The following is a 54,232-nucleotide window of genomic DNA, read 5'->3' on the forward strand; positions in this document are numbered from 1 at the left end:
TCGACGGAAGTTCGCCGGAAACTCGCCGGAAGAAGCGATTGACGCACCGGAGCAAGCTGCAGAATTTGTCTTAGGAAATAATCGTAGTTAGCACATTGATTAAGTTAGAAATGGGAGGTGATCCCATTAGCTTAATCTTGGGGCAATTGAGCCCCTAAAGAACTCAAATTGGGCGGAATAGATCAACCCATTCGGACCCAGGTTGTTGTGGGAGGTGCAACCGCCCAAGCAGGGAGGTAGCACCGCCCAGGCTATGTCTCCCAGCGAGACTGGGTGGTGCAACCGCCCCAGCCAAGAGGTGGCACCGCCCCGGGCTCAGTCTCCGAGCGAGACTGGGCGGTGCAACCTCTTCTGTCAAGAGGTAGCACCGCCAGAGCTCAAGTTTCGAGCTCTGCCAGGCGGTGCAACCTCTCCAGTCAGGCGGTGCAACCGCCTGAGCTCGGTCTTCGAGCTCTGGCAGAGAGGTGCAACTGCCCCTGACAGAGGTGGCACTGCCCAGAGGCTCAGTCTTCGAGCTCTGCCAGGCGGTGCAACTGCCCTAGTCAGGAGGTGCAACCGCCTGATCCCGGAATTCAGGGAATTGACAGATTTGAGCTCCAAATTTGAACTGGGTTGGGGCCTATAAATACCCCACCCATTCAGCACTGAAAGCACAGAACACACACTCGAAATCTTGCTGTCTTTCTATGTTTCTTAGAGCTCAAAACTGCTAGTTCTCCTCTTTCTATTCTTCAAGTTTGAGTTGTAAAGAGAGGAGAGAAAACTTCTGTAAGGGTTGTCTCCTAAGCCCATCAAAAGGAGTGAATCTGTAAGAGGGTGGTTGGCCTTCGCCTATTGAAGGAAGGCCTCTAGTTGACGTCGGTGACCTCGTTGATGGAGGAAGCCAAAAGTGGAGTAGGTCAAGATTGACCGAACCACTCTAAATCTCGGTTTGCTTTTCCTTTGAGTATTTTACCTTCACTGCAAACTTCTCAATAGCTTACTGCCCTCTGCAATTTTACGAACGAGTATTAAGGTTTAAACGTAAATCTGCATTTAGACGTAAAACTGCGTTTAGACGTAAACCGGCTTTCCTCGTACAATCATCATATTTCAATTTATGTTTACGTTTTGATTTCAATCATAACTGTTTAACTGCCTTCTGCGATCTTACGAATAAGTTTCTAAGTTCAGAATTTTTCGAATCTGCGTTTAGACGTAAATCGGCTTTTCTCGTACGATCATCATACTTCAGTTTACGTTTACGTTTTGATTTCAATCATAACTGCTTACTGCCTTCTGCGATCTTACGAACAAGTTTCTAAGTTCAGAACTTTCTAAATCTGCACTTAGACGTAAATCGTTTTTTATCGAACGAACGCAGCTTTCGTTTGAATCGCTGAAAAATTTCCGCTGCACTAATTCACCCCCCCCCCCCCCCCCCCTCTTAGTGCTCTCGATCCTAACAATTGGTATCAGAGCCTGGTATTTCTCATTTCGGACATACACCCGAGAGAAATGGCTCTTCATGGCTTTCAAGAGGGCTTTTCGGTTTTTCGTCCACCGTTGTTTAACGGATTGGACTACACCTATTGGAAGACCCGAATGAGGATCTTTCTTATTTCTATGGATGTTGAACTTTGGAATCTTGTCGAAAACGGTTTTTCGAAGTCTTCTCTTCCAATGATCGAATGGTCGGATTTAGAGAAGAAGCATTTTTCTTTAAACGCAAAGGCTATGAATGCCTTATTTTGCGCTTTGGACAAAAATGAGTTCAATCGGGTTTCTTTGTGCGAAACGACTTTCGATATTTGGCGCACTCTTGAAATCACGCACGAGGGAACTAGTAGAGTCAAAGACTCGAAAGTTAATATTTTACTGCATGATTTCGAGCTTTTTCAAATGAAGCCAAGCGAAACCATTGGTGACATGTACACCCGTTTTACGGATGTCGTCAATGGTTTAAGAGCTCTTGGCAAATGTTTTTCGAATTCTGAACTTGTGAACAAGATTTTGCGTTCTCTTTCTAAGAAGTGGGATTCAAAAGTAACGGCTTTACAAGAAACAAAAGATTTAAATAATTTTCCACTTGAAGAACTAATTGGTTCACTGATCACATATGAAATGATGGTGAATCCCAAAAATGAAACAAAAATTAAAAAGTAAAAAGAACGGAACTACTTGCCTTGAACGCAAAAAGAAGAACAAAAATTGGGATGAATCGAGCTCCTCCGAAGACGAGAAAATCAACAAAGGCGAGGTGGCAAACTACGCCTTTACGCCTTTCGACGCTGAGGTAATCAAAATGCCTTTAATTTACTTTGAAATTACATGATGCTTTTCATAAAGCATTTTTCTTTTTTTATTTAATTTTCTTGAAAATTGCATGTTTAATAATTTTATAATGAAAATACAAACAATTAGGAATCATGCTTATCATTCTAGTAATTTTGAAAATAATCATGAAAATTGCATGTTTATGATAAACAAAATGATTTTGATTAAAAATACCTTATGAAATCATGCTATATGTGGTTGAGAAGTAATAATGTGTATCATGTTGATTTCCATTGTTATTTCTCGATTTTGAGTATATGAAATCATGTTTAATTTGAAGTTATGATTAATGAGTATATATTTTTGAAATTATGTATGATGATTCTTGATATTTATGGATTATCGATTTTCATGATAATAACAGTGGCTTTAAAAAAAAAAAATTGATGCATGTTTTCATAAATGAAAAGGCATGCTAACATGAAATTGACCACTTAAAATGAAACACTTAAAAAGGGGGAAAATATATTATCAATGAAATCATGAATCTATTTATGTTATAAATTTTGTGAGCCATAAAAATGATTTTGATGATTTAAATTTGAAATGAGTTTTATCAAAATCATGATCTTGATTTATCAAATTGAATGAATTGAAAATGAATGATGATTTTTCTCTTGAATGATTGTGACTTGTATTCCTTGTTTTCATGATATGATTTTTATGCAATTCTTTGTATTCATGAAATATTTATCTCATCACCCAATTATTTCTTTTCAATATTCCTCAAGTGATGATATGAATGCATGAGATATTCATGAATTTATTTTGATGTATGCAAATGAGAAGTTTCGATCATGCATCGTAGGATGCAATGTGACAAATTAATACCACGATGATTTGAAATATTTATGATTTGGAATGATGCATATGCTTTTTATTATGATAATGTATGATGTGTATCATGAATGCTTAAAAAAAATAAATAAATAAATATTTATATCATGTTAAATGGTTTTACATATTATGCATGATAAGCTATAGTGATGAGTGAAACAATGATTGAAATAATATGAATGATGATTTGGAATCATGCATATAATAATGAGTTTATATGTTTTGAAAATGTGCATGTTTTAATTTGAAAATATGATGATGCACAAATGAGATTGATACTAACCTTTGTCATGATTTAAAAATTGATGTAAAGGGTTTTTCCCTTCTTTTTGACAATGACAAAAGGGGAGATAGCTAGCTTGCACAATTCAAGAAGAAAGCAAAAATTGCACTTCTCAAAAGAGAAGAAATTACTATCTTGAACATCACCAAGAAGTGCTATCTTGCAAATCTCAAGACACACAAAAGCAATCATGCAAAATTTGTAATTTTGCATATCATTAAAATTTATGATGCTTTGGTGATTATGCATGTTCTAAAATGTTATAAAATTCACTAGCTTGCATGATGTAGAACTTAGCTATATTGAACATCACCAAGGAATGCTATCTTGCCTATCTCAAGAAGCAAAAAGTTAACTTGCACATCTAGCAAAACTTATATTTCAAGAAGCAAGAGTTACTTTCTTGAACATCTCAAAACTGCTAGCTTGCGGGCCTTAAAATGTAGAAATTTTTTGCTAGCTTGTATATGGTAAACTTGCTATCATACTACCATGATGATGAGCATGCCTTATCTTCATGATTATATTTGAAAAACTATGGCAAAAATATGTCCGAATGATTAAACGAGTTAAAATTATTTTTCGGATTTTTTTGATTGAATGATCAAATCACTTGATTGCCATAATGATTTTACACAATTACTTGCCATGATTATATGTTGGAAATTATGTGCTTGAATACAAAAATTTCCATGATAATAAGCATGTTTTACCTTCATGATTGTAATTGAATATCTCTAGTAAAACCCTGTCCGAATGTATGAAAGTGTCAAATTTCATTTTCGAATTTTCTTGATCCTAACAATTGGATTTTCTTGATACATTATCCTCTTCCGAACTTAACAAGCATATGTCATATCAAGTTTAATTCACATCATTGATTTTTGACATATGGAATCATCTAGCAAATGCACTTATCATGTGAAAAATATTTTTCGAGAAACATATTTGATGATTCCCTCTTATAAAAGGAAGATATTTTTACATACAAGGATTTGACTCACTTACATATCTTAATCCTTGCAAAAATGAAGTGTGCTTTAATATCTTATCGATTTGAACTTCACATATGGCTTTCCTCCTTCATGTAAAAAGATAGAAGCAATAAAAGCTATCTCCATGTCATGTTTTCCTCGAGATGTTTGCATAATTGGTATCCTATCACTCACTGTTGGAAAATGACATGAACCAACTTATGGCATCGCACTTATATTTAAAATTTGCTTATATCGTTCTCCTTGTTGTTGATCACAAAGGGGGAGAAATATATAATTGATACTATGAGTGCCATATTTGAAGAATATGAATAGATGTTATGAATGCCATATTATGATGAGATATCAAAAGCAGCATTCATATGAATAGGTGCTATGAATGTCATATCATGTTAAGATATCAAGAACTTGAATCGCAATTTTACATGTTGATATCTTACCATTTGATGATAGCAAACTTGCATGATGATAACAATAGATATTATGTTTTTCATGCAATGAGTTAAACTTATATCACAAACACTTGATTGTGGTACTTCTCCTTTTTGTTGATGACAAAGGGGGAGAAGTATGTTGATGACATGACATGTTATGCATAAGTTTATGATGACATGTTGCTTGGATTTTTGAATCCAAGAGTTTCTATCAATATGGCATATTGATAGGGGGAGTTTGTTTAAACTCTGGGAGTTAAGGTTAACTCCGTTTATGATGACATGTTGCTTAGATTTTTGAATCTAAGAGTTTCTATCAATATGACATATTGATAGAGGGAGTTTGTTTAAACTCCGGGAGTTAAGGTTAACTCCGTCATCAAGTAGTTGTCATCATCAAAAAGGGGGAGATTGTTGAATCTCGTATTTTGATGATGAAACTACTTGATATATGTTTATGATTTAATCTGCGTTTTGAGTGACGCAGGATGCTTCGATCTGGATGAGACAATTAAAGCAGGAAAATCATGTTGTGCCAGAGGAACATGTCAGAAGATTGGACGTCAGGCCGGTGGATCGGTCGACGTATCGACAGAAGGCTTCGGGTCGTGGACTCGGGCATCGGGCCAAGAAGAGCGGGTATTGTGCCAAGGATATCGGAGTTGCGGAGTCAACAGGCCGATTGGGCAATAGGCTGCAGGAAAGGACGATGCGCCGAAGAATCGGACGAAGCGTGGAGGGACCAATGGCATGCCGGACAACTTGGTTAATTGCTTAGGATTAATTGTCTCGATCGAAGTTTTTGTTTTGAGTGTGCAGGATTAACTACGATGAAAGTAAGACATGCAGCAGGAGTTACGCCAGAGTCATGAAAATGATCACGTTGGGAGTTCGAGAGCTCGACGGAAGTTTGGACAGTCGTCGGAGGTTCTGCGGGAACAAATCCGAGAAGTCCAGAAGCTTGCCAAAGGAGCTCATCGGAACTTGCCAAGTGGATCGTCGCAAGTCCAGGAGTTTGCCGGAAGTCCGCAGGAGCATCACCGAGGGTTCGTCGGATGATCGACGGAAGTTCGCCGGAAACTCACTGGAAGAAGCGATTGACGCACCGGAGCAAGCTGCAGAATTTGTCTTAGGAAATAATCATAATTAGCACATTGATTAAGTTAGAAATGGGAGGTGATCCCATTAGCTTAATCTTGGGGCAATTGGGCCCCTAAAGAACTCAAATTGGGCCGAATGGATCAACCCATTCGGACCCAGGTTGCTGTGGGAGGTGCAACCGCCCAGGCAGGGAGGTAGCACCGCCCAGGCTATGTCTCCCAGCAAGACTGGGCGGTGCAACCGCCCCAGCCAAGAGGTGGCACCGCCCCGGGCTCAGTCTCCGAGCAAGACTGGGCGGTGCAACCTCTTCTGTCAAGAGGTAGCACCGCCAGAGCTCAAGTTTCGAGCTCTGCCAGGCGGTGCAACCTCTCCAGTCAGGCGGTGCAACCGCCTGAGCTCGGTCTTCGAGCTCTGGCAGAGAGGTGCAACCGCCCCTGACAGAGGTGGCACCGCCCAGAGGCTCAGTCTTCGAGCTCTGCCAGGCGGTGCAACCGCCCCAGTCAGGAGGTGCAACCGCCTGATCCCGGAATTCAGGGAATTGACATATTTGAGCTCCAAATTTGAACTGGGTTGGGGCCTATAAATACCCCACCTATTCAGCACTGAAAGCACAGAACACACACTCGAAATCTTGCTGTCTTTCTGTGTTTCTTAGAGCTCAAAACTGCTAGTTCTCCTCTTTCTATTCTTCAAGTTTGAGTTGTAAAGAGAGGAGAGAAAACTTCTGTAAGGGTTGTCTCCTAAGCCCGTCAAAAGGAGTGAATCTGTAAGAGGGTGGTTGGCCTTCGCCTATTGAAGGAAGGCCTCTAGTTGATGTCGGTGACCTCGTCGATGGAGGAAGCCAAAAGTGGAGTAGGTCAAGATTGACCGAACCACTCTAAATCTCGGTTTGCATTTCCTTTGAGTATGTTACCTTCACTGCAAACTTCTCAATAGCTTACTGCCCTCTGCGATTTTACGAACGAGTTTCAAGGTTTAGACGTAAATCTGCATTTAGACGTAAAACTGCGTTTAGACGTAAATCGGCTTTCCTCGTACAATCATCATATTTCAGTTTACGTTTACGTTTTGATTTCAATCATAACTGTTTAACTGCCTTCTGCGATCTTACGAATAAGTTTCTAAGTTCAGAATTTTCCGAATCTACGTTTAGACGTAAATCGGCTTTTCTCGTACGATCATTATATTTCAGTTTACGTTTACGTTTTGATTTCAATCATAACTGCTTACTGCCTTCTGCGATCTTACGAACAAGTTTCTAAGTTCAGAACTTTCTAAATCTGCACTTAGACGTAAATCGTTTTTTTATCGAACGAACGCAGCTTTCGTTTTAATCGCTGAAAAATTTCCGCTACACTAATTCACCCCCCCCCCCCCCCCCCCTCTTAGTGCTCTCGATCCTAACAGTCTCAAGTTTAAGGACCAGATATACCACTAGGACTACAAAATCGCTTTCTGACAATAAGGCATCATCAATCATCCAGCATTCTGCAAGCGGATCAATCAGTGAACTCATTCTCCAATGAGCACCTGTACTGTATCCCTAGTGTCCCTACACGAGCAGCTATGAGACCAGCTGCATCCATCATATGGACGGGTATACAGCACACCAGTCTGTCCGATTATCATGATGTCCCTCTCGAGTAACCTATGATCGAGATTATTTTGGATATGTGTTTAAAGGTGAATCAATCTCATTTGCGTGATCTCATCACGATCCGATTCCCATCGCACAAATCTAAGGACATCACAATATATATGTGCATATGTGCAATAGTTATAAAGTGATATATGCCAAAATATAATAAGTAAAAATATTCTATATCAAGTCACACGTGTCATCACTCATGTGATTGGCTTGCTGGGCACCTATGACTAGTAATCTCCCACTTGACCTAAAGCCAATCACCTATGTGTCTGATCCCCATCAAACCCCTGTGATGCTCAAAGACAATCTGAGACAACGGCTTTGTCAGTGGATCTACAATGTTATCTTCGGATGGAACTCTTTCCACTGCTACATCTCCTCGGGTTACGATCTCTCTAATAAGGTGGAACCTCATCAGAACATGCTTAGATTTATGATGAGACCTAGGTTCCTTCGCTTGAGCAATCGCCCCGTTATTGTCGCAATATAAGGAGATCAGCTCCTCGCTACCCGGCATGACTCCCAAATCTGTGATGAACTTCTTCACCCAGACTCCCTCCTTTGCTGCATTTGATGCAGTAATGTACTCTGTCTTTGTGGTCGAGTCAGTAGTAGTATCTTGCTTGGAACTCTTCCAACACACTACTCCTCCATTCAAGGTGTACACATACCATGAATTCGACTTGCTATCATCGACATTAGATTGAAAACTTGAGTCCGTGTAGCCTTCAATCTTAAGGCTATTATCTCTATATACTAGTAAAAGATCCTTAGTCTTTCTCAAGTACTTAAGGATACACTTTACTGCTTTCCAGTGCTCCAAGCTTGGATCCGCCTGATACCTACTTGTGACACTCGGAGCATCGCTATATCAAGCCTAGTACATAGCATGGCATACATAATAGACCTTATTACTGAGGTATAAGGTATCATATCCATGTTCGCCCTTTCTTCTGGAGACTTTGGGGATATACTCGTAGAAAGCGATATCCCATGTTTCATCGGTATGAGACCTCTCTTGGAATTTTCCATGCCAAACCTTTTGACAATGGTTTCTATGTACCTGGACTGGGACAAGCAAGCATCCTCTTGGATATATCTCTATAGATTCTAATCCCCAAGATATAGGATGCTTCCCCTAAGTCCTTCATGGAGAAGTGTCTAGATAACCAAGTCTTTACTGTGGTTAGCATTCCTACGTCATTCCCAATGATCAGAATGTCATCCACATATAACACCAAAAAGGTGATAGCGCTCCCACTTACCTTCCTGTACACACAAGGCTCATCTTCGTTCTTAACGAAGTTATAAGATCTGATTGCATCATCAAATCTTATGTTCCAACTTCGGGAAGCTTGCTTTAGTCCATAAATGGATCTAAGTAACCTACACACCTTATCTGGGTAGTTTTTGGACATGAATCCCTCAGGTTGCATCATATACACCTCCTCCTCAAGGTTCCCATTGAGGAATGTGTTTTTCACATCCATCTGCTAAATCTTATAATCATAGTATGCTATAATAGCTAATAGAATTCTGATGGATTTCAGTATTGCTATGGGTGAGAAGGTTTCATCGTAGTCAACACCTTACCTTTGACGAAACCCCTTAGCCACTAGCCTTGCTTTATAGGTCTCTACCTTTTCATCTACTCCGATCTTTTTCTTAAAGATTCACTTGCAACCGATGGGTATAATACCTTCGGGTGCATCAACCAGGTTCCAAACCTTGTTGGAGTACATATAATCCATCTTAGAATTCATGGCTTCTTGCCACTTCCCGGAGTGTATACTCATAATAGCCTCCTCGTAGGTCTGATGATCAATATCCTCAATATCCTCTCCTCTAATATGTCCCACATATCTCTCAGGAGGATGGGATACTCTATCAGATCTACGTAAAGTTGAAACTTGTGTATTAGATACCTGAACATACTCGAGCTATAGAGTGGTGCTTGAGCTTGGTTCTCCAACCTCGCTCAACTCTATCATTCTCCCACTATCTCCGTCAAGAATATGTCCCTTCTCAAGGAACACTGTTCTCTTAGCTACAAAGACCTTTTGGTCCTCGAGATGATAGAAATAATACCCACAAGTTTCCTTAGGGTATCCCACAAATTTCCATCGCTCTGTCCTTGATTCTAACTTATCAGAGTTGTGTCTTTTAACGTGGGCAGGGCAGCCCCAAATCTTAACAACCTTAAGATCAGGCTTCTTCCCTTTCTATATCTCATATGGTATAGACACTACCGACTTAGTTGAAACTCTGTTCAGAAGGTAAGCTGCGATTTCTAGGGCATATCCCCAGAATGAGATGGGTAGGTTAGCAAAACTCATCATGGACCGTACCATGTCTAATAGCGTACGATTTCTCCTTTCAAAGACATCATTGAGCTGAGGTGTATAAGGAGGTGTCCATTGGGATAATATCCCATGGTCCTTGAGGAATTGAGTAAACTCTATACTTAAGTACTCACCTCCTCGATCTGATCGAAGAGTTTTGATACTCTTTCCAGTCTGGTTCTCCACCTCATTCTTATACTCTCTGAATTTCTCAAAGGCCTCAGACTTGTACTTCATTAAGTACACATATCCATACCTTGAGAAATCATCAGTAAAGGTAATGAAGTAGGAGTATCCACCAATGGCATGAGTTGACATGGGTTCACATACCTCACTATGTATGAGTTCCAACAGCTAAGTGGCTCTCTCTCTCTAGTTCCACTAAATGGAGAGTTGGTCAGTTTTCCACGAAGGCAAGGCTCGCAAGTTGCATATGACACATAGTCGAATGGATCTAGATATCTATCATTTAGCAACTTTTAAATCCTTCTTTCATGGATGTGACCTAGCCTACAATGCCGCAGGTAATGCATTGTTCATCTCATCTTGTTTCCTCTTGGACACATTTACATTCATGAATGTACCTGAAGCTTCATCAAGCTTTTGTTTCGCCCTTTCTGCAAGGTACTCTTTGCAGTTCCTCTTCCAGTGCCCATTTTTACCATAGTGGAAGTACTAGCCTTTGTCCTTTGCTGGGTCTTTCTTAGCAACCTTTGCTTTACCTGGTCTGCCCTTGCCCTTTCCCTTCTTAAGGGACCTTTCTGCTTTCCTTTTCTTTCTGGTCTCACTAGTGTAGAGAACTGGCTTCTCTTTCTTAATAGTACTCTCTACCTCCCTCAACATATTGAGGAGCTCTGGGAGAGTCACCTCAAGCTTGTTTATATTAAAATTTATTATGAACTGTGAAAAGGAATCTGGTAGGGACTGAAGCACAATGTCCACACACAAGTTATCCTCTAGGACCATTCCTAGACCTGTGAGTTTCTCTATCCACTCAATCATCTTTAGGACATGGTTCTGAACCGGTGTCCCCTCAGTCATCCTAGCGCGGAAGAGGCTCTTGGATATCTCATATCGCTGAGTCCTTTCCTGTTCCTCAAACAATTTGCGGACATGTGGGAGAATGGATCTGGCATCCATCTTTTCATGTTGTCTCTGTAACTCATGAGTCATAGAGCACTAAGCAAGAGTGGAGTCATCAATGTACTTCACGTAGTGAGCGATCTCATCCTCGCTTGCCCCTTCTTCGGGCGTAGGCATCACTGTATCAAGGACGTACACGATTTTCTTTGCCGTGAGAACAATTCTCAAGTTACGGAGCCAATCCGTATAATTTGGACCAGTGAAGCGGTTGACATCAAGTATGCCATGTAAGGGATTTGAAAGCGACATTTTCTGAAAATAAAGATGTAGCAGAAATGAATAACATGCAAATTTTGCAAGAAATAAACTATCAAGATATGGACTTCTATCTTAATATGCTCCCACTATTTAACTAACGAGTCACGCGACACCCTCAGCACGTGAAACAGAAGTCTCCGGTAGACTTCTAGTGGGGATCAAGATCCAATCAGCGTCTTAGTGTAACCTCGAGGGACTCGACCAATCACACTAAGCCTAAAAGGTAGGCAACTCTTGTCGATCACAACTCCTTGTGATTCTGTTAGGACTCTAGCTAGAAGAGTCCTAATTGAAAGGGACATTCTGTTAGGACTCTAGCTAGGAGAGTCTTAATTGAGAGGGACATTCATGTATGAGGTTTTTTCTTAGAGAATAATTAGGAGTTGTAAGGGAATAGGAGTCTTGAGTAGGAGTCCTATTAGGAGTTGGTTAGAAGTAAGAGTCTTAAGTAGGAGTCCTATTAGGAGTTAGGGTTTAGAAGCCCTATAAATAGCCATGTATTCGTTCTCTTTTCTTAAGCAATAGATGAATCTTTTCTGCAGCCTTTGAGCAGCAACTTGGAGGGAGGAACCCCTATAGAGTTCCAAGGAGGCCGATCCCCTAAAGAGATCAGCCCCAAGTTTAGAATCTGCAAGGGTTCTAACACCTGGTATCAGAGTAGCGTTCTTGGCATCTCGTTGCCCTTTCATTGCCATCCATCAACCCTCCACAACTGTCCAAACCAATTCCCACAATTGCTTAAAAGATCGTCGCCAAATTCCGCCATCATCTCCACCACCGCGGATCATCCCGTGAATTGCAACAGGTTCTGGTTTCCTACCTTACTACTGCTGCAATTTAGTTATCCCTATCCGAAAATCCAAAAAAAAAAAAAAATTGTTCCTATATTGCTGCATAAACTTTTCGTCACAAAGTTTTCATCTCTACAACGAAAGATACATTGCAGAATTTTAGCCGCATAGCATTGTTTGTTTTATCTTGATACTATATTTTCTCTGTCATATAAACTAAGATATTACTATCAATTCCCTCCTCAAATCTCTCAAATTTTTGGTGGAGATTTCGTCGAGAAACCGCTGTTTCTTCGACGATAATTCTGCTCTTACAAGACAACACAATTCTGTAGCAAACTTTCACTGATTTCTATCAAACCTATACATGCCTTTAACCCGTCAACAACAGAGAGATCTTAACATCACAGATTTGGAGTCATATACTATGGCATCTAAGGAGGCAATCAATGCTAAATTTGAAGCCTTTGAGGCACGAATGGAGGATAAGATTCAGACTCTCCTTACCGAATTCAGTTTGGGCCGACCACCAAGCCCGAAGAAATCACATTAAGGAGAGAGCTCTAACCAATCACATCATGCCTAAAGAGATGACTTCCAAGAGAGGGGAGGCTCTATGACTGACCCCAACTATTCGCGCATGAGAGTGGACTTTCCTAGATGGGAAGAAGGAGACCCAATTGGTTGGATCTCGCGCGCGGAGCGATATTTTCGGTACCATAAAACTGCGGATGCATCCATGGTGGAAATTGCAACTATACATCTTGAAAGGGATGCCATACAATGGTTTGACTGGTTTAAACACACTTATGGAGTCCTTTCATGGTGACAATTTAAAGAAGGACTACTGATCCGCTTCGGACCAACTTATTATGAGAACATTGACGGACAACTAGCAAAGATCCGACAAACCTCCACCATTCAGGAGTACCAAACCAGGTTTGAAAGATTATCTAATCAAACTTGTGATTGGTCTGAAAAACAACTATTAGGGACTTTTATTGAGGGCTTAAAGCCTGAGATCCGGGGAGAAGTTAAGGCGTGACAACTATACACGCTTATGGCAGCCATCTCTTTCACATGACTTCAAGAGGAGCGATTGAACCATGAAGCCCGGAGGACTAGGATCACTCCACGACCTACAATACTAAAGCCCTCAGCCCCCCCTACTATCAACCGAGTCCCTGCACCGAAAAGTTAACAAGAGAAGAACTTTGGGAGCGATCTGCGAAGGGGCTATGTTGGCATTGCGATGAGCCGTGGAGCCGCGAGCATCGCTGTAAAAAAGGTAGACTTCTTATGATTGAACCAGTAGAAGAAGAGGTCATTGAACATCTAGAAGAGAGCCTTGAACATGAAGAAGAAGATATGGAAGAAGAGCCACAGCCGACCGACATTACGGTACACGCACTAACCGGCTACTCAAATCCGCAAACGATGAAAGTTGAAGGCCTTCTCAAACAACAGCCGATCACTGTTCTCATCGACACGGGTAGCACTAATAACTTCCTGAATAGTAAGGTTGCTGCTTGGATGACACTGCATATTGAAGGTTGCAGCAAGTTTGATGTAAAGGTTGCCGACGGCAGAATCCTAAAGTGCGACCAAAGATGCCCGCAGGTGAAACTATTACTGCAAGACCAAGAAATTATCACCGATTTCTTCCTCCTACCAATATATGACTATGAGGCAGTGCTTGGTATAGAATGGCTGACTACACTAGGTGATGTCTCTTGGAACTTTTCTAAATTAATTATGAAATTCTACTGTAAGGGCAAACAGATCATCCTACGCGGGAAGCGCGAAAGCAACGTTACCACTGTTTCGACCCAACGAATGGAGAAAGTTTTGCACAAGGTAAATGGTGGCTTTTTGATGCATCTCCAGCCACAACCAAAAGAGAAGAAAATAGAAATTGAAGATCAAAATCTTGCCCAGTTGCTTACTGAATTTGCTGACATATTTGCTGAACCGTGCGGTCTTCCTCCTTCTCGGGAACATGACCATCGAATTCCAATCCTTCCGAGCAAGCCACCAGCGAACACTCGACCGTACCGATATCCTCACCTCCAGAAAGATGAAATTGAAAAGATCGTAAAGGAGATGCTTGAAACAAGGGTGATTCGGCCAAGTTGCAGCCCCTATTCCTCACTGGTGCTACTTGTACGCAAGAAGGACGGAACTTGGCGGATGTGCATCGACTACCGAGCTTTAAATGGCATCACCATCAAGGACAAGTACCCAATACCAGTGGTGGATGAACTTTTTAATGAATTGAAAGGAGCTCGAGTCTTCACGAAGTTGGACCTCCGATCCGGTTACCACCAAATTCGGGTATGTGACGATGACATTCCAAAAACTGCATTTCGCACACATGATGGCCATTATGAATTCTTGGTAATGCCTTTTGGACTCACTAATGATCCTTCAACCTTTCAAAGTCTCATGAATGATATATTTCGGAGCTTTCTTCGTAAATTTGTGCTGGTATTTTTCGATGATATTCTCGTTTACAGCCCTTCCCTTGAGACTCACTTTCAGCATTTACGGATAGTTTTGACGATCCTTCGGGAGAATACTCTTTTTGTTAAGCAACCAAAGTGCAGCTTTCTCTAGCAAAAAGTAGAGTACCTTGGGCATATAATATCAGAAGAAGGAGTGGCGGTAGACCCAACAAAAATTGAGGCAATACAAGGCTGGCTGAAACCTACAAACGTGAAATTACTGCGGGGGTTCCTTGGACTAACGGGCTACTACCGAAAATTTGTTAAGGACTATGGGAAGATCAGTGCACCACTCACTTTACTAAAAAAAGATGCTTTCCAATGGTCGGACAAAGCCTCTGCTGCCTTCGACAAACTTAAAGCAGCCATGACAACGACGTCGGTGCTTGCGTTACCAGATTTCAATAGACCCTTCATCATTGAGGCCGACGCATCTGGAGTCAGATTTGGAGTCGTTCTCATGCAAAATGGTCGACCACTCGCATACACTAGCAAGGCATTATCTCCCTCCCATCAAAACATGTCAGTATATGATAAGGAGATGCTTACCATTGTACACGCAGTAACAAGGTGGAGACCCTACCTGATCGGCCGACGATTTCAAATTAAAACTGACCATAAAAGTCTCAAGTACTTTTTGGAGCAAAAGATATCATCCCCTGAGCAGCAAAAATGGGTAACCAAACTTCTTGGATTTGATTATGAAATTATTTACAAAAAGGGGAAAGAAAACGTTGTTACAGATGCACTCTCACGGCTACCTGAACAAGCTAAGGTTTCAGCCATCTCCCTTCCTACCACAGGTCTCCTCGAGGACATTAGGGAAGAATGGAAGAAGGATCCAGAGATCAGCAATATCATAAAAAAATTAGAGGAGGATCCAAGTGCAATAGCCCACTACACCTGGGATTCGAGGGATCTACGCTACAAAGGTCGCATTGTGCTTATACCTGACTCCCCTTGCATCGTAATCATCTTGCATGAAATGCACTCCATACCTTCAGCAGGGCACTCTGGATTCCTAAGAACCTACAAAAGAGTGAAGCAAAATTTTTATTGGAGAGGGATGAAAAAAATTATTGCTGAATATATGGCACAATGTGATGTATGTCAACATCACAAGGGTGAAACTGTGGCAAATCCAGGGAAGCTACAACCACTACCCATACCAGACTCAGTGTGGACTGACATCTCCATGTACTTCATTAAAGGGCTGCCATCTTCCAAAGGTAAAAGCACGATTCTCGTGGTGGTTGATCGACTTACGAAATATGCTCATTTTTGTGCTGTGAGAAATCCCTACACTACTGCTAGTATTGCCCAGATTTTCATAGAAAATATTGTTAAACTGCATGGGATGCCAAGGTCCATCATAAGTGATCGTGACAGGATCTTCACTAGTAAATTTTGGACCGAGTTATTTCAGTTACAAGGCACCAAACTCAAGATGAGCACAGCGTATCATCCACAAACTGACGGCCAAACAGAGGTGGTAAATAGGTGCTTAGAGACGTACCTCCGGTGTTTCGCTAGCGACCGACCAAAAGAGTGGGCGAAATGGCTTCCCTAGGCCGGATGGTGGTATAATACTACATATCATTCATCTACAAAATGTGCCCCTTATGAAACATTGTATGGTTGACCAGCCCCTATGATTCCAAAGTATGTAATTGGCTCAGCCAAGGTAGATCAGGTTGACCAAGAATTGATTGATAGAGACAAACTCTTACAACTATTAAAAGATAATCTCTCTACCGCTCAAGCTAGAATGAAGCAGCAAGCCGACACACGATGAAGTGAAAGAGAATTTTCAGTGGGAGATTGGGTTTATCTTCGCCTACAACCATACAAGCAACTCTCTATCAACACTCGAGCCTCCATGAAGCTATCCCCACGTTTTTATGGGCCCTATCAGATCACAGAGCATATTGGAGCCGTGGCGTACAGACTTAAATTACCTGAGGATGCCAAAATTCACCCTGTCTTCCACGTATCATGCCTAAAGTCCAAGTTGGGAGAACACGAGTCACCCCAGATCTAACTACCCAACACAACTGAGGATGGAGTTATTCAAGCCCAACCACAAGCCATCCTCGATCGCAGGATCATGATGCGTCGCCGACATCCCTCTACTGAAGTACTAGTGCATTGGAATAATCTACCACTTGAAGATGCCACATGGAAACCATATGAGGAGCTGAAGACCCGGTTCCCTGAGTTCATGGAATCTCAGCCTTGAGGACAAGGCTTATTTGAAGAGGGCGGGTCTGTTAGGACTCTAGCTAGGAGAGTCCTAATTGAGAGGGACATTCATGTAGGAGGTTTTTTCTTAAAGAAGAATTAGGAGTTGTAAGGGAATAGGAGTCTTGAGTAGCCTATTAGGAGTTGGTTAGAAGTAAGAGTCTTAAGTAGGAGTCCTATTAGGAGTTAGGGTTTAGAAGCCCTATAAATAGCCATGTATTCCTTCTCTTTTCTTAAGCAATAGATGAATCTTTTCTGCAGCCTTTGAGCAACAACTTGGAGGGAGGAACCCCTATAGAGTTCCAAGGAGGTCGATCCCCTAAAGAGATCAACCCCAAGTTTAGAATCTGCAAGGGTTCCAACAGATTCCCGTCCTGTTCGGCCTCTGAATCACCATGGTCTCAAGGGACTCGACCAACCATGATGATCGGTTAAGTCAACACCTTCGTTATAAGATGAGTCTGATTTGATGATATACCCTCGAGGAACTCGACCAAGCATACCATGTCCTCAGGTCACCGGTGACATCTCTATGTCGTAAGCAAGATAGCGAATCGCGATATAGGTGAGTCTCGAGGGACTCAACCATTTCAACCTACATTGGGAATCGGTTCCTACTTATAACGATGAAAGGTCATGTGGGTCAATCTAATTGTCTCACGTTTACCGACTAAATATTATCAAGAGAGATGTTTCTATGATTTGGTCTCCTAATATGACATGTCACACATATACATATTTAATATATATCTACATCGCATGCAAATATATATATATGTCTAGTATGTGTATAAGCAATCACACCAGATGATCATGGACCACAACCTATGTGATTAGGCCCGAGCCAGTAGGCCTAATCACTCACATCAAGATCTATGTGTGCAATGGTGCATCTCCATGCCCTGTGATCGTCCATCTCGTCCTCGTCGGTTCCGTCGATATCTCGATGCATCTTCATGCATCGCGATCGTCCGTCTCATGGGTCCCGCTATCGCATCCACGCTCCCGCTGCACCTCCTCATGTGATTACAACTTAATCATAGGCACGCAGGCCCGACAATAAACGAGAAATATAATAGAGGCTCGCAGACTCCAATAATAATAATCACAAATACACACATCACACGGTCCATGATCATCCGTCCACACATCATACATCACATGTATAAATAATCATCATCATGTAGGACTACTAGATAATGATAAAAATAATAATCAACTAAACCTTTTCATTAATTAGTATTTTATGAAATCAAGGACATATAGGAAATTTTTGAATTCATAGGGGTATTTTCATAATTTGGACAAAAGATAGAAACTGAAATTTCTCAAATTCACAGGGGCAAAACTATCTTTTTGCCCAAAAACCCTAAGCCCCTCTCCCTCTTCGATGCTGCTGCTGCCATCGACACCCTACCGGCGGCGGCAAGTGCAACGGGGCCGGGGCGCCGCCCCTACAGGTGGGCGCCCCCATGGGTAGCGTTGCCCACCGCGAGCGGGCACCCCTATGGGCGTCGCCCCTTTCGCGGGCGGTTCTGCCCTCGAGGCAGTGCACCGCTGCCTCGTCGGGGTTTTTGCCCGTGGGAGCAGCGGCCACAGGCGTCACTGCCCTACGGCGCGTCACCCCGCATGAGCAGCAGCCGTAAGCGCCGCTGCCCTATAGTACCTCTGCCCGCTGGCTGCTAGCCCCGCCGGCCGCAAGCCTGATGCAAGCACAGCGCTTGCGCATGCGCCGGCGCTATGCTGCCTGGCTGCGGTCGCTGTAGGTGGCTATAGGCACGTAGATCGAGGGCAGCAACTATTGCTACCCTTCCTTGTTTTTGCGTCAATGATTTTGACATCAAAATTCTTCCTAAACACAACACACACAATTCAAAACCAATCATTCCCATGAACAACCTGGCTTCGATACCACTATTGGGAAATCTTGGGGGCGACATCAGATGCGCAGCGGAAGAACAAGAAAACAAAATCCCCCATTCCCAAAGAGATGTTCATCGTCATGCGAAGATTAGTGTGCAAAATCCACGAAACTGAAAAACTACGTATAGAGTAGATTGTGTTACCTAGGGAGATCGTATATCCCTGTTTCCTTGCAGATCTTTAGGAGAGGATGAAGGAGGTCAAGTGTCCTCCTCTCTAGCGGTGATCCATATAGCAAGGCTGCGACGATGCTCCTTAAAACTCAAAGCCTACTCTGAGGTGGAGAGGGGAAGGAGAATAGGAGAGGCAAGCAAAGGCTCTAGCCTATGAGGCTCTGAATCCCTCCTATTTATAGTGGTCCCCTATCAAACCCTAATGGATCCTCCCAGTAGGTATTGGATCTGCATCCAATAACCCAAGCCTCTTAGATTAGTGGATCTCTATCCAATAATCTCTTATGGGCTCTTATTGGATCTCGTCCATAAGATCCAATAATTCAGGGGCTTATTGGATATCCAATAAGACAAGGGCTCCGTCGGATATCTCATATCCGAACCTCTACTTATCGCAATGCCTACCATATGTGTGTGACCCTCTAGGCCCAATATCGAGTTGGCCATGAGTCATACCTTTCAGAACTCCTTCTAACTCAGTGAATTGTTATCTCTGTAATAATTCACTCGACTCATCGACTAAGGACATACTAGGCCACTACGCCGTAGTCCCCAAACGATACAGGGGAATCCAATCCATTGGACTTGTCTGTCCTCAATTACCGTATACATATAGTCCCTCATCCATCTAATAACCTAGAGACCGTATATCGAGCATGGTGCTGTCAGACCCATACGGTTTTTACTCGAGTCTCGCTCTAATCGGATTCTCCCGGAGAACTCTTTTTCTCTCAACCCGAATGACCCTGGCCAGGGATTTGTCTGAGTAAGAACACATGGGATATTCTTCTCATGATGCTGAGAGTGGATGATCCTCTATCGACACTCAATAGCCCTCGAAAGGTCGACTACCACTCCTAATGACTAGCTATACTAGATCTAGGACAACCAAACCTATAAGTCTGGTATCAAAGAGTGGAGCACTCATACAGGACATCCTTGGTGTCTCAAGTCTAAGGACCAGATATACCACTAGGACTACGGAATCACTGTCTGACAATAAGACATCATCAACCATCCAACATTCCGTAAGCGAATCAATCAATGAACTCATTCTCTAATGAGCACCTGTACTGTATCCCTAGTGTCCCTACACGAGCAGCTATGAGACCAGATGCATCCATCATATGGACGGGTATACAGCACACCAGTCTGTCCAGTTATCATGATGTCCTTCTCGAGTAACCTATGACCGGGATTATTTAGGATATGTGTTTAAAGGTGAATCGATCTCATTTTCGTGATCTCATCACAATCCGATTCTCATTGCATAAATCCAAGGACATCACAATATATATGTGCATATATGCAATAGTTATAAAGTGATATATGCCAAAATATAATAAGCAAAAAGATTATGTATCAAGTCACACGTGCCATCACTCACGTGATTGACTTGCTGAGCACCTATGACTAGCATATTCAAGATTATCTATAGAGGACTAATGTCATCCTTATATAATAGTATTGTTATCTTTGGGTATACAACTCTAAACTACAAAAATATCCAAAATAATATCATCCTACCCTATCATATAATTATTTGAAGTAGATTATTATCTAAATTTCTTAATTTTGTGTGTCATTATGAATATTATTTTCTTAATATTATTTAATATTAATTCCTTAATATAATTTTATAAGTTATTGGTCTAGGCCACTTTGGTGGCTACAAGACTAATATAATAATATAAAATATAGTTTAATATATCTTATAAGTAATAAGACCTTTATTATAATTTATATCACATAAGCCTACCTTCCCAAGCCACTTTGGTAGCTATCGGTCAAATAAAACTTAGGTAGATGAGTTACAAATAATATTCATCAAATTTTTTTAATCTAATTTATGTCAAAATAGTTCAATAATAAAATAATAACCATAATAATTATTGAATATTAATTAGTAAAAGAAAAAACTCATATGATAATTGTAATCATGATGAAATATAAATCATGCTTTTGTTGAATCTCGGATTTTGATAATGAAATTAGTTAATGAAGTTATTATCTAATGTTCGTTTGAGTGACGTAGGGCTAACCTCGATGAAAGACAATTCAATTAAAAGCAAGAAGAATCAGATATTGGGCCGGAGTAGAACATGTCAAAAAATTAGACGTTGGACCGGAGGAATGGTCGACATGTCGGAAGAACTTCGTGTCATGAGTTCGGACATCAGGCCGAAGGATCGGATAATGCACTAAAGAGATTGAAAGTTGCAAGAGGTCAACATGCCGATTGGATAATACACCAAAGGAGAGAACAATGCGTCGAAGGGTCAGACGAAGATCGGATTAACCAATGACATATCAGACAAAGGATTCATGTTTTATAATCATTTGTCTATATCGAAGTAGTTTAGAGGGCTAATTGAGTTAGTTTTTGGTATAATCATGCTAACTCAATTAGAGGCCAATTTGGCTTAAATTAGGACTGATTTGGGCTTGTTGGGAGGCTCATTTAGTGACCCAAAAGTTGGGTCTGGCTGTGGAACCGTCTATGAGCTGGAAAAGTCAAAAGCCCAGTCTCTAAGGTTGTCAAGTGGTGGTACCGCTAGACTGGACAGTGGTACCGCCTACTGTCAGTGTGTCAAGTGATGGTACCACCTAGTGTCAGACTGACAAGTAATGGTACTGCCCAATGCTGGCAATGGTACCGTTAGTACCTTAAAAACCCAAGAATTTAAATTTGGACTCTAATTTTTGAAGTCATTTGGGGTCTATAAATATCCCACAAATTCCTGCATGGTAAATAAAAAAAAGATTAGAAAGGGGGAAAGAATCCTTGTGAAAAAAATTATATAATCTCTCTTTAATTAGTGAGTCTCTTCTCCCTAAAGTTAAAAATTTTATAAAGGAGGAGTGAGATCTAAAATAGAGGTGTAAAGATTTTCTCCTGAGCTTATCAAAAGGAGAAATAGTTGTAAGAGGATAGTTGATTTTCGCCTATTAAAAGAAGATCGTTAGTGAAGCTGATGGCCTCAACAAAAGAGGAATTGGGAGTGGACGTAGGTCACAATGACTGAACCACTATGAACTCAATTTGCATTTCTATTCTGCTCTTCATTGCTATTACTTTCTAAGTTAATTACTTAGTTTACTTACTCTAAGTCAAGCATACTTTCGTTATTAATTTTCATCAAACAAAATATTTATACCAACATTTTTTTATGAAAGCACTAATTCACCCCCACTCTTAGTGCTGATTTCGATCCTAACAGTTGGTATTAGAGCCAAGTTTCTCTCCGTTGGTTTAACACCTAAGAGAGAGAGTTTTTTCTGGTATTCAAGATGGCCACTCTATCATTCGTCCACCTATATTCAATGGAAGGACTACATATATTAGAAAAAATGAATGAGAGTTTTCTTATTTTATATGAACTTTAATTTATGGAATATTATCGAATGTGATTTTTAAATACCCTCTAAACCTATGAATGAATGGAATGATTTGGAGAAGAATAATTTTTCTTTGAATGTTAAAGTGATGAACATTTGGTTTTATGCTTTGGATAAAAATAAGTTTAATTGTATTTCGACTTGTGAAACTGCACATGCACATGACATTTGACACTCTCTTGAAATTACACATAAAGGCACAACTAGAGTTAAAGATTCTAAAATTAATCTTTTGATGCATAGTTTTGAATTATTTCAAATGGAACCAAGCAAAACCATTGGAGACATGTACACTCGGTTTACGGATGTCATCAATCATTTGAAAGCTCTTGGCAAATATTTTTCTAATATTGAACTTGTAAATAAGATTCTAAGATCTCTTCCAAACAGTTAGGATTCGAAACTAACTATAATACAAGAGGCCAAAGACTTAAACAATTTTCTACTTAAAGAACTTATAGGGTCATTAATGACCTATGAAATGACTTGTATAGTACATGAGGAACATGAGAACAACCTTCCAAAGAATAAGAAGGATTTAACACTTAAAACAAAAGAAGACTACTTGAGCAAAAGCTCAAGTAATGATGACATAGAACTTCTAACAAGAAAATTCAAAAATTCATAAAACAAGAAACTAACAAAAATGAACCTAAAAAAGAAGAGGTTGTCAAAAGAAAAAGAAAGCGCTCAATGTGACTTGGGACGAATCAAATGAATCTGAAGATGATGAACAAATAAATAAATATGAGGTGATAAACTTATTATAAATTATTAAATACTTTTCATGATTTATATTATAAAATGTTAAAAAATGTTCATGCTTCTCTCTCTAGTAAATTTAAAAAATTAAAAAATAAGCATGATAATTGCATCTTAACTCCTTGCACTAAATGTGAAGAGTTAGACTTAGTTAAGAATGAAAATGTACTACTAAAACAAATGTTAAAAAGTTTTAAAATTAGTAGTAAATCATTAAACATGATTCTTGCCAATAAAGGTCATATTCATAGAAACGAAGGAATCGGCTTTGAAAGTAACTATACTCAACAAAAGCCAACTACTTTTGTTAAAGGATCCACATTGCATACACCCCTAAGGTTAAGTGTAATTTTTATGGTACATATGGTCATTTTACTTATAAATAATTATTTAAGAAGTATGACTCTTATAAATTGATTTGAGTTCCTAAAGGAATCATGAATAACTTAATGCTAAAAATTAAGATAGATAGATCCAACTACGAGGGACTCAAATCTAAATGGGTACCTAGAACAAACTCATCCTTCATATAAACATCTCTAAAATCGAGAACTATGAGTAAAAGATGTTATTTTGATTGTGAATACTCATGACTTATGACCAGAGATCCAACATACTTTTCAAAACTCACTAGCCAAAATAATAAATAAAAAATCATTGGCATAGGAAATATTTATAACAAATTTAATCTTTTGATGTTTTGTTATTTAACCTATTACACTATTGATCTTAACGATTTCTTTTGTGATAAAACTTGCTTTTTGTTTTTAAATGATGATTCATGGATTTGACATAAAAGAATTTAGCATGCTTGTATGAAATCAATCGTGTAAATTAAAATAAAAAAAATAAAGGAAATATATATTTTTCTTGAAAATTTCTCAATCTTTATCTTATCGAGTTTTCAAAAAAAGATTGATGAATCTATTTGTATTGTTTTTTTTATAAATCTCTTAAACTATGAAAATGATTTTTATGATTTGATGATTTGAATTTGATTGAAAATTTTCGAACTTAATCATGAACCTTCTCTTGATTTCTTAACTCAAGATATCTTTTATGGGAATTAAGATTTTTTTATCTTCTATGATTTTTTTTTAACATTTACTAAAGAGGAGACTTATGCAAACAAACCATGATCTTGATATTTATAACATGAGATTTATTTTATGAGAATTAAGATCTCTTCTTTGTTCTCCTTTTTTTATAAATCACGGTATCTCTTAATTTTTTGGAATTATAACTTGTGATTTTTTTATAAATCAATATCGTTTACTGTGATTATTTCGTTTTGCTATTGGACTTAACCAAATAAACCATGATATGTCACTTAACTTACTTGATGTTTACAACTTGAGTTTTATTATGTACAATTCCTTTATGTTTATTATTATATATCTTTTGTCATGATTTAAAAATTGATGTAAAGGAAAAAAGAATTATAATATTATATTCTTCTCTTCTTTTTTACAATAACAAAAGGTGAGAAAGTATTACTAGCTTGCACATCGTAAAGAAAAGCAAAATTACTAAACTTGCATTTCTCAAGAGAAGCAAAGAATTACTAGCTTGTATATCTCAACAGAAAAACAAAAATTGCTAGTTTGTACATCTCAAAAGAAGCAAAATTGCTCAACTTACACATCTCTAAAACTTGCTAGTTTGCATATTCTAAAGTGATTTAAAACTTACATGTTTCAAAGAACTTGATAGTTGCACTTTTTGCCTTTTTATTGATGAGAAAAGGGGAGAAATGATAATGATTTGAATCATGCATGGTATGATGTATCTTGATATGTTTTGAAATTATGATAAGTTGAAATTATGCATGCAATACTCAAGTACATGCATTGATGTGAAAGTCATGGTTTCAAAGGTTATCGTTCTTTTTGAATGAAAGTTTATTTTCTTTTAATATGATATATTGATAGGAAGAGTTTGATTTAAACTCCATCATCAATTAGTTGTTATCATCAAACAGGGGGAGATTGTTGAATTTTAGATTTTGATGATGAAATTAATTGATAAAGTTATGATCTAATATGTATTTGAGTGACACAGAACTAACCTCGATCAAGGAAAGATAATTCAATTAAAAGTAAGAAGAATCAGACGTTGGGCCAGAGTAGAACATTTCAGAAGATTGGACGTCGGGCTGGAGGAATAGTCGACGTGTCAAAAGGACTTCGTGCCATGAGTTCGGGCATCGGGCCGAAGGATCGAACAGCGGTTGTCGGAGTACCACCCGCAGCCGCTGTTGTTACTGTGGTGCGTATGCTGCCCGGTGTAGCCGCTTGTTGAAACATGTTTGCTATAGCGATTGCATGCAATGCTGTTGTTGTAATCGATGCGGCTACTATCGGCAACGGTGCTGCACAGCCACTGTCGTTGCCTTGCGATCACGAAAGACCACTATACAAAGAATCTCACATCGCCTGCAAACAGGTGACATGACAAACCAGGTAGGAAGATAGATTGAGAATATACATAGATCATTCAAGTATCGTAAATTAAAAAATAACGTATCTAAGGTATTTAATTACAAGAAACTAGACTTTGATATCAATTATAAGTATAAATCTATAATATGCCATATGTAACGTGAAAAAGCTTTCATACTATGATTGAAATCAAATAACAATAGATCAGATTTATGATGTGTACCTTTCGATGTCATTTGGAAAGAACTTTATTAGATCCGTAAGGGCATCATCTTCAGATTCGAAGAATCATTGTCGATTTGCAAGGAGAACTAGACTCTTCTTCTCCTCTCTTCCTATTTTTTCATAGGACCACTTAGATTAATGAATTAGAGATAGGAATGATGAGAGAGAAATCGTAATTTTTCATTGTTGCATACCCACTGTGTAATCACATTTTGTATCCTATATTTCATACATCGTTCCATTCTTAGAGATCCTGTATATATAGGGGCAAGAGCAAAATTCCTCACATCAAAGATATCTCCTAAGGAATTCTAGTTGAGACTTTGTCAACCTCTTTAGAGGGTGGGCTAGGTTGGCGGAAGGGCTCAGGTTCGACTCTATCGAGCAGCCATGGCGTGTGCGACCCCATACTTCTCGAAAAGCATGTTGGGACCTTAGATGATTTCTGCACAGCCAAGGTGGTAATGTCGATATGGGGATGCCAATGCTAAGGAAAGGAAAGGAAAGGAAAGGGCATTCGGAGTCCGAGGTATCCACTGAGGTGTCTACACATCCCTATTTGATTGACGCTGCAAATTCTTCCCCTTCTTGAATCTAAAACCAAACGATGAGATATTACGTGAGTAAAGCACCATCAAAATTCTCTTTTTACTCTTTCATAAATACAGAACTTAAAATACCAAGAGAAATTAGTTGATTCATGGTGCTCCCAACCAACATTCACGTAATGTTTTTTCGAAAGAACAATATAATCATGGCCTTGACATTTAAGAATATCAGCTTCATACTTAGAAGTTCATAAATGTCAATTGTAGCGGTAACAATCGTTTCCTATTCATGATTATATAGAATATGTGGTTTTGGTTATTAACAATTTAACCATCGAAGAATTGAAAAAAAAAAAAAAGTGTACAATTTAAGTGAAAAAAAAAAAATTCGAACAGTGAAGCATTTCTGCACCGGCAATCTATCTAAGATATCTGTGTATCTATCTATCTATCTATCTATCTATCTATCTATCAGTAGATGCCTGTTTTGAGCTAAAGAACCGTTTTGTTCTCATCCCAAATCCAAGCTTTCTGGAGAAGATGCTCCATGCACTCTTTGACCTCTCTAGCTTCTGAATCTCTTCTCTTATGCTTGAGCATTCCTTCTCGAGATCAGAAACCCTGGATCTCATCTCTTCGAAGCTCAGACTCTGTACATCTTCTTGAGTGATCTCCGCTTGGTTAAGCCCACTACTGCTCTTAGGTAGCATGCGAGCATGAGAGTTTTCCACATTGTCAGAGGAAAAAAACCAGCCGGTGATGGTGGTTCTCAGACGAAGTTGCTCGAAGAAGAGCACCTGAACGATTACTCGAAGTGGTAGCCTCTCGTTCTGTGCAGCGTGTGTGCAAGCCTCCAGTGAGAGCTTCTGGCAGTTCATAAGCCGACAAAGCTGCTCCCGCTCGGAGTCTGTGAGCCATGGGTGAGACTGAAATGGACCAAGTGTAAGATTATGAACATGAAACAAATCAAATGTAATATTAGCAATAATGAGAAATATTGGAAGTTCAACGGGTGATAGGGAAAAATCAAAATTGTACTGATCTAACGATCAGGATATCAAGCACTTACAGTAAACTTACATGACGAGCATTAAACCATAAACATGGAGGCTACAAGTTGATAATCAAAATCTGATTGTTTTTTTTTTTTATGAAAAGAATACTGATAGAACATATTAGCATCAGCTTAACCTGTTGTTTATTCCTCTAGTGACTGGGAGAGGATATTATATTGCATAGTTTTCCTTTTTTATTTCTCCTTTACTTTGGAGAGATAGCAGATTTGATATAAATTGCAATGACTTTAATATATCTAGAACAAATTGTTACTAACGGGATTGAGAGAGACCAGAGTTGCAAGCCGTAGCAAGATTAGATCAGATTAGATTAGATGTTAGGATAGTCTGATTGTTAGAGAAATCCAAGATGACCAATTTCTACCATCTATACATGTTTTCCTAGCACAATCAGTTATATTTTTATGTACAAATAATTTCTATGATCACCCTAGCTATCCATATGCAGATGCAGTTTATTTTGCTTTCAAGCGGTTTCAGATAGACAATCTGAGGTTCCTAGGAAAAGTTACTGCCTAAGACATTTCCAACAAAACATAAAAAATATACACTTATCATATGCCACATAGTAGGAGTTATGGAAGGTAACCTCTTGTTTGATGAAAGGATCATTCAAAGGACAAGAACTTGAAATCAAATGTGACGGGTAAAATTCTGCCAGAGTCCATGATTAATTTTTTCAAAGACACAACAACCACAGGTGAATAATCTACATATGCTACAAACCAAAAATTTAAGTAGCTTTTTTGTGCAGATGTGCATGTCGATGCAAAACTGAATCTTCAGCAAGCGCAACTGGTAGAGAGTACTGCAAAATAATGTAAAATTAAATATTACCTTCAAATATATATCAATAGCATGATAGATTCCATCAGTTGATTGTCTGGCATAGTCAGGGATGAGTGCTGCCAAAGACTGGAACTTAGGGAGCTTCAAGTTAACATCAGAAGCTACTTCTGCAAGGTACCCATCCATGAGTTTTGCTACCATGGTCACTGGTGTCAGTGCAACAGCGTTAGCCATCAACTCCCCCTCATCCACAATGCCAGGTGATGTTATATCTTCTGGTTGATTAAAAGAAACAAAGCGATCAAGGATTCGTTGCATGCAGTCTATGTCATATAGAGTTTCAATTGAGTAGCCCAAATTTGGTATTAGGATATCCTCCAGTTCAGCATCCTCTAGTTGCTCTGCCACCCTCCTTTCTAAATTTTCCCTGCAGGAAGGACTGGCATGTATGATCATGGCCATTTGGAGCAAACCGAGCAGAAACTTTGATGAAGCGACACCCCTTTCCATGGGCAGAAGTTCTACTATCTCTTCAAGTAGAACCCTCTGATCACTTTCTGATTGGATTGCAGTGGAGTTGGTACAGCTAAAGCAATCAGCACTGTCTTGGAAGCCTGACTGCCTACTCAACCCTGGCAGACTCATCTTTGCATAGTGCATCAGAGATCCAGCAATGTTGTCTGGCTTCATGCCTTTTGACTTCATAGCCAGTATTAGCCTTCTATAGGTCGGCAGGTCAAGGAAAGCAACATCTTTATACCACCAATCAGCACCTGGTGATCTAGACTTTCCACCTGGACCAATTCCATTCCACAGAATGGTGCCTCCAAGGTTCTTTGTGTTGGCTTGTCCAATCATGGGCCAACCAAACAGGGTTGGATCAACAGATGCTTTGGCTGCCAGTGAATTGATACATCTTGTAACAATATGGAGCTCTTCTGCATAAGGAAGAATGTCCTTGCATGTTTGAAGAGCCTTCATCGAGTCATTCCAGTCTCCCAGAACTTCTTCGAGAAAATTTTCAGTTTGCATGATAAGATTTCCTTCTCCATGATCTTCGGTCATCTGGAGGTACTCAGAAGCACAACGGATAGCAACCACATTCAGAGCATTCAGCTCTATCTTCACATCATAACAGAACTTTGCAACCAGCTCAAAAGCCTTGGCACCGCCAGGGATGTCATGAAGCTCAAGAATGCAATCCTTTCCATCATTGTTGTGGAATTCACTAATCATTTTTTGCAGTATCCCACTCCTAGTAATCAATGGGAACTGAAAAACAGTATGATAAACATCAGACTTGTTGATTTCAAATTTGAGGTGTTAGTGAAAGTTCAGTGCAAAAATTAAGCAAAATAAATGTCTTTGCAAAACTACCCTCAAGCCACCTCAGCCTCTCCAGCTCATATCATCTTCACTGCCTCTCTGTCTCTCCCTCATCTCTCTAACATTTCTTCACTTCGAACTATTTGTTTCTTTCTACCTGTCACTTCTTACTGTCCATCATAATCGCAGTTTTTTGACCAAGAATACATCTTGTTTAGAGAGCAAAGGTTTTCTCATGTAGCAATGGTACAAATAAATAAAACACCTAAGAACCTTGTGGACATACCATATCTCACCTCAAATACTTCAATAATAACTCAAAGTTGCATTGCTAGATGATCAGTAATCCTTTACGGCCAAATGAATGATCACACAACAACCGTGAAGGTGTCCATCATAATCACAGTTGAAGCCTCATTCAAGACAGCCAAATAAGGGCCTTCAACTCCCTATCCTCTTTCCCTCCCCCTTCCAGTTCTTTCTCCCTATCTTGCCTTTTCTCTACTCTGCCTTTATTTTTTCTCTCTCCCTCCCACTTACATTGTGTGGTCACAATAGCAGCTGTCATTAAAAATCTTTATATCTAGAAGATTCATAAAATAAAATAATCATTGATAAGTTATGCTGAACTCAAATTGTGAGGATCGATATGCCAAGCTTCTTGTTGAGTAGCATGTATGTGGAGTTGACAAACAATGCTGTCAAGCATAACATTCACCTCAAACTAGATTCAGTGATGGGTAATGAACGAATATTGAAAACTTACAAGAAAATACAGAGAAAAACTGTGCTTGCAGATTTATCACTTCAAGTCAGGGTTCTCTAGGCAAATATTGACAAGTGCCACATAAGTTGACATTTCACTGCTGAATATTTGCCTCTAAAATTTCAAAACAAGATAATTCAGTAAATACAATTTAGTAGTGGTGACAGTATATCAAATAGGAACTTCAAAAAGTTGGCTAATTCTGAAAACAGCAATGGTACTTGTTGACAGGAGTGAACTTAACAGCAAGTTTTATCATGAAGGAAAAGAAAACTGTTCGAGGAGAAACACAGTATAAATCAAAGCTGTTTTAATCTTTCAAATTTCAATTTGTTGTTGATATCATCTGGAAAGCAACAATTTGTGAGACAGTGATATAAGGATATCTCACAGGAGTGTGAAACCTCATTGAATATTGCAGTTCAAACTCAAAATCCTTGAGAGAAGATGGAAACCATGGTAGTAGGTGAATTACTCATAGATCACTTATCTGTGATCAGAGAACCAAACTGAAAAGGTCATCAAAACTAATATACAAGCAATTAGATGTACTTCTCATAGTTTACAATTACCTTTCAAGGGTAAGGCTGAATAAATTGACCCTAGTACCAAGCAGCATGTATCAGTCCGATGGTGAACTGGGTTGCACACTGCCTCGAAGTGGTCCGCTGGTGGGACAGGGTTGTCCTCCTTTTTGACACAAAAGATGCCTCCTATCCCCTTTTACACTCACAAGAGGTCTCTTGGGGTCTCCTTTGATCTGTAAATTAGGCAAATCCGAAGCTTAATCTTTACATAGTGACAGCTTGGTTCACCTACTTTAGGGCTTGATCTAGAAGAAAGTAGCCTTAATCCTTGTGGATTGCAGCATGATCCGCTGCCATTTCACCTTGATCCTTGCATATGGAGGCTTGATCCACAAGGATCAAGCTTTGGATTTTGCAAATTTAGTTTAGATATGTTCTGATTCAGCCCATATCCAAATGAATCAAGGCCAGATCTATATGGATTAGGCTAGATCCCTTTGAATCTAGGCTAGATCCATTGATTTGGGTGTAGCTTAGATCTTAATGGATCTAGCCAAAATTTGTTTTGATAGCTTACATCTTAACGGATCTAATCTGGATCTTTGTGGATCTATTGTAGATCCATCCTAGATTTTTGTGGATCAAACCTTATTTGTCACAAATTAGTTCTTTAACTGTTATAGATATCTGATAAGTCAACATTTGGTCGTCATTAGTGCGACTCCGTAGGCTCACGAGGAATTGTCCGCTTTAAGCGTGCCCATATAGTTTTGCCCTTTCGAGGGTCATGAGTCCCAAAAGGTGCCTCTAAGGGTAAGGGTGACTCGATGGACTTATAAACTCTTGGTTCCTCTACTCTGCAACTAATGTGAGACTAAATATCCTTATCAGTACTCCCCCGTAGAGGAGCTAAGAGCTCATGCCCTCCTTCTAGCACTAATCCAATAAGTCAACATTTGATCGTCATTGGTGTGACCCCGTAGGCTCACGAGGAATCGTCCGCTTTAGGCGTGCCTATATGGTTTTGCCCTTTCAGGGCTCGTGAGCCTCAAAAGGCACCTATAAGGATAAGGATGCTCATGAGTCCCAAAAAGGTAAAACTGTGCGGGTACACCCAAAGCAGATAATTCCTCGCGAGCCTATAGGGTCGCATCAATGACGACCAAATGTTGACATATTCGATTGATGCTAGAAGGAGGGTCATGAGCCCTTAACTCCCCTATAGGAGATCACTGATAAGGACATTTAGCCCCACGTTGGTTGAGGAGTAAAAGAATCAAGAGCTTATAAGCTCGTCAGGTCACCCTTACCCTTAGAGGTGCTTTTTGGAGCTCACGAGTCCTGAAAGGATAAAACCATATGGACATGCCTAAAGCGAATAATTCCTTATGAGCCAACGGGGTCGCACCAATGACAATCTAATGTTGACTTAATAATATCAAAGTTCCAATTTGGCATGATAGCACACCCTTTTATTATCAGATAACCAACATCATTGACACTGCATTTGTTGTTAGTACATTGCATCACTCACCTAAAGTACCATTTAGCCGAAGGATCTCCTGATTTAGCAAAATGCACAAAAGTATCCTTCTGTAGAACTAGCTTATTTAATGATTTCAAATTCAAAACTTATATGAATGTTGTGACTAGAACCAGATTTTCAAGATATTCATTGGGTGCATTCTTTGAGAATATCGTGATGTCGTGTCAGTATCATATGGATTGTGGTTGTAGAACCAACCCGTATAATTTGTCTTTTGTTGATCCAAGTCAAATCTATTGACTAAACTGAGTATTAATTGATATTAATTTTTATTTAGGTGAGTGTTGGCTACAATTCGCAAGGTCAACACCAAATTTAGAGGGATAGCAATATGGGTGCTATCACAAGTCATATCATTTAGCGCATAATTGGTCAATATTCACATTAATTGATACAAAAATTCACAATCGGCCCCTACACTGATGAACGGAAAAGCCAATATGCATCTACTACAATATGCATCTAAGGCTATGTTGCACTGACAATGATAAGAAAATAGCAGAACCCAAGGTGGATCCATTCGATTTACATCTCTATCATAATTACACAATATGATTTACAACTAATGATAGTGGTCAGAGTGGCTAAATCTTATGTTTGCTTACGTATAGATAGGTGATGCATGGTCACCTAGGATAAGGACTATGGTGCATCGGTATCCACACAACATGTTTATAAGAGGGAAAGGGAAAGTCTATCATGATTCATATAAAGATATGGGAAGGAACCTACTGAAACTGAGTGAAACAATAGTTCCTTCTATTCTTAACCTTCCTAGTATCTTGGATATCATGACCAGCACATATATGGTAATAGTTGGTCATTCTTTTCGAAGTCAAATGCATCTTATAATACACAATAATATTATGGTGATGAGAGTCATAGCTCAAGCACATTATGTCTTATGGAGGAGTATTTGTCACAATCCTACTTGCATGTGAAGGTTCCTACCACATGGATGGTTCATGATGATCAGAGGACTACTACCATATTAATGCATTAATGGCAATACTGTTTAGGAGTATAAAAAATCATGGAAGTAGTTTTATACTAGGGCCCTGCAGATGTGTTGTATTGATCTACAGTATCATCACAACAAGAATTCCGACTAACCCACCATTGAATCACGTAATTAGTTTTGGTGATAGAAGCAAGTATATAATTTTCTTATACAGTCATTTGTTATGCAAAATTGCTTAAATGACTGTTCACTTGTTTGTGTGTTATAATATATTCTTTAAACTCTATCATTATTTGTTTTCCATTGCATGTTTCAGTACAACATACCATGGTTTGCAGTACCGGTCCGTACCACCCGGTACTGGCGGTACGTACCGGTCCGCCAGACTTCCGGTATGCGGACCATATGTTACCGTTTCGACACTGTAGCAGTACTGTAGCAGTGTAGCACTGCTACAGTGCTCGGCACGCCTGAATATACCGCTCGGTACACCCAGGTGTACCGAGCGGTATACCGTACCGTACCGGTACCGAGCCCAGGTCGAAACTCCGGTACGGTACGGTATTGCGAACCTTGCAACATACATTGTTTTATAGTCTTGGACTAATTAAATTATATGAATTTGAACATTCTTAGGAGGAAAAATATGATTTTTTTTTTTTTTTTTTTTTTTTTTTTTTTTTGCATTTCAGATGATCAAACTAGGTCTGTGCCAGTGTACCACATGTTCGTCCAACCTGCACATGACAATCCAACCATGGACCAACACAAGTCCAGTACCCAATATGTCAAATCTTGCCCACAATTATAGTGAGCACTCTAAGCAGCTTAGTTAACCTAAAGGTATAACTCTTTTAAATGCTAAGTTTTTGTTCGGTCTTGTGCAGGATCATGAAAGGCTCCTTTCTATTCATTTCAACTTGTAGTCCATGAATGAAAGAAAGATTTAGAAAGGCATACGTCGTGACATAGGATTGAGAGAAAAAAGACATACCTTGTGGAGCTGAAAGGACATATCTTCTACCTCAATTATGACATCACTTGTCAGTTCACTCTTACATATCCTGTTGGATAGGGAAAAATACTCAGCTCTGATAACCGAAATAAAAAGTATTAACCATCTACTCTAGAAGCAAAGATTTGTGATTAAAATTATTAACAAGAGCATACTACAGCTACTGGTACTAGACATTTATTTGCTGGCAATGTGGTCTAGGATTTGAAGTCCGGATTCACCAGTAATTATTTTGGAGATTTGAAACTTAGTAAAGCATTGTGGGTTTCATACATCAGAAACATTTAAGTGTTAATTTACTCATGAAAATAGACAATTCTAGGACCCAGAATGGAGAGAGTTTTACCCATAGGCTTGTCTGAACTGTATCTTGCTAAGAAACCAATATCGAGGTGTAATTATTGATAAATCAAGATTATCTGGATGTTTTATGGAAACTATACAGTAGAAAGATTTTCTAAATGTTAATCAATATCTTTCATGCACAGGTTTAAAAGTTATTAACTGGTTCATTTGACAAGTAATGGCCATCATGAGAGAGTTAGTCTAGGCAAGAAAAAACAAAAGAGAAATAATAGCAGGATCCCTAATTTCTAGTTTTATCCCTTTTTTATTATTTTTGTAGTGATTCACAGCGGCTTAGGTAGATACACCATTCAATATTTCTATAGCATACTGGTTCAATAGCTTGTCAAAATCAGTATTTGACCCGAAAGTATTCAAAATTTGGTAGCAAGGATCAGAACAGGATGCACTGCCACAGAAGAAAGAAAACAGAAATAGGGACCATCACACATAACGACAATACAAGATTTATGAGGTTCCTTTATTAGGTTCACAACCAGGTACAAGGATGATAAGGAGCTAAAATGTACATAACCTTTCTAATATATCTCTCTCAAGAATAGCACCTCTCATAAACCACAAACATAAAAGATGGAGAAGACAGCCTATGACCAGAAACTGAGAGGGCCAAGGGAAGTTCGGTGGTCGTATTCGAATTAAATTGGCATTTCAATGGTCATTATTCACCGAGAAAAATTATCTAGCCAATGCTTCAAGATTTCCAGGACACGAGTAACAGCACTAGATTTATTCAGGTCCTTTTACCTCTTCCAGCTTAGCTATCTTTCCACATAATGCTTCCAAAGCCGAGGCCCAAAATATAAGCATGGACATGTAGGCTTTCTCATTCATTCACGTAATTGACCGCTTGTCGCTTGCAGAAATGCTCAGAAACCAAGCCACCAATCAAATATTTAAATCTCAGGAAGATGCAAAATTTTTCATTCCTACAAATCAAGGGCCCAAATTTGCATCTAATCCTCCTCAAGATATCACAAAAGAAAAGAAAAAGAAGAAGAAAATAAGCAGAAATATCAGCGAAGGAAAAATAATCATGAGCGCATTCATCTGCTAACAGGTACCCGGGGAACATAACCAAAAAGTTTCAGATACCTAAATGAGTCAATATCCCAAATCCCATAGAAATAAGTTTATTAGCCTAAAAAACCCCATTTTCGATCGGATAACTCGTTCGAGTAATCATAAAAAGTGGCAGGAGAGGATCAGAACCTATGATGAACATGAATGACAATGTAATCAACTAATGTAACAAGTATGAGGAGAGAGAGAGAGAGAGAGAGCGGGGGGCCGGGGGGATTGCTGCTTGTGTACCATGTTTGGCCTTCGAGATAGAATACGTCTGCTTTAGACCCCAGAAAGATCGAAGTCATTTCCTTCACCCTTTGTGCCACAGCTCTACTGCCTCTTCAACAGCATCATGATGCTCTCTCTATTTACGTCCTGACAGAGAAGGACACGATGCGATGGGGGAGAGGCTGCTTCCTGCCTGCTGTTACCCACGTAAAAGAACACGCACCGGATCAATTAGAAGTGGGAAAGGAAACGACGTTCTTGGGCCTTCTTTTCCCCTACAATTCTAAGCGTGTCCGGGTCAAGGGGAGGAAGAGGACAACCCATCCAAGATTTATCACCATCTTATAAAGAATCTGCAGAAGCATTACCTGTTAGCCATTAGATTTCATCTCGAGATTAAGGGCTAATTATATATTACCTTGATAGTTAATTATTTTTAATATTTTAATTTTTATATTTTAAAAATATATATATTAAGTTTTTATACTTACGAAAGTAAAACATTTAATTCGTTTATTCGTTTTCGTCACATACAAATATCATAAAAAAAGAAAAGATTAAACAATTGAATAGTATTAACTCACTTTATTTCTCAATAAAATATTTCACTTGTGATTTTTTTTCGGGTGAGAATAGCACCATAAAATTACATTATTAATCCTAATTTAGTATCATTTTTTGCACGTGACAATATATACGATATTTTCATTAACAGATTAAATATTTTTTATTTTTATAAATATAAAAATCCTAATATAATATTTTAAAAATATAAAAATTAATATGTTAAAAATAACTAACTACATAGAATAATACATATATATATATACATATACATATATATATATATATACATATACATATATATATATATATACATATACATATATATATATATATATATGTATGTATATATATATATATATGTATATATATATATACATATATTTATTTATTTATTTATTTATTTATTTATATTTATATTTATATTTATATTTATCTCCAAGGGGAAGATCTCGCTCGGTACCAACCAAACCAGTGGCCCCCAGGACCAAGCAAACCCAGAGACGAAGACGCAGATGAAGAGCACCACGAAGATTGCGTAGGGCTTGGATGCGTCTCCTTGTCCGCTCGTCCCGAACTTGATTCCGATCAGTGTCCCCACGACGATCTAAATCACGGTGGCGATGCTGCGCATAAGTAAAGATGTACTAAACAGACATGTGGATAGGGTTAGTGCTGCATTACCTGAGCGATGATCATCTGCACGCCTCCCTCAAGAAAGAGAACGCGTCGGCCGATCCGGTCGACGGTGAGGATCGAAACAACTGTGGCAAAGGCGTTCACCATGCCGGTTATGACGGCGGCCATGAGGGAGGCGTCGTCACCGAAGCCGATGGTCTTGAAGAGCACGGGCGCGTAGAACATGACCATGTTGATCCCGGTGAGCTGCTGGAACATGGGTATGAGGAAGGACATGACGAGCTGAGGCCTGTCTTTCCTGTTCGACAAGGTGGACCATTGATGCTGATAGAAATTAAGCGAAGAAGATAGAAAGATAGAAATCGTAGAAGAAACTATGAAATGTATAAGATATAATTGCCTAATACATTTTGATAGTGAATTCTTGACAGCCATTTATACACATTCAGCATGGAGGATTTTTCTCAACTACTGAGAGATTTCCTCAACTGCTTTGAGGAAATCTTATCTGCTTATCATGCCCCCGCAAGATTGAGCTTCCATCAAGGATGCCGATCTTGGACCGATGAGATGAAAATAGTTTACGGGCGAGAGGTTTGTGAGTGAGTCGGCTAGTTGATCTGCTGTATGTACATGAGAAACTCGGAGTTGATGTCTGGCAACTTGATCTCGCACAAAATGGAAGTCGATGGCTATGTGTTTCATGCGGGAATGGAACACTGGATTGGCACATAAATAAGTAGCTCTAATATTATCACAATATATTGTAGGAATAACCGTGGAGTTGACGTTGAGTTCCTTGAGCAAATTTGTGACCCAATTGAGTTCAGCAGCGGCGGTGGCGACGGCACGGTATTCAGCTTCAGTTGTAGATCGTGCAACCGTCTTTTGTTTTTTAGAACTCCAACTGATTGGAGTAGCTCCAAGGAAGACAATGTATCCGGACGTAGATGTTCTATCATCAAAGTTCCCTGCCCAATCAGCATCAGCAAAGGCATGGAGATGGAGTGAAGTATTTTTGCGAAGAAAAATGCCATGATTAAGAGTCCCTTTAAGATACCGCAAAATTCGTTTGACCGCAGACCAATGTGTAGTAGATGGTCGATGCATGAATTGCGATAACTTATTGACGGCAAATGAAATATCTGGACGGGTGAGAGCCAAGGACTTGTCGATACTGAGTCGAATCTGTAGCAGGACTTCCATCACATAATTTAAGTGATTCACTGGTAGAGAGAGGAGTTGTAACCTCTTTCGCATCCTGCATGTTTACCTTTGATAATAAATCTTGAATATACTTTCTTTGTGATAGGAAGAGACCTGAAGATGTAAATGTTGCTTCCACTCCCAGAAAGTAGCTTAAAGTTCCTAGATCTTTGAGGGAGAATCGATCGGCCAAGTGCTTTAGAAATGCCTGAGTCTTCAAAGGATCATTTCCTGTGACAATAATATCATCCACATATACTAAAAGATATATTATGCTTCTATTGTGCTGGCAAATGAATAACGAGGTATCAGACTTTGAATTGATGAAGCCAATTGAGGTCAAAAATGAGCCAAGCTCGTTATACCAAGCCCTTGGAGCTTGACGAAGTCCATAAATAGCTTTTTGAAGTTTGCAGACATGCCTCGGATATTGAGGATGAACGAAACCAGGAGGTTGTTGCATAAAGACATCTTCAGTAAGTGACCCCTGTAAAAAGGCATTGTTAACATCCAATTGTCGTATGTGCCAGCCCTTTGAGATAGCCAAACTCAGGATAAGACGGATTGTTGTGGGTTTAACAACGGGACTAAATGTCTCTGTGAAGTCGACACCAGGTCGTTGATGAAACCCTTTGGCGACTAGACGTGCTTTGTATCTGGCAACGGATCCGTCTGGGTTCCGCTTAATTCGAAAGACCCATTTACACCCGATGATATTTTGTGTGTGATGAAAGGGTACTAAGGTCCATGTAGAGTTATGGAGGAGAGCATCATATTCGTCACACATGGCTTTACGCCAGTGAGAAGATTTTTGAGCTTGAGTGATTGTAGTGGGTTCACTGGCCTCAGTGGAGGAATTTGTTATAGCATGTAAGTCAAGGACTTGACGTGGTTTGAAAATACCACTTTTGGAGCGTGTTGTCATTGGATGTCTAGGGGGGGTGGAAGTGGTAGATTGTGTTGGTGGTATAGCCGAGAGCGAGTCACTGTCATGGACCGGGTCAACCGTCGGCACAACAATGTCACTAGATCTAGGAGAAGGTAAAGCCAGTGGCAATGTTGCCGAGGGTATGACTTCATTAATAGGGGAAACTTGTGAGGAAGGGAGTAGAGGAATAGAGGGAGTGAGAAGCTGTTGAACTGGAGTAATAGTAGTATGTGAATCTTGAGAGCAAGGACTGGACGGTGTCATTGGAGCCACTACGAAGAAGTTCCGGGAGTTACGAAGGAAGCTTCGGAGGTTCGTGTGATGAGATCGGAGGGATATTCCAGTGATGTATGTTTATCGGAGTAGTTTGCATGGTAGGATTATTTTGAAAAGGAAAGACAGACTCCTCAAAGATAACATGACGTGATATAAAGACCTTTTTAGTTTGGGGTTCATAGCATCGAAAAGCATTATGTTCAAGAGAGTAGCCTATAAAAGTGCAAGGCTTAGATCGTGGTGTTAGCTTATGTGACGCATAGGGACGGAGCCATGGATAACATAAACAGCCAAAAACTCTGAGTTTATGAAGGTTTGGAAGTTTGTGGAATAATTTTTCAAATGGTGACTGGTATTGTAAGACTGGAGTGAGCATACGATTAATGAGATAAACTACAGTTTGAAAAGCTACTGACCAAAAAGATGGTGGCATGGATGCTTGATGTAGAAGGGAGAGACCAGTTTCAACGATATGCCGATGTTTGCGTTCGGCAGAACCAACCAATTGGGGAGTATGTGGGGGTGACTTGAGGTGTTGTATACCACAAGCAGAGAGACAGGATGTGAGGGCTTGATATTCGCCTCCACCATCAGAGTAAACTGTTTTAATGGAAGATTGAAAAAAATTCTCGACCAACTTTCGAAAGTTGGTAAATACAGTAGAAACATCAGACTTATGATGGAGAGGATATAACCATGTGTACTTAGTAAAATAATCTACAAAAATGACATAAAAACGAAACTTATCAAAAGAAGGAATTGGGGCAGGGCCCCCACACGTCGGTATAAATGATTTCAAATGGTTTAGAGCAAGAAATGGAGGTTGTCCCAAAAGGCAGTTTATGACTTTTATTGCAAAGACAAGCATCACAATGATTAATAGTGCTATTGATTTTCAAGGTAGGAAGAGAATAACGAGAAAGTAATTTTTGCTGAATAAAAGGGGAGGGATGACCAAGACGACGATGTCATACATCAACCGGAGCTGCGATTGAGGAGTGAGCAGTAGGAAGGGTAATTTGTGAAGTGGATGGCCACTCATAAATGTTGTCTTTGTTCTGGCCCTGGACCAAGGATGCCCCCGTGCTCAAATCCTTGACAAGAAAAAAGTTAGGAAAGAATTCAATTGATGTATTATTTTGTTTACAGAATTGAGAAACGGAAATGAGGTTTCTTTTAATGTTAGGTGCACACAAAACATCATCGAGTGTAAAGGTTGTGGTAAGTGAACTAAGCGTTGAGGAACCAGAATGAGTAATAGGAATTCTTTTACCGTCACCGATGATGATATCTTCATTTCCATCATAGTTGTTGTGGATGGACAAGTTTTGAAGATCAGAGGTGATGTGATGAGAGGCGCCCGAATCCACAATCCAATTAGGTTGAGTAGGAGTTGGAGTAGCCATGAAATTCGCTTGAGGCCACTGTGATGGAGTAGGGAGTCTGGGACGAGACCGACAGACTTTCGCGGAGTGTCCAACTTTATCACATAGTTGGCGAACAACTAGTTGGCGGCCTGTGAAGTCAGGACGCGACGGCTGAGTATTATGAAAGTTACCACCTTGATATGGGTAAGGAGGGTTTGGTCTAGGCCCCATAAGGCTAGGAGGCAGCTTAGCCAAATCGTTGTTGACGTGCTTATTGTACTGGTTGCTCTTCCTCTTGGATTTTTGATTGACCTGAGCTGTAATAGGTGGTCCGGGCAACTTATCATCACGCTTCAAGTACATCTCATAATCGATCAACTTATCATAAAGTTCTTCGAATGATATTGGTGAGTCACGTGCCCGAAGTGCTGCTGTCAGTTCTTTGTACTCGCCTCCTAAGCCATTGAGGGTATGGATTAGGACTTCTTCATCGCTGAGAGAATGACCTATCAAAGCTAAATCATCGATGATAACTTTGATATTTTGTAGATAATCAGCAATAGTACTTCCCTCTTGTTTCATTTTCATCAGATTGGAGAGAAGTCCGAACATGCGAGTACGCGAGCGATTTGCCAAAGTTGTTTGTAATTTGCACCATGCTTCTGCAGCAGTCGTACATGAGGATATCAGCGGGGCAATGGATCCAGCAACGGAAGCTTGAATAGCTTGGAGGATGAGGCGATCTTGACGTAACCATAGTTGGTGGGCTGGATTTGGCACTGGATTGGGTTCGCCTAGGATGTTGATCATTTCAGGTGGACACTAGAGAGAGCCATCAACGTAACCTAAGAGATCATAGCCAAATAAAAGATTAGAAAGTTGTGCCCGCCAAGATGCGTAGTTGTCGCCTTTGGATAATTTGAAGGGAATGAGTGCTGCAGCATTGATGGTGATAAGACTTTGAGAAGTGCTCAGAGTCCCTGCAGAAATAGGGACAGGAATATCGGAAGAGGAAAATCAAGACATCCCAGATATTTTGTGGCGGGTCAAGTGATCTTTATAGAAGATGTAAAGATATAGGAGGAATGGAGGAGGAGAAAAACAGATCGATGCGCTGCAGAGTAGGCTGCAGCGCGATGAACTGCAGAGTAGGCTGCAGTGCGATGAACTGCAGAGAAGGCTGCAGCGTGATGAACTGCAGTGATGGGCGAGCAATCTGCAGCAAGAAAGGCAGCGATGGCTGTGGCGGGAGGTAAATGATGAAGACGTCAGATGTAGAAGAGTAGCTGTATGCAATGCCGAAGAGGGCTGCTGCTTCTTCCAGAGGCACTGGTAGGCTGCAGCGATTCAGAGTGCAGGAGAGATTGTTACAGCGAGGTGGAAGAAATCTCTACAGCTTGCAGCGATTTCTGCAGCGATGCTGGAGAAATCTGCAAGGTTGGAGATAGTTGCAGTAATGCAGTATTGGAGTTTGGTGGCCGGAAGAGCAGCGGAGTTTTCAGCGGAAGACTTCGGTTGGCAAGGGAGCAGCAGCCGGCGGTAGAAACAAAGGCCGTGACTGTGCTTCCTTTAGGATCTGATATTAGCAGCCGCAAGTGCTGTAGTAGGCTGCAGCGAATGGCTACGGCTGAGGGGCGGAGGCGTCGCCACGAGAGGGATGGTTGGACTCCGGAGAAGAGGGCTTGCTCTAGGCAAACTGCTCTGATACCATGATAGAAATTAAGCGAAGAAGATAGAAAGATAGAAATTGTAGAAGAAACTATGAAATGTATAAGATATAATTGCCTAATACATTTTGATAGTGAGTTCTTGACAGCCATTTATACACATTCAGCATGGAGGATTTTTCTCAACTACCGAGAGATTTCCTCAACTGCCTTGAGGAAATCTTATCTGCTTATCAGATGCTTGACGACCTTCGATGCGTCACTGGCAGCCACCAGATCGTCGTACTCCTCGACGTCGCTGGACCCGCGGATCCTGCGTAGCATGGTCTTAGGCTTCTCGGTCTGGCCGCGATCGACGAGAGAGTTGGCGGTGTCGTGGAGAATAAGAGCCCCGAGGGTTGATGATGATGGCTGGCACGGCGGCGAGGCCCAGCCCGACGCGCCACCCCCACCCGCCGCTGATCTTGGAGGTGCCGTAGTTTATAATGTTGGCTATGAGGATGCCGATGGTGATCATAAGTTGAAAACCAATGTTGAGCATGCCACGGAGCCTCGCCGGAGCCATCTCGGAAAGATACAGCGGCACCGACTGTTCCATCAAAAGGGTTACACGGGTTTCCGTTCGATGATCGACTCATGCGTGCATCATACAAACATAGGATATATGATTGATGAGTCATTACCTGGTTGGCGAATCCGACGCCAATACCAAGAAGGATGCGGCCGATGATAAGCATGGCGATGTTCATGGCAGAACCACTAATGGCCGCACCGGCGAGGAAGGTTGCTCCGCCGCCTAACATGGAGTTCCTCCTCCCGAACGCCCTCGTCACCGAAGAGGCGAAGAAGGACGCAATCAGCGCAGCCAAGTAGAGCGACGACGTGAACAACTTCAGCGTCTGGCTATCGAACTTGCAGTACTGGTTGGTGACCGTCTCCTGCTTCTGCTTCGTATAAACGGCCAGGGAAGAACTTCTCTAAGAAAGAATCCATGGCCGTCACCCCACCTGTTCCATAAAGAAACAGAAACGCAGAACAGTGAAGAACATAATCTTGATCATGATCGATGAAAGGTCAAATATCATATGAAGCAAAGATTACCAGAGATTCCGATATCGTATCCGAAGATAAGACCCCCGGAGGAGGCCGCAAGGCACGTAAAGAAGACGAACAGGGTCATCTTTCCCGCGAAGTCCTTGACTACACCTGCTACTGCAACTGCACCGCCCGCCATGGATCTAAATCTCTCCTTTCTTCTTCTACAATCACGAGAAGTTTTGAGGACGCAGAAGATGTAGGCAGATATATATATATATATATATAGAGTTTCTTTGCCGATGGCAACCTCTCTCTCTACAAAAGACAGTTATCTGAAAAGAAATAAATTAAAAATAAGATTTTAAATGAAAAGAAATATCAGCTGATAATATATTTGAAGTCATGGTTGGGACTCAACCGTATCTTTTTCTGGACAACAAGTTTCAAAGTAGAGAAAGATAAATGGTATACGTAGCTACATCAGACGAAAATACGTATCCAAACTCCACTTTCACCTCAAATCAGTTTTAAGCCTATTTGGTGATCATTTTTGGAATATTAAAGGGCAAATTTATGTATAAATATATATACAAAATGAAAATAATTTTCATAGGTATTCTTCGTCTGACACGAATATTTAACATATCTTTGTTGGATGCCCACAGGAGTAGACATTATTAATACACCTTCTTATATGAAAGATAATATATTCTAACTTAATTTAGTTATCCAGAGTTAGTTAGCAGTGGTTGAACGTTTTAAATGAATCTACGTAAGAAAGGTTTTATTATTTATATTAATATTAGAGGTTTTAAAGAAATGCATGGTGACAGCCCTCTATACAAAAATACGGTGTAATAGTTTATATCTTAAACTTTCGCAAAATTCTTTTTTTTTTATTTTCTTCGTTAAAATCCAGATTTATGGCCACTCTTCCGAGAGAGGGATTGTAAAGTATCTTTTCGAGTATTCGAGGATTAGGGGTATTCATGTTTTATCGATGTATCTAATCGAATCGATTCAAAATTGATTAATCTGAAATTAGTTTGATTTGGTGAATCAATTCGATTTTACTAAACCGAAATAGAACATAATAAATTTATGAAATCGGCTCTTGTTATTTATGAAAATATGACATTGAAATTGGGTCAACATTCCATTTAATTAAACATTTTGAACCGGTTAAGGTTAATGTTGTAAATTCGATCGGGCTCGTATTTTTTAAGTTAAAATTATTTCGATTAATCGAACAAAAAAAAAAAGCACTCCTCATTAAGATGGAGTTATCGATAAACCAACTTAATTTCAATTTGGTTGGATTTAGACACCCCTACTAGGAATAATCAAGATCCTAATGAATGATGATTATGTTAACTTAGAATGTAAAAAAACTATGTATTGCTCTGCTCATCAGACCACAAAATCCTCCTCAACTCAACAAACATAACTTGCCCTCATAGTCGAGACGTACAAAAAAAAATTGCAAGGGAAATATTACAGTTTAGACTACGTCATGGAGGATAGTCTTCTTTATTCAAGGCTCTACTAGCTAGAACTACATCATCCACCTCTATTACAAGCTCGTTATTCCTGCTGCTTTTCCAAGGATAAGTCCTTCGATCGCCGCAACTGCTTCGTTCGTCATTGCATTTGCATCCAGCGATTCCACAAACACACACACACTCTCTCTCTCTCTCTCTCTCTCTCTCTCTCTCTCGCTATATATCTTAAAATGAAGCTAGCAGCACCCTCTTGTGAATCTTTATAAAAAACAATAATTAGAATTCCATGATCTATCATCATGTCATAGATCTTTGTAATATCAGCAATCTTTCGAAACACTGATTATGAGCCTTCCAAATCATAGGCCATAAGCAATGGTGGATCTTTTAAACACTCATTATTTGTTTATATGTTTGTTATGGTAGCCCTTATGTATTCATTGAGGGAACTAAGTCAATCAATGTTGTAGATTAAAAGCAGCTGAAATGGGCTTAAACATATGATAACACGATCATGTTTATATTGTTCATTACTGTTAAAGCTAGTCCCAGGAAATTTACTAAAGAATAATTTGACAATCCAAAAAAAAACAATAAAGCAGCAATAATAAAAGTAACAAGAACATCAGATTTACGTAGTTCGATCAATTGAGAGCAAATCACTACTATAAAAGATGGACTATTACAAATGCCTTAGGAAGATGTTCCTATGCCATAAAACATAAAACTACTAAACAAGAAAAACTTAAAGCAAACAATTAGGTTTTTTTGTGATACATCTGACTTCAAAACACAGACCCTTATTTATAGTTTAAATAGAATATACCAAACTTGATTTTCCTAACAAAGAAGCATCAATTTATTTATAGTTTAAATAGAATATACCAAACTTGATTTTCCTAACAAAGAAGCATCAATATAAACAATGTTGACAATTACAAATACATGGGGGACTACGTGGAACTTGTCAAACTAACAATTACAAATAAATTCTGACAAAGAAGCATCAATATAATAATACTGAATGTGAAAGTAAGCAGGCTTCAAGTCGATACTAGTATCAAAAAGTATTGACAGTCATCACTAACAAAAAACCTTTTGTATGATTCCCATTCCTAATAACATACCACAAACATATATTAAAATAATACAATACTTTCATGAAAATGCTTCCAAAAAATCGACTGTAGTTTTCAGATCAATTTTGAGTCCAAAGAGAAACCTTACCGAATACCTGTAGCATTAGTAAAACAGGCTTATGTTTAGCTTGCAAAGCATAAGCCATAGCATTTATAATCACTAATACTGAGACCACATCCTGCTTAGGTTCAATAATTATGCAATTTAATACCCACGTCTAGAGAACAATTCTAATTGGTTTCTCAATGGATTTTTGCTAACATTTTTAACACCCACATCATATTGAAGGCATGAACAGTGGAAGCTAACAAAGTTGAGTTTATTAGTGTAACTTCCTAGCTTTAGAAAAAATGTATCGGTCTATCTATTTATTCTATTGCTAAGTTGTTCTTTGAATTCATCATTAGCACCAGCAGGCATCATATGTAGAGCAACTAAAGCACCAAGATATCTAAATGACCCTCTTTAATATTGAAAAGGTTGTAGAGATCAAAAACTTCTTATCTCTAGAGGTGGCACAAGGGAAAAAGATTTTATATTTTCTCACATCTATCTTCTGATTCATGAGATTTTCAAAATAGATTGAGGATTTTAGCAATAGTAGCATTTGTTAGCTGGAAAGATATAGTGATCCGCATACACAAATGAGACATATGCTATTGGTTTCTAAATTTAAGAGGATTTAGACTTTCCATAGTAGTGACATTGTTAAGCATATAGGATAAACATTATACTGCAATAATATATAAGGGAATAAAAGAAAGGGTAGAAATACATGATTTAATCTAGTTATTCATCTTACAAGGGAAATAGCGAGATTAAGAATATTATCAATGAAATTCTAAGATAATCTATCATATGTCAAGTTTACTTAACACATAAGTATTTTGCCATGGGTTTTAATAACTAATGTATAATTTCTCAACAAATTATAATATTATCATAAATGTTACGTCCTGAAATGAAAGTAGATTGCTGTTGGCATAAAAGATGGTTTAATTCTATTAGCTAATAATTTAGTTAACATTTTGTAATTTATATTGTACGGAGGATATCACATTCAAGGAAAAAAAATAAGGTGAGTTTTGGTTAAATGTATTTTCATGAAAGAACTAAACGTATGATTACGAATAATATTCCAGTATGACTTTTAAAACACAATAGAATATCCATTAGGTCCAGAACTCTTACCAATACCTAAAGACCTAACAATTTCCTAGATCTCATTTTTAGATAAAAGGTCTAGCTAATATATAAGACATATTGTCCCACCAAATAGATCCTCATATCTCATCTTCAGATGAAAGGTCTACACACACATTAAGATCCTTCCTAAAGCTAATATGAGAAATATTATCCCACCAAATCTCATTCAAATTATAAGTGAAATTTTTAGTCCATAAACATTTGAAATGATCAACAAAAGTGGAGACAATGAGTTGAGGGGAAGAACTTTGAATGTTTTCTATCACAATCTCTCTAATTAAGTTATGTCTCATTCTCTTGGTGATCATAGTATGGTAATAATTGAAGGTTTTTTTGATCACCATCATTGAGTCATTTAGTTTTGGCTTGAACACATCATTTTAAATTAATTAAATTTAGAAAGATTTGAAATTCATTACTAAGGCAGGTCAAATAATCTTTCTTATCAAAAGTTATAGAGAAGACATAACTTTGGTTTCAGGATCTTGGATTAAGGACTTAACTTTAGAGAAGTGGACATCAAGTTTCCCTAGGCAACACCAATTCAACTCGGAGAGGGCACCACTACCTAGATTTTTCAGGTTAGTAGATAAGTCATTCATGGTTGAGTTATCAATGTAAGTGTCATCTAATGATGTAGTGCAAGTTCTCACACATAGTAATGCACCTATCATATCAATGAAAGTATAAATAATATACATATATTACCATCATTTAAAGATTTTTTTAATAATATTTATGCTTAAGAAATATGATATATGACATATGCTCATGTTATCGATTTTAAAGTTGAATTACATGATTTCAAACATGTTATGCACAAAATTCCTCGAAATACTAATGGAAGCATACAGAATTATTAGTACATTTTGCAATGAAAATGTATGATCCTTTAGCTTAATAAGTCTAAATATGTCAGTGGACTTAGAGTATGAAGTATAGTCATAATAATAAACATATACGTGGTGTTTAAAAAAGATATTTATATTATATTAAATCATAAGTGATTCTTAAGACTTGAATGAGTTTTATCATCTTTAAAGTAGAAAGTTTAAATTTTGAATATCATAGTAGAGAATAATAAGTTACTTAAGTATAGATGAAACAATGTGTTATACTAAAATTATTAAGAATAATAAGTGAGAACGAGTAATGAATTTAGATTTATGTCATTCTTGTCAAACCAAATTATGCTCAAATTGGATTATTTTAACACTAGAATTATGTTATGAAAAGAAAAAACTTGAGATGAGGCTTAATGTGATTGAACCCATGACCTCTTGGCTACCTCTTAAGCAACTTTAAAGCAAACACCTCTTTAGTTTAGCCTTGGCTTCCTCATCCACCTCGTAACTAATGAAACCTATCCCTCCTGCATCAACATATCTCTCGGCCTCTTCACATCTTCTTTGAAGCTAAAAAGACCCCAACTTTAAGAAAGATTAAGGTAAGAAAACCAAACTCTTCCCTCTAGCTTTACCCAAGTTTCGTTTCACAAATTATAGGTTGATAATTTTGAATGCTTTTGAGTAATATAGGCTTTAAATTAATATATAATTTTTTGATATATTTTGTATGAATTTTTTATGGTTCTAATGTCTCAATATGACTTTAATTTGGGATTGGTACATAGAGTTATTGGTGATCCAATCTTAGGTACTTAGAAACTCTTATTTTTTTATGAAGGAGTTCTATTCAAGCTGAATTAATTTCCTTAGGGATATAATTGCATCATGTACTTTTGATATATTTTAAAAGACTTTTTTAAAGGAATATCACTTCGCACTTAAGATATGAGGATTATAAGTTTATAAAGTTTCAACCTAGTTTCAGCATAACATAATATGTTATATTAGTTGAAATGGGAGGGTATTTTATCTCCTACTAGTTTTATTTTAAGTTAAAAATTGATGTATGTTTCGTTTTGTCTCTTATATTCCTATAAAATTTATTATGATCTAAGATGGTTTAGTCAATATTTACAGTAAAACTAAATTAGTTTACTAAACTGTACAATTGGTTGATTGATAACAATTATGTCATGGATTATAAGTTGAATTATTAGTAAATTAATGATAAAACTTAAATGAATTTATAGGTTGTGTATAGCCTAATTCAGAAAGGATTCTACTAAATTTTTGCTACAAATTATTGTTTACATTAAGAATTATAAGTGAATTAATACATTATGTTTTTTATTTGGATGACACTATATTCTAATTTGATATATTTTTAATAATAAGATTGTCATGAGCTTAACGAAAGTTTGAAAGTATGTTTTAAATGAGATAATTGCCATGAGATAGCTCTAAGCATATGATGTTAATATATGGATTGCATAAGAAGAAACGCATATAAATCGAATTAAAATTAATTGACATGCATGAATATATGTAAATAACGTACGATATGGGATTGTACGTATATATTATTATGCGCAATATAAGAGTGCATGAATATATGCACTCTCATATTATATGTGATAACATATATGTATATTTTTACATCGTACATCATAACATATATGTGTATCACATGTCATATAATAGATAAAGTTTTTAAATAAAAATTATAAATTAAGTCTTTATGAGATATAATAGATAATCTCCCCATGATAGACCAAGCACCTCATATAAGGTTTCTAAAAGCATTAGATTCAAAGACAAAACAAAAATGGAAGAGATATCTCTGGTCATATCCAAAATCAATGAGATAAATTTCATAGTCTAAGAATAGTGGATTTCATAATAGTCAATGAGGAGGCAATGAGATAAACAATCAACCAAATAGAAATACCGTGGGTATAATAGAGGAGAGATACATCACAAAAAAAAAAATTTCCTGATATAATTTGTACTTGGAAATGATTCCCCATAGCACGAGGAAGAGGAAAGGAGCAACGAGGTTGTCGGACGCTTGGCTAATCATGTAGGTGGAGGTTCAAAGGCCTAAGGAGAATAGGCATCGGAGTTATCTGCATCACATTCGCTTGGTTTCAAAAGGTCGATATCTAATGGAACTATACTTTTTTATAATAATAAATATTAATAATTTTAACATATAATAATAATTTTATTCTTAAATTATCTTTTTGACTTTTCTGAAATCATATTACCTCCAACGAATCTCAAACTTGTACATTCCAACATACGAGGCACTAACACCTTACGGATACAACAGTGAATCTTAAAAAAAAAGTAAAAAGACAACGTGGCACAAACGACATAGCAATAAGAAAGGGATACATATCTTAATCTATAATTATTTCATGATAAATTAAGTAATTTATTTATAATATGACAAAATGTCATTCAAATCTGATGACAAGTTTACAATAGATCAGTGAAAATTATCATTTAAAAAAACGATGGTAGAGATCCGAGAAACAAATTAAGAGTCATAATTAAAATCAAGGTTCCTACAAAAGAAGGGAAGGAAAAATCCCTCTATTGATACAATCTAAAGGTCAAAATCTGGTAAAAGAATCTAAGCTCTCACAATTAATTCCATCTCAAGTCAGTTGACTGGCAATAAGAAGCCAACAATATCTTTAGACTTCTGAAGTGCGGCTTTCCATTTGAGAACTACTCCAGCCAGAAAGTGTTTTCATGGAACTCTGACCTGAGGATGTCTCTGAGAAGATGCATATGCATTTGGTGTTCTGGTCATCTGCAAGAACTTGGAGTGCCCTCGGAATGGGAGCCACTTCAACTTCAAGTGCACCCTCCAGAATCTGAACAACCTGTGCCATTGATGGCCTGTGAGCTTCATCATCCTGAATACACCAGCAAGCTACTTTGCATGCTCTCTCAAGCTCTCTCAAGTCGGCATTTGCATTAAGCCTTGGATCCAACAAGCTAAGAACATTGCCTTCGATGACTTCTCTGGCTGCTAACACAGGGAAGTAGGGACTGTCTTCCCCTGGCTGTTCCCTGTTTCTTCTACCAGATACCAGTTCTAAGAGTGTCATTCCGTAGCTGTAGGTATCAGCTTTGGGGGTGATGGCCTCGCCGGAGATCCATTCCGGAGCAAGATAGCCTACGGTTCCTCTCATTGTCGTCAGAACTTTGCTGAAGTCTCTGCCCACAAGCTTGGCCAGGCCGAAGTCGGCCAGCTTTGGATGGAAGGATTCGTCCAAGAGTATGTTCTCTGGCTTTACATCGCAATGTATGATGCAGTCCCTGCATTGCTCATGGAGATAAGCCAGTCCTCGAGCAGTTCCGATGGCGATGTTGTACCTCGTGTTCCAGTCGATCGCCGGAGAACCTCTCCGGAAGAGATGTTCGTTTAGGGAACCCTTCGTCATGTAATCGTAGACCAGCAACCTATTGTTACCTTCGGAGCAGAATCCACGAAGTCGAACCAGGTTGACATGCTGAATCATTCCAAGAGTGCTCACCTCGCTTCGGAATTGCTTCTCTCCCTGACGGTGAAGGCCTCTGAGCTTCTTCACAGCTATGGAAGTGGAATCAGGGAGCGTCCCTTTGTACACTGAACCAAAGCCTCCCCCGCCCAATCTCTCCGAGAAGTTCCGGGTCATTCGTTGCAGGTCACCGTACCTGAAGACCACCAGATTCCCCTCTGCTTCTTCATTAGATCCATGTCTTCTTCTCCGACGACGCACCAGGAAGATCGCCAAGGCAAAAGCCAATAGAGCCAAAACGATGGCAACGCCGACCACCACAAACTTGAGAGCTGTTCTTTTCTTGATTCTGGGTTGTCTTGGCAGCTCGGAAGCAGCTAAACGAACATACAGTGTTTCTCCGACGTATCCATCCGACGGCTCTTGGAGATTCAGCAAACCACCGTACCAGACCGAACACCAACCATTATAGTAGTAGAAAGCAGTACATGAACAGTTATCCAAGCAAAACAGCTCACACTCCTCAGCACTGGCAGCCGCCGTCGCGTGGGGATCATCGGGCAATCGGGTGCTCGAGACAGCCAAGAACCAGTCCTTGGTCCCATCAGCCGAGCCATAGTTGCCGCACTGCAACGGGGTGTTTCTTGCACATCCCTGGCTTCGATCGCCCAATTTCCAGTCACCGGGAGACTTCTTGCCGAACCCTTCAACGCAGTTGCAGAACGGCAAGCCATTCTCGTTGCAGCTGCCGAAAGGCCCACAGACAGCGAAGACATCGCACTGCTGCTTGGGCAGAGACAAGAACTGGATCCAGTCCTGGACTGCTTCCACCCAAGCAAGCTGCTTGAGCTGGCCGGAGACATCTATTACAGTTCTGGTAATCATATCACCCCTGAGTTGGTAGACGAAGTAGTTCGTGGTGGAGTTGGAGAAGAACTCGACAGAAACGTTGACGACGGTCGGGTTCTCGCGGTAGGCCGTCATCTCCGGGATCGAGCTAAAGAAGTGGCCGTTCCAAGGCCCTGTGCTCCAGTACTGCTCAGACATGTTCCAAAGCAAAATGACTTGGCGTATACCGGTGGGATCCAACTCCAAGGAGAAGAGTCCAGCAGCAGGATCATCGGAGTTCCTCCATGAAGTGAGGACGTGGCCCTTCCGGGTCACCTTGTTCAGAACAAACTCTGCCCCAGGGAGCCATGTATCGGTCGGGTGATCAAAGCTCTGCCACAGGAGCTTGGATGGATCCGACCGGTCTCTCAAAACCAGGTTTCCAGAGTCCAAGATCTCAGCAACCGTGGAGTTGGAGGCCAGGGAGGTGATGTTAGTGGACCAGAGTAGCTGTGTACGAGACTGGCTGAGGAGGACTAAGTTGCCATCATCGGAGATCTTGAGTTGCGCTGCAGCCGGGTCAGGTATGGGAGTGTCTCTGTTTGCCACCCAGATGGAAGTAAGCTTTGGTACCTTGTTGAACCAGATGCCGATGTAGTATCTGTTGGGGGTCCCTTTACCAGATTGGAAAAAGCCTAGCGCGAAGTCACCACCTGCGGAGGTGATGGTCTGGTTTCCAGAGAGAGAGTAATTGGAAGAGATATAATTGACTGCAGAGGAGGGAATGACACTGAAGCAGATGAAGATGAAGAAGAGGAGGGTGGAGGAGAAGTTTGGGCAGCGAGAATACAAGGAGAGATCGCCTTGAGTAGCCATGAGAGAGATAATAGAGAGAAGGAAATGCTTGTTTATTCTTTTGAACATAGAAGAGAGAGAGAGAGAGAGAGAGAGAGAGAGGCTGCTTAAAACATGGGAATTTGGAGAAGAGAGCATCATCGGTCAATGTTTGTGCTTAGCAAGGAACAGTGGGGAACTTCGGTGTGATAAGGTGTGTAAGAAGAAAGATGGAGCCGTGTAGAAGCCTACGTTTCGGCTGCCTATACTTTTCAGACGAAAAGAAACATTTTACGCTCTCATTACTTTTGGTTTCACACTCATCAAAGATTAGTAAATAATAAAAAGAGATTAGTAAGATATACTATCATAGGACGCACGAGTGTCCATATGATATCAATAAGATATTTGTATGTGCAATAATATATATATATATATATATTAGAGAGAGAGAGAGAGAGAGAGAGAGAAAGGTTAGTTATGCTGAAGAAAACACACACATCAACTGATTATGATGGATGGATGGTACTTAAATGTTAGTTAAGGCTTCACCACAATCGACCGATGGAATATCGGTCAACAAACATTAGTCATTTTTCAGTCATAGATGGCCTGAGAGTATCCTCCATCGGTATCATGTTAGAC

At 39.3% G+C, this 54,232-nt stretch overlaps 2 protein-coding genes and 1 pseudogene across 3 annotated transcripts; all 3 read right to left on the reverse strand.

The window, feature by feature from the left end:
• Positions 1-26,503: 26,503 nt before the first annotated feature.
• On the reverse strand, positions 26,504-36,321 carry LOC103974690 (BTB/POZ domain-containing protein At5g03250-like). 2 transcript variants are annotated; one of them, XM_018821896.2, is made up of 5 exons: positions 36,048-36,117; positions 34,350-34,419; positions 30,322-30,435; positions 28,278-29,501; positions 26,505-27,290 (listed from the first exon to the last, which is right to left on the reverse strand). In XM_018821896.2, the coding sequence occupies exons 4-5, from the start codon at positions 29,463-29,465 to the stop codon at positions 26,829-26,831; spliced, it is 1,650 nt and encodes a 549-aa protein (XP_018677441.2). In that variant the 5' UTR covers positions 29,466-29,501; positions 30,322-30,435; positions 34,350-34,419; positions 36,048-36,117; the 3' UTR covers positions 26,505-26,828. The 2 variants fall into 2 exon arrangements, with proteins under 2 accessions (XP_009387839.2, XP_018677441.2); XM_009389564.3 differs by lacking the exon at positions 30,322-30,435 and having other exon boundaries at positions 26,504-27,290; positions 36,048-36,321.
• A 6,362-nt stretch (positions 36,322-42,683) lies between these two features.
• On the reverse strand, positions 42,684-43,924 carry LOC135587373 (sugar transport protein MST3-like; annotated as a pseudogene).
• A 7,015-nt stretch (positions 43,925-50,939) lies between these two features.
• Positions 50,940-53,799, reverse strand: LOC135676681 (G-type lectin S-receptor-like serine/threonine-protein kinase At2g19130). Its single transcript, XM_065188128.1, has one exon. It carries the CDS (start codon positions 53,747-53,749, stop codon positions 51,113-51,115), a length of 2,637 nt encoding a protein of 878 aa, XP_065044200.1. The 5' UTR covers positions 53,750-53,799; the 3' UTR covers positions 50,940-51,112.
• Positions 53,800-54,232: the final 433 nt, after the last annotated feature.

Source organism: Musa acuminata, chromosome BXJ1-1 (genome assembly GCF_036884655.1).
Source record: "Musa acuminata AAA Group cultivar baxijiao chromosome BXJ1-1, Cavendish_Baxijiao_AAA, whole genome shotgun sequence".
NCBI lineage: Eukaryota > Viridiplantae > Streptophyta > Magnoliopsida > Zingiberales > Musaceae > Musa > Musa acuminata.

What these genes read in the sequence shown, in the direction of transcription:
- LOC103974690 (XM_009389564.3), bottom strand. Translation starts at nt 36,106, where the DNA reads ATGACTTCGATCTTTCTGGGGTCTAAAGCAGACGTATTCTATCTCGAA. An exon ending in TATCTCGAAGGCCAAACATG is followed by an intron (nt 34,420 to 36,047) that starts GTACACAAGCAG and finishes CCTATCCAACAG; the next exon opens with GATATGTAAGAGTGAACTGA. An exon ending in CTATTGATATATATTTGAAG is followed by an intron (nt 27,291 to 28,277) that starts GTAATATTTAAT and finishes GGTCCATTTCAG; the next exon opens with TCTCACCCATGGCTCACAGA.
- LOC135676681 (XM_065188128.1), bottom strand. Translation starts at nt 53,749, where the DNA reads ATGATGCTCTCTTCTCCAAATTCCCATGTTTTAAGCAGCCTCTCTCTC.